This window comes from Coffea arabica, chromosome 3c (genome assembly GCF_036785885.1).
Source record: "Coffea arabica cultivar ET-39 chromosome 3c, Coffea Arabica ET-39 HiFi, whole genome shotgun sequence".
Taxonomy (NCBI): domain Eukaryota; kingdom Viridiplantae; phylum Streptophyta; class Magnoliopsida; order Gentianales; family Rubiaceae; genus Coffea; species Coffea arabica.
The window spans coordinates 30,838,576-30,910,664 of NC_092314.1; the positions used below are offsets into that span (position 1 = coordinate 30,838,576).

At 37.4% G+C, this 72,089-nt stretch overlaps 5 long non-coding RNA genes across 5 annotated transcripts; all 5 read left to right on the forward strand.

The window, feature by feature from the left end:
- The first annotated feature begins 18,108 nt into the window (after positions 1-18,108).
- On the forward strand, positions 18,109-24,492 carry LOC140037682 (uncharacterized). The gene is made up of 3 exons (XR_011841661.1): positions 18,109-20,912; positions 23,480-23,542; positions 24,227-24,492. It is a non-coding gene; the product is annotated as an uncharacterized lncRNA (long non-coding RNA).
- A 3,220-nt stretch (positions 24,493-27,712) lies between these two features.
- On the forward strand, positions 27,713-29,317 carry LOC140038104 (uncharacterized). The gene is made up of 2 exons (XR_011841914.1): positions 27,713-28,342; positions 29,027-29,317. It is a non-coding gene; the product is annotated as an uncharacterized lncRNA (long non-coding RNA).
- A 3,195-nt stretch (positions 29,318-32,512) lies between these two features.
- On the forward strand, positions 32,513-34,117 carry LOC140038105 (uncharacterized). Its single transcript, XR_011841915.1, has 2 exons — positions 32,513-33,142; positions 33,827-34,117. It is a non-coding gene; the product is annotated as an uncharacterized lncRNA (long non-coding RNA).
- A 3,195-nt stretch (positions 34,118-37,312) lies between these two features.
- On the forward strand, positions 37,313-38,917 carry LOC140038106 (uncharacterized). Its single transcript, XR_011841916.1, has 2 exons — positions 37,313-37,942; positions 38,627-38,917. It is a non-coding gene; the product is annotated as an uncharacterized lncRNA (long non-coding RNA).
- Positions 38,918-42,435: 3,518 nt separating this feature from the next.
- On the forward strand, positions 42,436-43,716 carry LOC140038107 (uncharacterized). Its single transcript, XR_011841917.1, has 2 exons — positions 42,436-42,741; positions 43,426-43,716. It is a non-coding gene; the product is annotated as an uncharacterized lncRNA (long non-coding RNA).
- The last annotated feature ends 28,373 nt before the right edge of the window (positions 43,717-72,089 follow it).

Genomic DNA, 72,089 nt, shown 5'->3' on the forward strand with positions numbered 1-72,089 from the left:
TTTAAATATTTTATTTTTTGAGCATGTTCTTCTGTCCATGGTTTTGGGTTTTTCTTTAATCTATTAAAAAGTATAGAGCATTCTTGTCTTAATTTAGGAAAGAAATCTGCTATATAATTTAAGCATCCCAAAAATCTTTGTAATTGATTTTTATCTTTTATTTCGTCTGGAAATTTACTAGTAAATTCTAAAGCTCTATTTATTGGTTTTATTGTTCCTTGAAATATATCATGTCCTAAAAATCTTACTTTTGTTTGAAATAATTTCATTGTAAGTCCAAATCTTTATGCTTATTACAAGTATATATTGCTACCCAGGCAATATATACTTGTAATAAGCATAAAAATTTGGACTTAAAATGAAATTGAGTAGACAACGGAAGCTTTGAGCAAAGTTAAATCCTTGGTTCTTTTATTGAATAAGCTTGACAATAGCTAGAATACAGGAGTTGTTTGAAGTAGGTGAGAGTAGGTTTGAAGTAAGTGAGAGTAGGTAAGAGGTTTGTACTTCAAGATGTAAACTGAAATTTTTCTCTGATCTATTCGCCGATGCCTTCATTCTTCAATTTTCCTTCAATTTATAGAGGCTCGGGACTTTGCCGAAATCCTACCTCCAAATGTTCTGATGGGATTTCAAACCTATCTCAAAAAAGCAAGGGGGGAGGAATATACAATACCAATATTATTTCATATGGAGTTCAAAATACCATGGATATTTTGCTGAAACTTCAAAATTCATCAAGATCTAGAAAAACCACTTCCAATGTCACTAGTCAGAGAATTCAAGATTAAATGGTGGACAGGATTCAATCAAGAATATGGAGACCAAGCAAATGTGATAAGATTCCTAACAACTGGGGACAAGTTCAAGTGGACAAAACAGCCAACAACTATGTCACCTACTCCAACAAACATGCCACCAACTCCAACCACTATTCTACCTGCTCCAACCACTCCAAAAAGAAGAGATAAAGAAAAAGTTACCAGTATAGCATCCGAGGCCACTACAAACGACTTTTTGATGAAAAAGATGATGCAAAATTCCGAGATGCTCAGAGAATATTTAGATTATTTACAAAAGCAAGATAAGGATGAAGAAACCGACAAAATTGAAGAGTCAGCAGGATCATCCGAATCAAATTTTGATCCGTTTGGTGGACCATGCGGACAAGACCCAAATGACTTTTGAAAAAGATATCAACCACTTACTCAAAGATGTCGGCCACATTGCAAAGAAAGCAAATGAAATTCAAATGCAGATGAAATGTACAGACTGGAAGAGTCTATAAATAGATTCAATCTCAGATAGCAAAGGCATTGGGGAAATAGCAGAACAAAAAACTTTGCTCTATAGAAAATTCCTTAGCAAAATCCCAAACTTCCTCTACCTACTCTTGTACTCAAGCTTCTTGTAACCTTTTCAAAACATCAATAAAGAAGTAGCAAGGATTCAACAATTTCTACAAGCTTCCGTTGACAAAGACTTTCCTAATTATTTGTAAGTCCAATTTTATACTGAATTTTTATGAACTATTCAATAAATTCAGTAGCCTGGGTAGAAGTGGTATCAGAGCCACACAGACTTACATGCAAATGCATATTTAAGATTTTGAACTACTATTTCTTTATTTGAATTACGTTTCTATTTTGACTTGGCTAATTCATACATTTATGTTTACATATTTTATTAAACTTTTACTGAAATCATTGGTAAGACTTTGATGCCTTGTTAGACCGTTGGTAAGTCCAGGGTAGGATGTTCCCGGCATAGTGCTCAGTTGTTCCTGATTAGGTAAAACTTTAATTAAATATACAAACATGGCTGCATTTCTTAGACAATTAAAAATAGGATCTAATTCAAAGCAAGACAATATAGTACAAAGTCATGAATATCATATACCTGTAAATTCAGATTGGACTATTCCAGAAGAAAAAATAGAGCATATATACAGAATAGGCCCTTTAGATTTCAAAACAGCATTATCAGTTAAAAATCATGAAGAAACAATATCCATTCAAGAAGAATATCAATCAATTCCATTATTAAATCATAGTACAATTCAAAAATATTTAAGTAAAGGATATCGATATATTCATATAGGTTAAATACAAATTGTAGTAAAACCTTTATTCCATCTAGAAAAATTATAGAAAAATCATCTTATTATGAACTGATAGTTTATATAATCAGAATATAAAAAGATATTCCATCTTTTTGGAGTATAAGTTGTAGGTTTATCTGCATCTACTTGTAATAAAGTTGTTTCTTCTTTAAGAGTTGGAGTCATTATAAATTTAGGATTTAAATGTGAAGATAAAGGTCTGTAATATATTCTATATATTATTGCAAAATTCTTTGTATGCTTTTCAAATTCATTTCCTTGTAGATGAATATCTAATATGACTGAATTCAGGATATGTGGATCTGTTAAGTCTATCGAAAAATTTGGAGCACAGTTAAAATATATTGGTCCATTACAAACATTTGTTTGAATCATAGATAGTAAAGAAGTTTTATATCTTTTGAGTCTAGTATCTCTTAATGCCAGATATATTGGAGCATCGACTCCTAAATGGAATAAAGGTTTTACTGCAATTTGTATCAAACCTATATGAATATATCGATATTCTTTACTTAAATATTTTTGAATTGTACTATGATTTAATAGTTGAATAGATTGATATTCTTCTTGAATAGATATTGTTTCTTCATGTGTTTTTACTGATAAAGCAGTTTTAAAATCTAATGGTCCAATTCTATAAATATGTTCTATTTTTTCTTCTGGAATAATCCAATCTGAATTATTTATAGGCATATGATATTCATGACTTTGTACTACATTATCTTTCTTTGAATTAGATCCTATTTTTAATTGTCTAAGAAATGCAACCATGTCTAATATTTAATTAAAATTTTACTTAACCGGGAACAACCGAGCACTAAGCCTGGAACATCCTATCCTGGACTTACCAACGGTCTTACAAGGCATCAAGTCTTACCAACGCTTTCAGTAAAAATTTAATGAAATATGTAAACATAAATGCATGAACTAGCCAATTTAAATAGAAACTTAATTCAATAAAGAAAATGTAAAAACAAAGTTTAAATATGCGTATGCAAATAAAAGGGTGTGGCTCTGATACCACTTCTACCCAGGCAATATAAACTTGTAATAAGCATAAAGATTTGGACTTACAATAAAACTTTGAGTTGCGTACGGAAGCTTTGTTGAATGCAGAAATCTTTGAACTTTCTTATTAAAATTCTGCTTGGAGAATGCTATACAATAGCTTGAATACAAGAGTGGTTGAGAGTAGTTGGGAGTAGGTAAGAGTAGGTGAGAGTAGTTGAGAGGTTTCAATACAAAGAGTTTTTTGCTCTGATAGTTTTCGCCGATGCCTTCATTCTGAAATCTTGATTCAATTTATAGAGGCTCGGGACTTGTCATTTGCATTTCATTTCTTCTTCATTTGAGTTTCATTTGCCTTTTCTCTTTATAGCCGACATCTTTTTCAAAAGTCATTTGGATCTTGTCCGCATGGTCCTCCGAATGGATCAAAAGTAGATTCGGATGATTCTGCTGACTCGTCAATTCTGTTGGCTTCATCTTTCTTATCCTGCTTTTGTAAATAGTCCAAATATTCTTTGAGTAGCCTTGGATCTTGCATCATCTTTTTCATCAAAAAGTCATTTGAAATTGCCTCGGATACCATCTCGGTATCTTTTTCTTTCTTTATTGGAGTAGTGGTTGGAGTTGGTGAAGACTTTGTTGTAGTGCGTACAAAAGTTGTTGGAGTAGATGTTGGTTTGGTCCATTTGAGTTTATCTCCGGTAGTTAGGAATCCGATAACATTTACTTGATCTCCGAATTCTTGGTTGAATCCTGTCCATCATTTAACTTTGAATTCTCTAACTAATGACATTGGAAGTGATTTTTCAAGCTCTTGATGAATTTTGAAACTCCAGCAAAATATCCATGGGACTTTGAACTCCATATGGAATAAAATTGGTCTTGTATATTCTTCCCCCTTTGCTCTTTTTAGATACGTTTGAAATCCCATAAGCACATTTGGAGGTAGTATCTCTAGTTGTGGTCGAAACCATTTCCACCAGTGATTGAACCAAATTGGAAATTCTCTGTTGCAGTTTTCTGTGAAGAATCATGAATGATTGAATGGTCTAAAAAGGAAGGCACGATACCATACCATTTTGTAATCTTGATAAGTGAATCCATCTGGAATGAACCTTACTGAAAAGGATTTTTTAGAATAAAGAGAAGTCCATTCATTTGGAGAACAAACTTTCTTTATTATGCATTTTGAGTGGCTAATTATATTTGGATTTTTTCTGTCTGGTATTGGGAATATTTCTACAGATTGAGTATCTGTAAGAATTAATTCATAATAATCTAAATTTTTTGAGGGATCATCTGGTTGCCAAAAACACTTTGGAGGAAAGATTCTTTGGGTAATTTGGTTGAGTGTAGAATATAAAGGTACTTCTTGAAATTTGGTTAGAGTAATGTGTTGGGTAAATGGTTTTGTAAAATAGGTATTTTCTGTGGATTTTTCTGGGGATTTTGGTAATTGTTGAAGTGGTCTAATTTGAGAGGAAGTTGGAGTACAAGCAGCTTGACTATAAGTCAGTGCTGGAAAGTCTGATAAAAGTTGGAATCTATTTTGAGTAACAGGAGTAAGACTCATCTCATAATCCTGAGGAGTCTTTGGCCTGGAATTCCCTGCTTTTGAATCCATATTCCTGCAATATTAATAAACAATATCTTTAAGTTGGTTAGATAATTGCTTATTTTATTCTCTGTGATATTGAATAAATTCCTCACTTCTCTCAATTCTTTTCATAACTTTGATTCGAATAGTATTTCTCTGAATTTCTCTTTGAATAAGAAAGGCTCTTTCTTGAGGAGTGATAGTAGTGTAAGGGCTTTTCCGAATGTATATGGTGTCATATTTAGGAATCTGATGGGCTGGAATACTTTGTCTGCCATAACTGGTTTGGGCAAAATATTGATATCCTCTGGATTGGATATCTTTTTCTTTGTTTTGAAGTTTGAGAGAATCTCTTTGAGCTCTCAAATAATTAGTATATTCTCGTTCTTCTCGTTGAGCCATCAATTCACGATCCATGTCCTTGTAGAAATTCTCTAGTAAGAAAATCTGGTAAAGAATTATTTTCTCCTTTAATAAATTCAATTTCGAAATCGAATACAGATAGAATAGCTTGCCATCTTGCAAATATTTGTTTTGAAACTATATTTTGAACATCTTTTTGTAAAATTTCTTTTGCAGATTTACAATCTATTCTAATCAAAAATTTTTTGTTATATAAACCATCTTGAAATTTTGATATGCATAAAACTATAGATAAAATTTCTTTTTTAATTGTTGAATAATTCTTTTGAGGGTCAGACCATGTTCCTGAATGAAATCTAACTAATTCTTCTTTTGAATTGTCTATTCTTTGTTTTAATATACCTCAATATCCTAATTCTGATGCATCTGTTTCGACTATCATGAATGCTTTAGGATGAGGTAAACATAAACATGGTAATGATTTAATTTTTTCTTTTAAATATTTTATTTTTTGAGTATGTTCCTCTGTCCAAGGTTTTGGATTTTTCTTTAATCTACTGAATAATATGGAACATTCTTGTCTTAATTTAGGAAAGAAATCTGCTATGTAATTTAAACATTCTAAAAATCTTTGTAATTGATTTTTATCTTTTATTTCATCTGAAAATTTAGTAGCAAATTCTAAAGCTCTATTAATTGGTTTTATTGTTCCTTGAAATATATCATGTCCTAAAAATCTTACTTTTGTTTGAAATAATTTCATTTTTGGTGCAGAAACAACTAATCCATTTCTCTTGACTATTTTTAAAAATATATTTAAATGTTTAAAATGTTGTTCTAATGATTCAGAAAATATTAATACATCATCTATATACACTATACTGAATGAACTATAAGGATTGAAAATATCATTCATTATATTTTGAAATTCTGATGGTGCATTTTTTAATCCAAAAGGCATAACTTTCCATTCGTAATGTCCAAAAGGTGTTGTGAATGTTGTTTTGTATCTATCTTTTGGGTCTATTATTATTTGCCAATATCCTGATTTTAAATCAAATTTTGAAAATATTTTTGCGTTGAACAATCTGTTAAGCAAATCTTTTTTATTAGGAATAGGATATCTAATCCATTGTAAAAATTTATTTAAAGGTTTATAATTTATTACTAATCTTGGAATTCCTCTTTCTTTTTCAGCTTGATTCATAACATAAAATGCAGCACAGCTCCAAGGTGATTTTGAAGGAGTTATTAAACCTTTATCTATTAATATTTTTATTTCCTTCTTACAAAATTCTAGTAACTCAGAATTCATTTGTATTGGCCTTCCTTTTGTTGGAATATTCTTTTCATCAAAGTCTTTTTCATAGGGTAATTCTATCATATGTTGTTTTCTATCCCAAAAAGCATTAGGAATATCTGCACAAATTTCCTTATGTAATAATTCTTCTATTTCTGCTATTCTTTTTTGTATTTTAATATCATTTAATTGTTCTTCAATTTTTAAATAAGATTTTTCTTCTTTAATATAGCTTATTTGTTGTTGTACTTTAGTAATAGTATTTATTGTTTTATATATTGAAGATGTTTGTAGTGTTTGTAATTCCCTTTGTCTTATTGGAGTTAAGAACTTAAAGATAACAATTTTTCCCATGATATTTACTGAAATTCCTTCATTACTTACTGAAAATGGATATATTTGAATTAAAAAGGGTGTTCCTAATATTACGTCATGATTTATATTATTTACAATTATAAAATTATGTCTAATACAATATTCATTATTACATATTGATCCTTTTGTAAATTTATATTTTACTTTTAAATCTTCTCCATTTGCTGCCATTAGTTTTTCATTTGTTCTTTCACAATATTTAGTGGGGATTATTCCTTCTTTAATACAACTTGTATCAGCTCCACTATCTATTAGAGTTACAAATGTTTCTTTGAAATCTTCTACTGTGATGGTTACTAAAGCAAACCATTTTTGAAATGTCATTCTTTCGATAGTATTTAAATATTGAGCTTCTTCTACTGGTTTTTCAGATATTGATATTTCTTCTGTTTTAGAATTAGAGGTTGAGGGTTGATTATTTATTAATGCTATTTTTGCTTCTATTTCTAAATCTTTTGTTTTTAATTCTATAATTTCTTGTTGTAATTGTTTTACTTGTATCTTTAGATTATTAATTTCTGATTGAAGATCTTTAGTAGTTTCTTTCTTCATTATATTTATATTTGGATATTTATCTATTAATTTCGAAATACTAAAAGGTTCTATTATTTTTGGCATTTTATCTTCTTGAATGATTAGACTTTTTAATCTTTCTAAATATTCCTTTTTAGCTATTGGATCTTCTATTTTTTCTATTATGTCTAATAAAAATTCTTTATCTTCTTTTTTAGTTATAACATTTATATATTTGGGAGTACTTGAACAATTACAATCTTCTTCACTGTTTGACCTTGATATATCATCATAATAATTGTCTTCAGAACTTTGATCTTTTTCATTTATTAATAGATTTATTAATTTATTTTTAATTTCTTCTTCGTTTGCACAGATTTCTGTAATTTTTTCCCTTAATTTACATCTGTTTGCTTTATGACCTATTTTTCCACATTTATAACAAACAATTTTCTTTTTAATAAATTTTTTCTTCTTAGTTGGTTCATTTTCCTTAGGTTTTTTATATCTTATTTTCTTAGAATATTTTTTAACTTTCTTTTTGTATGCTGATGGTGATTTAATTCTTTTAATTCCAAATGCATCACAGAATGATCCTACTTCTTTTCTTTTTGATCCATATTTTATTTGTAATCTTAATTCTGAACATAACATTAATCCTTCCTTTTTTACAAAAGCAAATAATTGTCCAAAGGTAATATTTTCAAATGAAATTACATCTGTTCCCATCTCTTTTTGTAAATTATCCATTATTCTTTGTGAAAATAAACTTGGTAATTCAGTTATGAATCTTTCTTTCCAGAGTGAAGCATTACAATCTGGTTTTCTTAATACATTGGTTAAAAACATATCTTTATACCATCTAAAGTCTGATAATGTTGGACATCTTAAATTTGTTAAAAAAGTTTTATTAGAATTTAATTCTTCTTTTGGATTTCCTATAAAATACATAACTATTGTTACTATTAAAAATTCTGCAGCATCCGACTGTATTTGGATATTTCCTTGATCATCTTCAATTTCTTGTGTATGATCTAATATTGATAGTTTATCTTGTAATGTTAAAGCATTATCCCACCAATTTTTTAATTGTCCAGTAAATCCTGAAACTAATAATGTTGCAATATTTCTCTCTTGAATATTTTTAATTTTATAGGCTAATCTAGCCATTCCCATTTCTTGCAAATTATTTAATACTTCATATTCAGCTTTGCCATCTATATTCCATTCATATATTGAATCTCCATCATATTTAGTAGTTCTAAATTTCAATCTTTCTTCATATTGAATATCTGGAGGACTTGGTCTAGGATAATAATTTTTTGAGCTTATCATTTTCCAATTATTTCTGTTGCTATTATAGTTTTTTCTTTTTATTCTATTTATCTGATTTCCTTCTGTTTCTTCAAATTGGTTTTCTATGGGTAAAATCATATCTTCTTCTTCTGTTCCTGATTCAGCTGATTTTTCAGATTCTTCTATTTCGTCAGTTGAGTTTTCTTCTATTATTTTATCTAATGTATTTATTTTTGGAGTTGAAGGTTTAGATTATGTGGTTAAGTTTTGTAGAGCTTGGGATATTTTATTTAATAAATTATCTGTATTATTTATTTTTTGATTATTAATATTTTGTACTAATTCTTGTTCTTTTTCTCTTGTTAGGCTTCTTGGCTTAAAATGAGGTGCTGAGATATCATTTGGAAATTTTAATTCTGGTTTCTTTATTGTATCTATCTTAGTATTTAATACTTCCATATGTTGAGATATTGTATGAAGGATTTGATTTGTATAATTATTTTGTTGATAAACTTTTTTAAGATCTTCTAAATTTATTGAATTATTCATACTTGATTCTGCTTCTCTTCCCCTTTTAAAAGGTGAGGCTATAATTTCTCCCTGTCCTATGTTAATTTTTACTTCTTGTAATGGGGGGTGTATTGATGTTAATATTTGATCGTCTTTTAATTTCCATTTTTTATATAAATTAGTTTGAACATTTTTTTGTAGTGTATTATAAACATCATTTATTCCTATTTTTGAAATATAAAATGATAACCAGGTAAAGAAAGGAAAATCAAATTTTCTCTTTTCTAATTCTTCTTTCCATTCTAATATTAATTTTTCTTTATATTCTGATTCTAATTGAAAAAACCAAATTCTCTTTTCTGTGTTTTCTTCATCTTCAAAATCTTCTTTTAAATATTTATGATTTATTTTATATGGTTTACTTATAACATTTATTTCTCCTTTCATTTGTGAATGAGTTGGGGAATATTCTGATTGATTTTGATTTATAACTTCTGGTATAGGTGTTTTATATTTAAAATTTGAGGTGCTTTCCATAGGAAAATTAACTTCAGTTGACTCATAATTTGAACGTCTAGCTGGTAACCATGAATATGATGATTCTGGTCTTTCTCTTAATGATGAAAATCTTATTAAAGTACTTCCATCTGATTTTTCTATAATATCTTCTGCCGTAGTTTGTTCTATATTTCTTGCTATTTGTGGATTTTTAATTTCAAATTCACTTGGTATAGTTATTTCATTCCACTTTAGTCTTTTTGGAGTATAAGTTGTAGGTTTATCTGCATCTACTTGTAATAAAGTTGTTTCTTCTTTAAGAGTTGGAGTCATTATAAATTTAGGATTTAAATGTGAAGATAAAGGTCTGTAATATATTCTATATATTATTGCAAAATTCTTTGTATGCTTTTCAAATTCATTTCCTTGTAGATGAATATCTAATATGACTGAATTTAGGATATGTGGATCTGTTAAGTCTATCGAAAAATTTGGAGCACAGTTAAAATATATTGGTCCATTACAAACATTTGTTTGAATCATAGATAGTAAAGAAGTTTTATATCTTTTGAGTCTAGTATCTCTTAATGCCAGATATATTGGAGCATCGACTCCTAAATGGAATAAAGGTTTTACTGCAATTTGTATCAAACCTATATGAATATATCGATATTCTTTACTTAAATATTTTTGAATTGTACTATGATTTAATAGTTGAATAGATTGATATTCTTCTTGAATAGATATTGTTTCTTCATATGTTTTTACTGATAAAGCAGTTTTAAAATCTAATGGTCCAATTCTATAAATATGTTCTATTTTTTCTTCTGGAATAATCCAATCTGAATTATTTATAGGCATATGATATTCATGACTTTGTACTACATTATCTTTCTTTGAATTAGATCCTATTTTTAATTGTCTAAGAAATGCAGCCATGTCTAATATTTAATTAAAATTTTACTCAACCGGGAACAACCGAGCACTAAGCCTGGAACATCCTATCCTGGACTTACCAACGGTCTTACAAGGCATCAAGTCTTACCAACGCTTTCAGTAAAAATTTAATGAAATATGTAAACATAAATGCATAAACTAGCCAATTTAAATAGAAACTTAATTCAATAAAGAAAATGTAAAAACAAAGTTTAAATATGCGTATGCAAATAAAAGGGTGTGGCTCTGATACCACTTCTACCCAGGCAATATAAACTTGTAATAAGCATAAAGATTTGGACTTACAATAAAACTTTGAGTTGCGTACGGAAGCTTTGTTGAATGCATAAATCTTTGAACTTTCTTATTAAAATTCTGCTTGGAGAATGCTATACAATAGCTTGAATACAAGAGTGGTTGAGAGTAGTTGGGAGTAGGTAAAAGTAGGTGAGAGTAGTTGAGAGGTTTTAATACAAAGAGTTTTTTGCTCTGACAGTTTTCGCCGATGCCTTCATTCTGAAATCTTGATTCAATTTATAGAGGCTCGGGACTTGTCATTTGCATTTCATTTCTTCTTCATTTGAGTTTCATTTGCCTTTTCTCTTTGTGGCCGACATCTTTTTCAAAAGTCATTTGGATCTTGTCCGCATGGTCCTCCGAATGGATCAAAAGTAGATTCGGATGATTCTGCTGACTCGTCAATTTTTTTGGCTTCATCTTTCTTATCCTGCTTTTGTAAATAGTCCAAATATTCTTTGAGTAGCCTTGGATCTTGCATCATCTTTTTCATCAAAAAGTCATTTGAAGTTGTCTCGGATACCATCTCGGTATCTTTTTCTTTCTTTATTGGAGTAGTGGTTGGAGTTGGTGAAGACTTTGTTGTAGTGGGTACAAAAGTTGTTGGAGTAGATGTTGGTTTGGTCCATTTGAGTTTATCTCCGGTAGTTAGGAATCTGATAACATTTACTTGATCTCCGAATTCTTGGTTGAATCCTGTCGACCATTTAACTTTGAATTCTCTAACTAATGACATTGGAAGTGGTTTTTCAAGCTCTTGATGAATTTTGAAACTCCAGCAAAATATCCATGGGACTTTGAACTCCATATGGAATAAAATTGGTCTTGTATATTCTTCCCCCTTTGCTCTTTTTAGATACGTTTGAAATCCCATAAGCACATTTGGAGGTAGTATCTCTGGTTGTGGTCCAAACCATTTCCACCAGTGACTGAACCAAAAATGAAATTATTTCAAACAAAAGTAAGATTTTTAGGACATGATATATTTCAAGGAACAATAAAACCAATTAATAGAGCTTTAGAATTTGCTACTAAATTTCCAGATGAAATAAAAGATAAAAATCAATTACAAAGATTTTTAGGATGTTTAAATTACATAGCAGATTTCTTTCCTAAATTAAGACAAGAATGTTCCATATTATTCAGTAGATTAAAGAAAAATCCAAAACCTTGGACAGAGGAACATACTCAAAAAATAAAATATTTAAAAGAAAAAATTAAATCATTACCATGTTTATGTTTACCTCATTCTAAAGCATTCATGATAGTCGAAACAGATGCATCAGAATTAGGATATGGAGGTATATTAAAACAAAGAATAGACAATTCAAAAGAAGAATTAGTTAGATTTCATTCAGGAACATGGTCTGACCCTCAAAAGAATTATTCAACAATTAAAAAAGAAATTTTATCTATAGTTTTATGCATATCAAAATTTCAAGATGATTTATATAACAAAAAATTTTTGATTAGAATAGATTGTAAATCTGCAAAAGAAATTTTACAAAAAGATGTTCAAAATATAGTTTCAAAACAAATATTTGCAAGATGGCAAGCTATTCTATCTGTATTCGATTTCGAAATTGAATTTATTAAAGGAGAAAATAATTCTTTATCAGATTTTCTTACTAGAGAATTTCTACAAGGACATGGATCGTGAATTGATGGCTCAACGAGAAGAACGAGAATATACCAATTATTTGAGAGCTCAAAGAGATTCTCTCAAACTTCAAAACAAAGAAAAATATATCCAATCCAGAGGATATCAATATTTTGCCCAAACCAGTTATGGCAGACAAAGTATTCCAACCCATCAGATTCCTAAATATGACACCATATACATTCGGAAAAGCCCTTACACTACTATCACTCCTCAAAAAAGAGCCTTTCTTATTCAAAGAGAGATTCAGAGAAATACTATTCGAATCAAAGTTATGAAAAGAATTGAGAGAAGTGAGGAATTTATTCAATATCACAGAGAACAAAATAAGCAATTATCTAACCAACTTAAAGATATTGTTTATTAATATTGCAGGAATATGGATTCAAAAGCAGGGAATTCCAGGCCAAAAACTCCTCAGGATTATGAGATGAGTCTTACTCCTGTTACTCAAAATAGATTCCAACTTTTATCGGACTTTCCAGCACTGACTTATAGTCAAGCTGCTTGTACTCCAACTTCCTCTCAAATTAGACCACTTCAACAATTACCAAAATCCCCAGAAAAATCCACAGAAAATACCTATTTTACAAAACCATTTACCCAACACATTACTCTAACCAGATTTCAAGAAGTACCTTTATATTCTACACTCAACCAAATTACCCAAAAAATCTTTCCTCCAAAGTGTTTTTGGCAACCAGATGATCCCTCAAAAAATTTAGATTATTATGAATTAATTCTTATAGATACTCAATCTGTAGAAATATTCCCAATACCAGACAGAAAAAATCCAAATATAATTAGCCACTCAAAATGCATAATAAAGAAAGTTTGTTCTCCAAATGAATGGACTTCTCTTTATTCTAAAAAATCCTTTTCAGTAAGGTTCATTCCAGATGGATTCACTTATCAAGATTACAAAATGGTATGGTATCGTGCCTTCCTTTTTAGACCATTCAATCATTCATGGTTCTTCACAGAAAACTGCAACAGAGAATTTCCAATTTGGTTCAATCACTGGTGGAAATGGTTTGGACCACAACTAGAGATACTACCTCCAAATATGCTTATGGGATTTCAAACGTATCTAAAAAGAGCAAAGGGGGAAGAATATACAAGACCAATTTTATTCCATATGGAGTTCAAAGTCCCATGGATATTTTGCTGGAGTTTCAAAATTCATCAAGAGCTTGAAAAACCACTTCCAATGTCATTAGTTAGAGAATTCAAAGTTAAATGGTCGACAGGATTCAACCAAGAATTCGGAGATCAAGTAAATGTTATCAGATTCCTAACTACCGGAGATAAACTCAAATGGACCAAACCAACATCTACTCCAACAACTTTTGTACCCACTACAACAAAGTCTTCACCAACTCCAACCACTACTCCAATAAAGAAAGAAAAAGATACCGAGATGGTATCCGAGGCAACTTCAAATGACTTTTTGATGAAAAATATGATGCAAGATCCAAGGCTACTCAAAGAATATTTGGACTATTTACAAAAGCAGGATAAGAAAGATGAAGCCAACAAAATTGACGAGTCAGCAGAATCATCCAAATCTACTTTTGATCCATTCGGAGGACCATGCGGACAAGATCCAAATGACTTTTGAAAAAGATGTCGGCCATAAAGAGAAAAGGCAAATGAAACTCAAATGAAGAAGAAATGAAATGCAAATGACAAGTCCCGAGCCTCTATAAATTGAATCAAGATTTCAGAATGAAGGCATCGGCGAAAACTATCAGAGCAAAAAACTCTTTGTATTAAAACCTCTCAAATACTCTCACCTACTCTTACCTACTCCCAACTACTCTCAACCACTCTTGTATTCAAGCTATTGTATAGCATTCTCCAAGCAGAATTTTAATAAGAAAGTTCAAAGATTTCTGCATTCAACAAAGCTTCCGTACGCAACTCAAAGTTTTATTGTAAGTCCAAATCTTTATGCTTATTACAAGTTTATATTGCCTGGGTAGAAGTGGTATCAGAGCCACACCCTTTTATTTGCATACGCATATTTAAACTTTGTTTTTACATTTTCTTTATTGAATTAAGTTTCTATTTAAATTGGCTAGTTCATGCATTTATGTTTATATATTTCATTAAACTTTTACTGAAAGCGTTGGTAAGACTTGATGCCTTGTAAGACCGTTGGTAAGTCCAGGATAGGATGTTCCAGGCTTAGTGCTCGGTTGTTCCCGGTTAAGTAAAATTTTAATTAAATATTAGACATGGCTGCATTTCTTAGACAATTAAAAATAGGATCTAATTCAAAGAAAGATAATGTAGTACAAAGTCATGAATATCATATGCCTATAAATAATTCAGATTGGACTATTCCAGAAGAAAAAATAGAACATATTTATAGAATTGGACCATTAGATTTTAAAACTGCTTTATCAGTAAAAACACTTGAAGAAACAATATCTATTCAAAAAGAATATCAATCTATTCAACTATTAAATCATAGTACAATTCAAAAATATTTAAGTAAAGAATATCGATATATTCATATAGGTTTGATACAAATTGCAGTAAAACCTTTATTCCATTTAGGAGTCGATGCTCCAATATATTTGGCATTAAGAGATACTAGACTCAAAAGATATAAAACTTCTTTACTATCTATGATTCAAACAAATGTTTGTAATGGACCAATATATTTTAACTGTGCTCCAAATTTTTCGATAGACTTAACAGATCCACATATCCTGAATTCAGTCATATTAGATATTTATCTACAAGGAAATGAATTTGAAAAGCATACAAAGAATTTTGCAATAATATATAGAATATATTACAGACCTTTATCTTCACATTTAAATCCTAAATTTATAATGACTCCAACTCTTAAAGAAGACACAACTTTATTACAAGTAGATGCAGATAAACCTACAACTTATACTCCAGAAAGACTAAAGTGGAATGAAATAACTATACCAAGTGAATTTGAAATTAAAAATCCACAAATAGCAAGAAATATAGAACAAACTACGGCAGAAGATATTATAGAAAAATCAGATGGAAGTACTTTAATAAGATTTTCATCATTAAGAGAAAGACCAGAATCATCATATTCATGGTTACCAGCTAGACGTTCAAATTATGAGTCAACTGAAGTTAATTTTCCTATGGAAAGCACCTCAAATTTTAAATATAAAACACCTATACCAGAAGTTATAAATCAAAATCAATCAGAATATTCCCCAACTCATTCACAAATGAAAGGAGAAATAAATGTTATAAGTAAATCATATAAAATAAATCATAAATATTTAAAAGAAGATTTTGAAGATGAAGAAAACACAGAAAAGAGAATTTGGTTTTTTCAATTAGAATCAGAATATAAAGAAAAATTAATATTAGAATGGAAAGAAGAATTAGAAAAGAGAAAATTTGATTTTCCTTTCTTTACCTGGTTATCATTTTATATTTCAAAAATAGGAATAAATGATGTTTATAATACACCACAAATAAATGTTCAAACTAATTTATATAAAAAATGGAAATTAAAAGACGATCAAATATTAACATCAATACACCCCCCATTACAAGAAGTAAAAATTAACATAGGACAGGGAGAAATTATAGCCTCACCTTTTAAAAAGGGAAGAGAAGCAGAATCAAGTATGAATAATTCAATAAATTTAGAAGATCTTAAAAAAGTTTATCAACAAAATAATTATACAAATCAAATCCTTCATACAATATCTCAACATATGGAAGTATTAAATACTAAGATAGATACAATAAAGAAACCAGAATTAAAATTCCCAAATGATATTTCAACACCTCATTTTAAGCCAAGAAGCCTAACAAGAGAAAAAGAACAAGAATTAGTACAAAATATTAATAATCAAAAAATAAATAATACAGATAATTTATTAAATAAAATATCCCAAGCTCTACAAAACTTAACCACAGAATCTAAACCTTCAACTCCAAAAATAAATACATTAGATAAAATAATAGAAGAAAACTCAACTGACGAAATAGAAGAATCTGAAAAATCAGCTGAATCAGGAACAGAAGAAGAAGATATGATTTTACCCATAGAAAACCAATTTGAAGAAACAGAAGGAAATCAGATAAATAGAATAAAAAGAAAAAACTATAATAGAAACAGAAATAATTGGAAAATGATAAGGTCAAAAAATTATTATCCTAGACCAAGTCCTCCAGATATTCAATATGAAGAAAGATCGAAATTTAGAACTACTAAATATGATGGAGATTCAATATATGAATGGAATATAGATGGCAAAGCTGAATATGAAGTATTAAATAATTTGCAAGAAATGGGAATGGCTAGATTAGCCTATAAAATTAAAAATATTCAAGAGAGAAATATTGCAACATTATTAGTTTCAGGATTTACTGGACAATTAAAAAATTGGTGGGATAATGCTTTAACATTACAAGATAAACTATCAATATTAGATCATACACAAGAAATTGAAGATGATCAAGGAAATATCCAAATACAGTCGGATGCTGCAGAATTTTTAATAGTAACAATAGTTATGTATTTTATAGGAAATCCAAAAGAAGAATTAAATTCTAATAAAACTTTTTTAACAAATTTAAGATGTCCAACATTATCAGACTTTAGATGGTATAAAGATATGTTTTTAACCAATGTATTAAGAAGACCAGATTGTAATGCTTCATTCTGGAAAGAAAGATTCATAACTGGATTATCAAATTTATTTTCACAAAGAATAATGGATAATTTACAAAAAGAAATGGGAACAGATGTAATTTCATTTGAAAATATTATTTTTGGACAATTATTTGCTTTTGTAAAAAAGGAAGGATTAATGTTATGTTCAGAATTAAGATTACAAATAAAATATGGATCAAAAAGAAAAGAAGTAGGATTATTCTGTGATGCATTTGGAATTAAAAGAATTAAATCACCATCAGCATACAAAAAGAAAGTTAAAAAATATTCTAAGAAAATAAGATATAAAAAACCTAAGGAAAATGAACCAACTAAGAAGAAAAAATTTATTAAAAAGAAAATTGTTTGTTATAAATGTGGAAAAATAGGTCATAAAGCAAACATATGTAAATTAAGGGAAAAATTACAGAAATCTGTGCAAACGAAGAAGAAATTAAAAATAAATTAATAAATCTATTAATAAATGAAAAAGATCAAAGTTCTGAAGACAATTATTATGATGATATATCAAGCTCAGACAGTGAAGAAGATTGTAATTGTTCAAGTACTCCCAAATATATAAATGTTATTGTAGACACCAAATTTTTGATTTTCAACTCTGTTTATTTAATTGATTTAAGTTTAGATTTATGTGTTCAATTGTTAGGCTTTTTAGTTTATTTATTTATTTTTATTTTTATTTTTTTTTCTTTTACTTTATTTTATTCTAGTTTATTTTATTTTATTTTTATTGTTTATTTTGGTCCTTATACTAAAAAAAGAAAAAAAAGAAAAAAAGAAAAAAAAAGAAAAAGGAAAAAAGTCAATCAAAGGACAAAGAATAAGACACATAAGCCTATTTTGGGGTTTGAGATCTTGGCCCTTGATATTAGGTTTAGTCTTTGGAAGGGCCTTTAAGAGGCCAAAGTGCCGCAAGCATCAGGAGAGGTCTTCTGAAGAGCAAAAGAAAGAAACCGGAGAGGGGGGGTCCATTGACCGAGAAGGGGGGCAGAAAAGAAAAAAACAGAAAAGAAAAGGGCAACCAAGGCTTACGGTGGGGAAAACAGAGAGAAAAGGAAAACCAAAGGGATGACGGCTGAGGAGGCTATGAAGGAAAAAGAGAGCGGCGGACAGAAAAAAGAGGGGGAAAATGGAGTGGCGGCTAGGTTTTTGGGGGAGCTTCGTTTGGTGAGAGTGGTGCAACAAGGAGGGAGAAAAGAGGGAAATCAGAGGAAAGGATTGGGCATAGAGCGAAAAAAATAGAAAAAAAGAAGAGCGAAGGAGGGGGCTGAGAATAGGAGTTTCGGACAAGAAAAAAACAAGAGGAACCGAGAGAGAGCTTGCGGTGGAGGAGCTGGAAAAAGAAAAAGGAAAAGGGACAGGCGGACGGACTGGAAAGGGAAAAGAAAACTGGGCAAAGGAAGGAATAGGGGGCTGGGTCTGCAAGAACCGAAAAAGAAAAGAGAGCTTCGGTGGTGAAAAACAGAGAAGGGCCGAGAGAGTTGAGGGCCGCGAGGTTTGAGAGGACTATGGAACGGCTGATGAAGCAAGATTGAGGGGCGGCTGGGGTTTTGGTGAAGGCACGAAGGGAAATGGGGGCTTCGGCTTCATCCAAAAGGAATTTTTTCCAATCATCACTGCCAGATTTCCCATCACCTCAACTGTCTGCCGCTGCCAGGGAAATGTCACCACCAGCGCCGCCACCATTCAGATTCGATTCAACCTCAGAAATTGAAAGCACTGTAAGTTTCCTCCTTAAGTTTCAGTCCTTTTCAAGCTTGTGAAGCATGTCTGCCGTGACTTTACTCGTGGCTATGTTTCTGAATTTGAAGTATCCGTTCCTTATGATTTGATTGGGTTAAATTTTCTTGGGCTGCTGATAAATTTCTGGGTTAGTTATGCTTCAATTTAAGCAAAAATCTGGTAGGATTTTGATGCCTACAACCTGTTCGATGAAATGCCTGATTGGAAATTCTAATTGAAAGATAACTGGTCTGCATCTTCGTGTGAAGAAAACGGCTAAATCATCCAATTCCTTTCTTTACGTTTGAAAATTTTTGGTGCTTTGCTTAGTCACAAGAAGTCTTGGTTGGCATGAATTTCTGGTTTATTGATTTAGATTTGCAGTTCGAAGCTTTATTTACTACTAGTCTTCTATTCGTTTGTCTCTGTTTGGCCGCAAGGCGTGATTCATGCAAGTTTGTGTTTTTAGACAATAACTCTGGGTTCATTTTTGCTAATTGAAATGTTCGGTGGTGTTTGGATGATAGATTAGTTGGTCTTGTTTGAAGCTCCGCATGAGATTTTTTTACATCAGAATTGCGAAGAGTATTTGTTGTTCAAAAGAAAGTTCCCTCGTGGCTTCGTATGGGTTTTTCCAAAAGAATTCTACACTTTGCTCGTGGTTTTTGCATATGAATGATTTGATTCGTATCAGATTCCCTTTAGTAGAACATGTTTGCAGCTTTGCCATTGTTGTTCATTTCTGCCCTTTTGAATAAAATCTGTCCATTTGCCCCATCCGAGAACCTGGGAGATGTTTTCTGTGAATGTTGAGTTTTTTTTTTTTGTTTGTTTCTTGATTGCAAGATTATGGTTGGAATCTTAGGCCCTTATCTTGTGGATTTGTTTTGAAGTTTCGGCAGAGCTTTAAGGCATTTTAGTTGAGTTTGGATAAAAATTTGCAGCAGAAAAATTATTGTAGAAAGCCTCCCTAGCTGTTGAACCCTTCTTAGCATAAAGCTTGGTTTGAATTCTGGGTTTGCATGAAATCCTCATCATTTCTGGTTCTGCCATCCTCCCGCATGTATGATAGAATCTTGAAATGATGAGTTTGGTAATGGTTTGGGCTTGGGTTTTGGTTTGGGAAGTTTGTGAATCTGCCCTGCTAATTTGTTGAAGTTCAAAAGCATGAGAAAAGTTGCAGAAAGAGTGTTTAGCTGTAAAAATCGCATGAGTGAAGTTCTCCGTAGCTTTGTATGAAATAACTCTCTGAAAGTTACACTTTGATCCCTCAAGTCTCCCTCTAGTTCACCGAGGCCCAAAATCTGGGAAAATTGAATTAATTTTACCCTTTTGAGTTTAATCCTCTGATTGCACATGTTATGTGATTTTTTGGATAGATTAATTCTTGATTTGTGGGTCATATTTGTGGCTTAATAATTTTGTTGATTTGTTTATCTTGTTGGGTTTAATGAAATAAGTGTTTGGGCTAAGAGGTTATTTTGTGTTTGGGTTTAAGAAAGTTGTTTTAGTTTATTTTGTTTGTTTTTTCTGGTTTGGGCCAAGGGGTAGAAGCCCACCGGTTTTGTTGGTTAATCTTTGGGCCAAAATAGCAGACTGCCCTACTTCTCTTACCTTGGGTTTTCGGTTGGGCTTGGAAGGTTTTGGCCCAAGCAAATAAGAAAAATGGCCCAATGGTTTGATCCATTAAGAAACCAGAAAACTATTTTGCAGATCAGTCCCTGTATTTTCCTTTAACTCTACTGTGGCCCTCAAAACTTTCAGTTTCTTTCGATTAGGTCCTTAATTTAATTGCCATTGGGTCCCTAAACTTTATTTCTCTTTAATTGTGACCCCAAAACTTTGTTAATGTTTGCAATCAAGTCTTGTATTCTTTTGACTTTTTGAATGTGGGTTGTCTATATGATTTAATTGATTCAATTTCATGATTATCTTTTGATTAAAATGATGCCTTGACCTTTTTTATTATTTTGGAGGGCAAATAAATAATTTCTCCTCATTAGGAGTGCCAATTCAAGGGAGGTACACCCTAATCCCTTATTTCTTACTTTATTTGACTCTATGTGCCTTATGTGCCTTTACATGCTTGATTGTATGCCTTTTGGATGTTTTTATTCATTTCATTTATTTATTTATTTACTTTATGGGTTTTGTACATTTATTTTAATTCAATTTGATTATTTGAAAGGCACTTGAATGCCAAATTTGTAATAGTTAGGTATTTATTTTAATTATTTAATTCATTTTCCCTTAGATTGTAATAGGGCCTCCCCAAGTGTAATAGTTAGGGGTTCCTTTACTTCATTTGCCTTGCGTGATTTGCATGCCTATGTGTTATGTGTTACTTGCTTTAATTAGGTTCTTGCATCTAGTCGAGCATGCTAAGTGTTATGTGCTATGTGTTTATAGGTGATTGACATGTCTACTTGCTTTCCATAGCCATGAATGAATGTGATGGATGAATGTACGTTTCCACTAGTCCAACGCTAGTAAGAATTCATAGAAAGGGCTAGTCCAACGCTAGACCCTTAGGGATTTCCTTTTCATTAGTGCATAATTGCATGTTCACTACATTTCATGCATTTTTCTTAGTTTTTATCATTTGGCATGCTCCTCAAATCCCTTTTCCCCTCATTTTAGGTTTTTTTCATCTCATGCTAGTTATAGGGTACATTTGCCTGAGTGTCCCCTTTCGATAAGGGAAACGATTCTACTTTATATTCTATCCTTTTTTCCACATTCTCACTTCACACTACTTTTGGACGTTTTCACTTAACTACTCACACTTTATACCATATCACTCGCACACATGCACTTTATGTTATTTTCACATCATCATTCTTTACTCACCTTACCTTGTAAATACATTTGCACACCTCCACTTACATCCTATTATTTTTATTACTTTTCTCACTTCACACAAACTCACATTTTCACATGGCATGCATTCCACTCATTTTTACGTCATTTACAATTATGTGTGATGTGAGAACCCGTAAAACCCTAATCATTTTCCTAGGATTTTAGTTCCCTTAATTGCATAATTTTTGCGTTTCTGGCTTAGAAATATTATCTGGGTGGATTTTATGAGCAATTATAGTTTTAAGATGATTTTTCTAGCATTGGTGAAATTTTAGAAAATTAAGAGTAAATAGTGGATGTGGGACCCACTAGTGCGAAAAGTTCGGAAAAATTCGGCCAATAAGGTTAAGTTTCGGATACTGTGTAAAATTTATCGGGTGTTAAGAGATAAGTAGAATGTGTGAAGTGATTGATGTGAGAGGGAAAAAGAAAGATAAGAATGCATTAATGAGTGTGACAAGTGTCACAATATGATTGGGTGGACTTTAAGAAATACTATTCACATTTTTGACTTTTTTGACCAAAGGATTAAATATAAAAAAAATGCACAAAAATCACCATTTTCTTACCTCTTATGGCCGGCCCTCTCCTTGCAAAGAAGAAAGGAATTTCTCCAACTTTCAAGCTTCCATAAGCTTCAATCTTCCATAAACAAAAGCTTAGACTAGATTTCACTCCATAAAATCCTTCCTTCTAGTGCTAGTAAGTTGTTTGGTGAAGTTTGTTTGAAGAGCTAAGGTGTTCAACATCTTCATCTCTCTTGTTTCTTGGTAAGTGAGGCTTGAAACACCCTACTACACCTAATGATGCTTATGTTATGCTTATTAGTGATTAGAGTGCTGAAATTTCTGGTTTTTATCTTGGTTTGAAGTGATTTGGTGAAGTTTTTATTTTATTGATGATTTTTCTGGTTTAATTGGATTATGATGGTGTGGTTGATTATGATGATTGGCAATGGCCTATAATGACTCTAGTGGGTGTGAAATGTGGATAAATACAACTAATTTTGGATTTGGAGTGCATTGTGAAAAGTTAGGGTTTGAAAATCCCCAATTCTGTCCGATTTTAGATCATAGGGTTAGAGGCCGAATTAGACTTTGCTCAAAACATGAAAGTTGTAGGTATTGATGTGTTTGAGGTGTCTGTAAAATTTCAGGTCATTTGGATTAGTGTAGAGTGATATATGACGAAATTACTGTAGCTGTTCTGCTTTGATCAGAATGCGAAAACTGCGATAGTAATTGGCCATTTTGAGTGGAATTGGTTTGGATTTTGGAGTTGGTGTCTTCTGATGAAATGTAGCTGGATGTCTTAGCTAACTTATGCCTTTGGAATTTCGGCATTTGGACTTGTATGAACTGAGATATACCGATTACAGTTTTCTGTGTTTTGCAAACCTGTTTTGGTGATTCTGGTATAGTATTTTGCATATTTGACCTAGTTGTGTTAGGAACTGGATTGAGTGACCTTCTACATTGTTGTAGCTCTGTTTCTTGGCTTCGAAATGGTGGGTCTTACACCCCCATCCGATAATTGTAGTGAGAGTTGTGCCATTACCGCATTATGAGGTCAAATCCGGTTTTCTTATCAAGGCTTAAGTTAAAGCCCTCTCTTAATTTCTGGTTTGCTATCATGCTTGTATATGTTTATAAAACCCTATTGGGGTTGTGAATTGGTGTTGTTTATGGCTCGGTGTGGAGTCTTATTATATGTGTTACATGTTCTAGGGCGTGACGGTAGCTCACGACGTCTTGGTGATCGTGGTGCATGAAACACCATTTACTTGCTTGGTGAGTATACTACTCACTTATTTGTTACAATGTGACTTCGTGCTATGTGAATTGTTGCCTTGAAGGCTTATTTGGTTATTGGAAATGATTGAGGTGGGGGTGTACTTGACCGCCCTCACCCCTTGTAATTTCCTTTATAGCTATTTACCGTTTTACTGAAATACTGCATTTGTTATATGAGATACTGAATTCCATGTATGGAAACTGAATTGGTGTCGTTTGGGACGATTGTCCAACGGCTTTACTGTATCACTGAGCTCAACCCCGTTTGGTAGTCAATTGGATCGAGCCGGCAAGGGCTTGGTCGTGAAAATTGTCATGCCACGGGGACTGTACTGGGGAACCTTCTGGTAATGAGACCCTTGGTTCCGGTATACTCGAGTATTACCAAAAGCTACTGAAATGGAGTGCGGGCCCGGTTGGGGTATGTTGGGTGGAAGGAAGTGGAAGTAAAGGGTGGTCTACGGTTTGGTACTTGTAATATTGACGGAGAGTCAATGAGGTTGGATCAAGATTGCAAGTGTGGAAATGGGCTCTTGAGAGTCGACTGTATCCTTTTACCATTTTACTCCATTGCTTATGGTGTACTTTAAGTGATTGGTTATGCTTATGTGACTTTGGTTGCTAATGTAGTAGTATACCACTGGGCTTTAGCTCATTCCGTGTTATTTGTTTTCCTTACAGGGATATAACTACTTTTGTGAATGGATTGGATAGTCATTTGCCAAATTGAGCTTGTAAATGTCTTTTGTATAGCTCTTGAAATGAAACCCTAATGTGTAACGGGTTCATTTCCTTTTGATAGGCAAACCGAATATGTACTTCTTTAATGGATGGCTTGTATTGGCCTAATTGCACTTGTATGAACTAGATGGATATTTTGGTAGGCCGTTTGGCTTGTAAATGTTGATTTCCAATGTACATATATGCTTGGCCGTGGTTTGGATAAATTTCGGCTTCGATTTTCGTTTTTTATTATTTTTGTGATTTTGAATTGTTTGCGCGCAATGGTAAGTTCCGAAACGTAATAGATCGACGTAAACTTAACCGTTAGTCCTGGCGAGAGCTGGGCAGGCAGTCCGCTAACCCCTTTGGTTCGCCTTAGGGGAAGGTGGGGCTGTCACAGGTGGTATCAGAGCCACGTCGCGTGGTCTCTGCGCGAAGTGAGACTGGGCCAAGTGGTGTTGTGGTCCTAATTTCATGAATATGTTTAAGTGCTCGTTTGAGCATAAGTTATGAACCGGGCATGTGATAAATGTACGAATCATTATCATGGGACTCGAGGAAGCTAGGTATGTATGTCGGGTAGGAATCTTTAATAAGGATGGTTTACTCTTGGGACCGGCCGGCTCGAGATGTGAATTATCTTAGACGAGATTCTTGCGCCCGGATACGAAAGATATGAGGGCCTAGGTTAGAAAGGATTTGGTGAACTAGAAAGGCGATTCTATGGAACTTCGTGTGGTTTGTTCGGGTGTGGTTAAGCGTGATCGACCTTGATTAAGATATAAATATTTGGACGAAGCCCTAGAAGGGGGAAAGCTTTTCGTGAGTTCTTTTGTACTTGGGACCTAGGTGTCTATAGTACTTTTGGAAGACCCTTTTGTTTCGTGGAATGACTTCGTATGTACTTGACTGACTGTTCCGTATAATTGCTTAACCTGGTTATGTGATCTATGTATACGTGTTATGTGTTTAAATGCTCTTCGCGGTAATTGTTTGAGTTACTTATTCCTGTTTCATTGTTCCTGTCTGGTGTTACGGAAGGAAGGGTTAGGTGCCCTTTAACAGTATATTTTTTATGACCTAGATTGACTTAGATTGATGGAAGGCACCCGAAGTGGTCGAGGCCGTGGACGCAGGGGTAGGCAACCCACACCGGTTAGGGGTACGGGGGAAACCTCTACTGGACCCAATCTGGAACCGCAAGTAAACCCTAGTGTGCAAATAGCTGCTGCTATGCAGCAAATGACAAACTTACTAGCACAAGTAGTGCAACAGCAGGGCCAAAACCCAAACCCTAACCCTGGAAACCCTGGTAACCATAACGAGAGCGAAGACAGAGCTCTCGAACGATTCCAAAAGTTCGCTCCGCCAAAGTTTGTTGGGGGACCCGACCCAGACGTTGCCGAAAGATGGCTTGAAAAGATGGTGGATATATTTGCAGCCCTACACTACCCTGACGAACGGCAAGTGACTTTTGCCGTGTTTCAGCTTGAGGGGGCAGCCCGTTCCTGGTGGAACGTAATTAGGCAGAAATGGGAACGGGAGCAGACGCCGAGGACTTGGGTGAACTTCATCCGAGAATTTAATGCAAAGTTTTTCCCTCCTCTAGTCCAGGAGAGGAAGGAGGACGAGTTCATTAGGCTCCGCCAAGGGGCTCAAACTGTGGCGGAATATGAAAGTCAATTTACCCGCTTATCCAAGTTTGCGCCTGAGTTGGTCTTGACCGAGCAACGAAGAATACGGCGATTTGTCCAGGGCCTGAACGTAGAAATCCAGAAAGACCTCGCGGCAGCCCAAATTAATGCCTTCAGTGAAGCAGTGGAAAAGGCACAACGGGTAGAGAATGCTAGGCTCCAGGTGAAAAACTTTCAGGCGAAAAAGAGAGGATTTCCTGGAGACAATTCGGGACAGGAGGATGAAAGTATCCCTCCCAAATTTGGGCGGGGAACGGGAGGAGTGAGGATGCCGGGAATGTCACCAGAGAGGCCGTCAAGAGGAGGCTCAGCTTCTGCAGCACGCGGACCCTGCGGGTATTGCGGAAAATTAAACCACTCGGAGGACAATTGCTGGAGGAAAGGAGGAAAATGCTTGCTCTGTGGGAGTGCCGAACATCAAATTGCTAACTGTCCAGCTCGCCTGCGCGAGCGGCAAGGGACTCTGCCACCAACCACGACCCACCCTGACCGGTCGAAGGGGGACAAGGATGGATCAAAAGTGTCCTCTCGGGTGTACTCCTTAGAACAACATCAAGGCTTTGACCCATTGGAGGACGTGGAAGGTAAGAATTTACTGAACCTGGCCAGTGAAGGGGCACAGATTTGTTAGCAAAGTATAAAGCTCAATTTAATCTCAGAGTAGTCAATGATAAGGAATTTCGAGGACGAAATTCTTTTAAGGGGGAGAGAGTGTGAGAACCCGTAAAACCCTAATCATTTTCCTAGGATTTTAGTTCCCTTAATTGCATAATTTTTGCGTTTCTGGCTTAGAAATATTATCTGGGTGGATTTTATGAGCAATTATAGTTTTAAGATGATTTTTCTAGCATTGGTGAAATTTTAGAAAATTAAGAGTAAATAGTGGATGTGGGACCCACTAGTGCGAAAAGTTCGGAAAAATTCGGCCAATAAGGTTAAGTTTCGGATACTGTGTAAAATTTATCGGGTGTTAAGAGATAAGTAGAATGTGTGAAGTGATTGATGTGAGAGGGAAAAAGAAAGATAAGAATGCATTAATGAGTGTGACAAGTGTCACAATATGATTGGGTGGACTTTAAGAAATACTATTCACATTTTTGACTTTTTTGACCAAAGGATTAAATATAAAAAAAATGCACAAAAATCACCATTTTCTTACCTCTTATGGCCGGCCCTCTCCTTGCAAAGAAGAAAGGAATTTCTCCAACTTTCAAGCTTCCATAAGCTTCAATCTTCCATAAACAAAAGCTTAGACTAGATTTCACTCCATAAAATCCTTCCTTCTAGTGCTAGTAAGTTGTTTGGTGAAGTTTGTTTGAAGAGCTAAGGTGTTCAACATCTTCATCTCTCTTGTTTCTTGGTAAGTGAGGCTTGAAACACCCTACTACACCTAATGATGCTTATGTTATGCTTATTAGTGATTAGAGTGCTGAAATTTCTGGTTTTTATCTTGGTTTGAAGTGATTTGGTGAAGTTTTTATTTTATTGATGATTTTTCTGGTTTAATTGGATTATGATGGTGTGGTTGATTATGATGATTGGCAATGGCCTATAATGACTCTAGTGGGTGTGAAATGTGGATAAATACAACTAATTTTGGATTTGGAGTGCATTGTGAAAAGTTAGGGTTTGAAAATCCCCAATTCTGTCCGGTTTTAGATCATAGGGTTAGAGGCCGAATTAGACTTTGCTCAAAACATGAAAGTTGTAGGTATTGATGTGTTTGAGGTGCCTGTAAAATTTCAGGTCATTTGGATTAGTGTAGAGTGATATATGACGAAATTACTGTAGCTGTTCTGCTTTGATCAGAATGCGAAAACTGCGATAGTAATTGGCCATTTTGAGTGGAATTGGTTTGGATTTTGGAGTTGGTGTCTTCTGATGAAATGTAGCTGGATGTCTTAGCTAACTTATGCCTTTGGAATTTCGGCATTTGGACTTGTATGAACTGAGATATACCGATTACAGTTTTCTGTGTTTTGCAAACCTGTTTTGGTGATTCTGGTATAGTATTTTGCATATTTGACCTAGTTGTGTTAGGAACTGGATTGAGTGACCTTCTACATTGTTGTAGCTCTGTTTCTTGGCTTCGAAATGGTGGGTCTTACACCCCCATCCGATAATTGTAGTGAGAGTTGTGCCATTACCGCATTATGAGGTCAAATCCGGTTTTCTTATCAAGGCTTAAGTTAAAGCCCTCTCTTAATTTCTGGTTTGCTATCATGCTTGTATATGTTTATAAAACCCTATTGGGGTTGTGAATTGGTGTTGTTTATGGCTCGGTGTGGAGTCTTATTATATGTGTTACATGTTCTAGGGCGTGACGGTAGCTCACGACGTCTTGGTGATCGTGGTGCATGAAACACCATTTACTTGCTTGGTGAGTATACTACTCACTTATTTGTTACAATGTGACTTCGTGCTATGTGAATTGTTGCCTTGAAGGCTTATTTGGTTATTGGAAATGATTGAGGTGGGGGTGTACTTGACCGCCCTCACCCCTTGTAATTTCCTTTATAGCTATTTACCGTTTTACTGAAATACTGCATTTGTTATATGAGATACTGAATTCCATGTATGGAAACTGAATTGGTGTCGTTTGGGACGATTGTCCAACGGCTTTACTGTATCACTGAGCTCAACCCCGTTTGGTAGTCAATTGGATCGAGCCGGCGAGGGCTTGGTCGTGAAAATTGTCATGCCACGGGGACTGTACTGGGGAACCTTGTGGTAATGAGACCCTTGGTTCCGGTATACTCGAGTATTACCAAAAGCTACTGAAATGGAGTGCGGGCCCGGTTGGGGTATGTTGGGTGGAAGGAAGTGGAAGTAAAGGGTGGTCTACGGTTTGGTACTTGTAACATTGACGGAGAGTCAATGAGGTTGGATCAAGATTGCAAGTGTGGAAATGGGCTCTTGAGAGCCGACTGTATCCTTTTACCATTTTACTCCATTGCTTATGGTGTACTTTAAGTGATTGGTTATGCTTATGTGACTTTGGTTGCTAATGTAGTAGTATACCACTGGGCTTTAGCTCATTCCGTGTTATTTGTTTTCCTTACAGGGATATAACTACTTTTGTGAATGGATTGGATAGTCATTTGCCAAATTGAGCTTGTAAATGTATTTTGTATAGCTCTTGAAATGAAACCCTAATGTGTAACGGGTTCATTTCCTTTTGATAGGCAAACCGAATATGTACTTCTTTAATGGATGGCTTGTATTGGCCTAATTGCACTTGTATGAACTAGATGGATATTTTGGTAGGCCGTTTGGCTTGTAAATGTTGATTTCCAATGTACATATATGCTTGGCCGTGGTTTGGATAAATTTCGGCTTCGATTTTCGTTTTTTATTATTTTTGTGATTTTGAATTGTTTGCGCGCAATGGTAAGTTCCGAAACGTAATAGATCGACGTAAACTTAACCGTTAGTCCTGGCGAGAGCTGGGCAGGCAGTCCGCTAACCCCTTTGGTTCGCCTTAGGGGAAGGTAGGGCTGTCACAGGTGGTATCAGAGCCACGTCGCGTGGTCTCTGCGCGAAGTGAGACTGGGCCAAGTGGTGTTGTGGTCCTAATTTCATGAATATGTTTAAGTGCTCGTTTGAGCATAAGTTATGAACCGGGCATGTGATAAATGTACGAATCATTATCATGGGACTCGAGGAAGCTAGGTATGTATGTCGAGTAGGAATCTTTAATAAGGATGGTTTACTCTTGGGGCCGGCCGGCTCGAGATGTGAATTATCTTAGACGAGATTCTTGCGCCCGGATACGAAAGATATGAGGGCCTAGGTTAGAAAGGATTTGGTGAACTAGAAAGGCGATTCTATGGAACTTCGTGTGGTTTGTTCGGGTGTGGTTAAGCGTGATCGACCTTGATTAAGATATAAATATTTGGACGAAGCCCTAGAAGGGGGAAAGCTTTTCGTGAGTTCTGTTGTGCTTGGGACCTAGGTGTCTATAGTACTTTTGGAAGACCCTTTTGTTTCGTGGAATGACTTCGCATGTACTTGACTGACTGTTCCGTATAATTGCTTAACCTGGTTATGTGATCTATGTATACGTGTTATGTGTTTAAATGCTCTTCGCGGTAATTGTTTGAGTTACTTATTCCTGTTTCATTGTTCCTGTCTGGTGTTACGGAAGGAAGGGTTAGGTGCCCTTTAACAGTATATTTTTGATGACCTAGATTGACTTAAATTGATGGAAGGCACCCGAAGTGGTCGAGGCCGTGGACGCAGGGGTAGGCAACCCACACCGGTTAGGGGTACGGGGGAAACCTCTACTGGACCCAATCTGGAACCGCAAGTAAACCCTAGTGTGCAAATAGCTGCTGCTATGCAGCAAATGACAAACTTACTAGCACAAGTAGTGCAACAGCAGGGCCAAAACCCAAACCCTAACCCTGGAAACCCTGGTAACCATAACGAGAGCGAAGACAGAGCTCTCGAACGATTCCAAAAGTTCGCTCCGCCAAAGTTTGTTGGGGGACCCGACCCAGACGTTGCCGAAAGATGGCTTGAAAAGATGGTGGATATATTTGCAGCCCTACACTACCCTGACGAACGGCAAGTGACTTTTGCCGTGTTTCAGCTTGAGGGGGCAGCCCGTTCCTGGTGGAACGTAATTAGGCAGAAATGGGAACGGGAGCAGACGCCGAGGACTTGGGTGAACTTCATCCGAGAATTTAATGTAAATTTTTTCCCTCCTCTAGTCCAGGAGAGGAAGGAGGACGAGTTCATTAGGCTCCGCCAAGGGGCTCAAACTGTGGCGGAATATGAAAGTCAATTTACCCGCTTATCCAAGTTTGCGCCTGAGTTGGTCTTGACCGAGCAACGAAGAATACGGCGATTTGTCCAGGGCCTGAACGTAGAAATCCAGAAAGACCTCGCGGCAGCCCAAATTAATGCCTTCAGTGAAGCAGTGGAAAAGGCACAACGGGTAGAGAATGCTAGGCTCCAGGTGAAAAACTTTCAGGCGAAAAAGAGAGGATTTCCTGGAGACAATTCGGGACAGGAGGATGAAAGTATCCCTCCCAAATTTGGGCGGGGAACGGGAGGAGTGAGGATGCCGGGAATGTCACCAGAGAGGCCGTCAAGAGGAGGCTCAGCTTCTGCAGCACGCGGACCCTGCGGGTATTGCGGAAAATTAAACCACTCGGAAGACAATTGCTGGAGGAAAGGAGGAAAATGCTTGCTCTGTGGGAGTGCCGAACATCAAATTGCTAACTGTCCAGCTCGCCTGCGCGAGCGGCAAGGGACTCTGCCACCAACCACGACCCACCCTGACCGGTCGAAGGGGGACAAGGATGGATCAAAAGTGTCCTCTCGGGTGTACTCCTTAGAACAACATCAAGGCTTTGACCCATTGGAGGACGTGGAAGGTAAGAATTTACTGAACCTGGCCAGTGAAGGGGCACAGATTTGTTAGCAAAGTATAAAGCTCAATTTAATCTCAGAGTAGTCAATGATAAGGAATTTCGAGGACGAAATTCTTTTAAGGGGGAGAGAGTGTGAGAACCCGTAAAACCCTAATCATTTTCCTAGGATTTTAGTTCCCTTAATTGCATAATTTTTGCGTTTCTGGCTTAGAAATATTATCTGGGTGGATTTTATGAGCAATTATAGTTTTAAGATGATTTTTCTAGCATTGGTGAAATTTTAGAAAATTAAGAGTAAATAGTGGATGTGGGACCCACTAGTGCGAAAAGTTCGGAAAAATTCGGCCAATAAGGTTAAGTTTCGGATACTGTGTAAAATTTATCGGGTGTTAAGAGATAAGTAGAATGTGTGAAGTGATTGATGTGAGAGGGAAAAAGAAAGATAAGAATGCATTAATGAGTGTGACAAGTGTCACAATATGATTGGGTGGACTTTAAGAAATACTATTCACATTTTTGACTTTTTTGACCAAAGGATTAAATATAAAAAAAATGCACAAAAATCACCATTTTCTTACCTCTTATGGCCGGCCCTCTCCTTGCAAAGAAGAAAGGAATTTCTCCAACTTTCAAGCTTCCATAAGCTTCAATCTTCCATAAACAAAAGCTTAGACTAGATTTCACTCCATAAAATCCTTCCTTCTAGTGCTAGTAAGTTGTTTGGTGAAGTTTGTTTGAAGAGCTAAGGTGTTCAACATCTTCATCTCTCTTGTTTCTTGGTAAGTGAGGCTTGAAACACCCTACTACACCTAATGATGCTTATGTTATGCTTATTAGTGATTAGAGTGCTGAAATTTCTGGTTTTTATCTTGGTTTGAAGTGATTTGGTGAAGTTTTTATTTTATTGATGATTTTTCTGGTTTAATTGGATTATGATGGTGTGGTTGATTATGATGATTGGCAATGGCCTATAATGACTCTAGTGGGTGTGAAATGTGGATAAATACAACTAATTTTGGATTTGGAGTGCATTGTGAAAAGTTAGGGTTTGAAAATCCCCAATTCTGTCCGGTTTTAGATCATAGGGTTAGAGGCCGAATTAGACTTTGCTCAAAACATGAAAGTTGTAGGTATTGATGTGTTTGAGGTGCCTGTAAAATTTCAGGTCATTTGGATTAGTGTAGAGTGATATATGACGAAATTACTGTAGCTGTTCTGCTTTGATCAGAATGCGAAAACTGCGATAGTAATTGGCCATTTTGAGTGGAATTGGTTTGGATTTTGGAGTTGGTGTCTTCTGATGAAATGTAGCTGGATGTCTTAGCTAACTTATGCCTTTGGAATTTCGGCATTTGGACTTGTATGAACTGAGATATACCGATTACAGTTTTCTGTGTTTTGCAAACCTGTTTTGGTGATTCTGGTATAGTATTTTGCATATTTGACCTAGTTGTGTTAGGAACTGGATTGAGTGACCTTCTACATTGTTGTAGCTCTGTTTCTTGGCTTCGAAATGGTGGGTCTTACACCCCCATCCGATAATTGTAGTGAGAGTTGTGCCATTACCGCATTATGAGGTCAAATCCGGTTTTCTTATCAAGGCTTAAGTTAAAGCCCTCTCTTAATTTCTGGTTTGCTATCATGCTTGTATATGTTTATAAAACCCTATTGGGGTTGTGAATTGGTGTTGTTTATGGCTCGGTGTGGAGTCTTATTATATGTGTTACATGTTCTAGGGCGTGACGGTAGCTCACGACGTCTTGGTGATCGTGGTGCATGAAACACCATTTACTTGCTTGGTGAGTATACTACTCACTTATTTGTTACAATGTGACTTCGTGCTATGTGAATTGTTGCCTTGAAGGCTTATTTGGTTATTGGAAATGATTGAGGTGGGGGTGTACTTGACCGCCCTCACCCCTTGTAATTTCCTTTATAGCTATTTACCGTTTTACTGAAATACTGCATTTGTTATATGAGATACTGAATTCCATGTATGGAAACTGAATTGGTGTCATTTGGGACGATTGTCCAACGGCTTTACTGTATCACTGAGCTCAACCCCGTTTGGTAGTCAATTGGATCGAGCCGGCGAGGGCTTGGTCGTGAAAATTGTCATGCCACGGGGACTGTACTGGGGAACCTTGTGGTAATGAGACCCTTGGTTCCGGTATACTCGAGTATTACCAAAAGCTACTGAAATGGAGTGCGGGCCCGGTTGGGGTATGTTGGGTGGAAGGAAGTGGAAGTAAAGGGTGGTCTACGGTTTGGTACTTGTAACATTGACGGAGAGTCAATGAGGTTGGATCAAGATTGCAAGTGTGGAAATGGGCTCTTGAGAGCCGACTGTATCCTTTTACCATTTTACTCCATTGCTTATGGTGTACTTTAAGTGATTGGTTATGCTTATGTGACTTTGGTTGCTAATGTAGTAGTATACCACTGGGCTTTAGCTCATTCCGTGTTATTTGTTTTCCTTACAGGGATATAACTACTTTTGTGAATGGATTGGATAGTCATTTGCCAAATTGAGCTTGTAAATGTATTTTGTATAGCTCTTGAAATGAAACCCTAATGTGTAACGGGTTCATTTCCTTTTGATAGGCAAACCGAATATGTACTTCTTTAATGGATGGCTTGTATTGGCCTAATTGCACTTGTATGAACTAGATGGATATTTTGGTAGGCCGTTTGGCTTGTAAATGTTGATTTCCAATGTACATATATGCTTGGCCGTGGTTTGGATAAATTTCGGCTTCGATTTTCGTTTTTTATTATTTTTGTGATTTTGAATTGTTTGCGCGCAATGGTAAGTTCCGAAACGTAATAGATCGACGTAAACTTAACCGTTAGTCCTGGCGAGAGCTGGGCAGGCAGTCCGCTAACCCCTTTGGTTCGCCTTAGGGGAAGGTAGGGCTGTCACAGGTGGTATCAGAGCCACGTCGCGTGGTCTCTGCGCGAAGTGAGACTGGGCCAAGTGGTGTTGTGGTCCTAATTTCATGAATATGTTTAAGTGCTCGTTTGAGCATAAGTTATGAACCGGGCATGTGATAAATGTACGAATCATTATCATGGGACTCGAGGAAGCTAGGTATGTATGTCGAGTAGGAATCTTTAATAAGGATGGTTTACTCTTGGGGCCGGCCGGCTCGAGATGTGAATTATCTTAGACGAGATTCTTGCGCCCGGATACGAAAGATATGAGGGCCTAGGTTAGAAAGGATTTGGTGAACTAGAAAGGCGATTCTATGGAACTTCGTGTGGTTTGTTCGGGTGTGGTTAAGCGTGATCGACCTTGATTAAGATATAAATATTTGGACGAAGCCCTAGAAGGGGGAAAGCTTTTCGTGAGTTCTGTTGTGCTTGGGACCTAGGTGTCTATAGTACTTTTGGAAGACCCTTTTGTTTCGTGGAATGACTTCGCATGTACTTGACTGACTGTTCCGTATAATTGCTTAACCTGGTTATGTGATCTATGTATACGTGTTATGTGTTTAAATGCTCTTCGCGGTAATTGTTTGAGTTACTTATTCCTGTTTCATTGTTCCTGTCTGGTGTTACGGAAGGAAGGGTTAGGTGCCCTTTAACAGTATATTTTTGATGACCTAGATTGACTTAAATTGATGGAAGGCACCCGAAGTGGTCGAGGCCGTGGACGCAGGGGTAGGCAACCCACACCGGTTAGGGGTACGGGGGAAACCTCTACTGGACCCAATCTGGAACCGCAAGTAAACCCTAGTGTGCAAATAGCTGCTGCTATGCAGCAAATGACAAACTTACTAGCACAAGTAGTGCAACAGCAGGGCCAAAACCCAAACCCTAACCCTGGAAACCCTGGTAACCATAACGAGAGCGAAGACAGAGCTCTCGAACGATTCCAAAAGTTCGCTCCGCCAAAGTTTGTTGGGGGACCCGACCCAGACGTTGCCGAAAGATGGCTTGAAAAGATGGTGGATATATTTGCAGCCCTACACTACCCTGACGAACGGCAAGTGACTTTTGCCGTGTTTCAGCTTGAGGGGGCAGCCCGTTCCTGGTGGAACGTAATTAGGCAGAAATGGGAACGGGAGCAGACGCCGAGGACTTGGGTGAACTTCATCCGAGAATTTAATGTAAATTTTTTCCCTCCTCTAGTCCAGGAGAGGAAGGAGGACGAGTTCATTAGGCTCCGCCAAGGGGCTCAAACTGTGGCGGAATATGAAAGTCAATTTACCCGCTTATCCAAGTTTGCGCCTGAGTTGGTCTTGACCGAGCAACGAAGAATACGGCGATTTGTCCAGGGCCTGAACGTAGAAATCCAGAAAGACCTCGCGGCAGCCCAAATTAATGCCTTCAGTGAAGCAGTGGAAAAGGCACAACGGGTAGAGAATGCTAGGCTCCAGGTGAAAAACTTTCAGGCGAAAAAGAGAGGATTTCCTGGAGACAATTCGGGACAGGAGGATGAAAGTATCCCTCCCAAATTTGGGCGGGGAACGGGAGGAGTGAGGATGCCGGGAATGTCACCAGAGAGGCCGTCAAGAGGAGGCTCAGCTTCTGCAGCACGCGGACCCTGCGGGTATTGCGGAAAATTAAACCACTCGGAAGACAATTGCTGGAGGAAAGGAGGAAAATGCTTGCTCTGTGGGAGTGCCGAACATCAAATTGCTAACTGTCCAGCTCGCCTGCGCGAGCGGCAAGGGACTCTGCCACCAACCACGACCCACCCTGACCGGTCGAAGGGGGACAAGGATGGATCAAAAGTGTCCTCTCGGGTGTACTCCTTAGAACAACATCAAGGCTTTGACCCATTGGAGGACGTGGAAGGTAAGAATTTACTGAACCTGGCCAGTGAAGGGGCACAGATTTGTTAGCAAAGTATAAAGCTCAATTTAATCTCAGAGTAGTCAATGATAAGGAATTTCGAGGACGAAATTCTTTTAAGGGGGAGAGAGTGTGAGAACCCGTAAAACCCTAATCATTTTCCTAGGATTTTAGTTCCCTTAATTGCATAATTTTTGCGTTTCTGGCTTAGAAATATTATCTGGGTGGATTTTATGAGCAATTATAGTTTTAAGATGATTTTTCTAGCATTGGTGAAATTTTAGAAAATTAAGAGTAAATAGTGGATGTGGGACCCACTAGTGCGAAAAGTTCGGAAAAATTCGGCCAATAAGGTTAAGTTTCGGATACTGTGTAAAATTTATCGGGTGTTAAGAGATAAGTAGAATGTGTGAAGTGATTGATGTGAGAGGGAAAAAGAAAGATAAGAATGCATTAATGAGTGTGACAAGTGTCACAATATGATTGGGTGGACTTTAAGAAATACTATTCACATTTTTGACTTTTTTGACCAAAGGATTAAATATAAAAAAAATGCACAAAAATCACCATTTTCTTACCTCTTATGGCCGGCCCTCTCCTTGCAAAGAAGAAAGGAATTTCTCCAACTTTCAAGCTTCCATAAGCTTCAATCTTCCATAAACAAAAGCTTAGACTAGATTTCACTCCATAAAATCCTTCCTTCTAGTGCTAGTAAGTTGTTTGGTGAAGTTTGTTTGAAGAGCTAAGGTGTTCAACATCTTCATCTCTCTTGTTTCTTGGTAAGTGAGGCTTGAAACACCCTACTACACCTAATGATGCTTATGTTATGCTTATTAGTGATTAGAGTGCTGAAATTTCTGGTTTTTATCTTGGTTTGAAGTGATTTGGTGAAGTTTTTATTTTATTGATGATTTTTCTGGTTTAATTGGATTATGATGGTGTGGTTGATTATGATGATTGGCAATGGCCTATAATGACTCTAGTGGGTGTGAAATGTGGATAAATACAACTAATTTTGGATTTGGAGTGCATTGTGAAAAGTTAGGGTTTGAAAATCCCCAATTCTGTCCGGTTTTAGATCATAGGGTTAGAGGCCGAATTAGACTTTGCTCAAAACATGAAAGTTGTAGGTATTGATGTGTTTGAGGTGCCTGTAAAATTTCAGGTCATTTGGATTAGTGTAGAGTGATATATGACGAAATTACTGTAGCTGTTCTGCTTTGATCAGAATGCGAAAACTGCGATAGTAATTGGCCATTTTGAGTGGAATTGGTTTGGATTTTGGAGTTGGTGTCTTCTGATGAAATGTAGCTGGATGTCTTAGCTAACTTATGCCTTTGGAATTTCGGCATTTGGACTTGTATGAACTGAGATATACCGATTACAGTTTTCTGTGTTTTGCAAACCTGTTTTGGTGATTCTGGTATAGTATTTTGCATATTTGACCTAGTTGTGTTAGGAACTGGATTGAGTGACCTTCTACATTGTTGTAGCTCTGTTTCTTGGCTTCGAAATGGTGGGTCTTACACCCCCATCCGATAATTGTAGTGAGAGTTGTGCCATTACCGCATTATGAGGTCAAATCCGGTTTTCTTATCAAGGCTTAAGTTAAAGCCCTCTCTTAATTTCTGGTTTGCTATCATGCTTGTATATGTTTATAAAACCCTATTGGGGTTGTGAATTGGTGTTGTTTATGGCTCGGTGTGGAGTCTTATTATATGTGTTACATGTTCTAGGGCGTGACGGTAGCTCACGACGTCTTGGTGATCGTGGTGCATGAAACACCATTTACTTGCTTGGTGAGTATACTACTCACTTATTTGTTACAATGTGACTTCGTGCTATGTGAATTGTTGCCTTGAAGGCTTATTTGGTTATTGGAAATGATTGAGGTGGGGGTGTACTTGACCGCCCTCACCCCTTGTAATTTCCTTTATAGCTATTTACCGTTTTACTGAAATACTGCATTTGTTATATGAGATACTGAATTCCATGTATGGAAACTGAATTGGTGTCATTTGGGACGATTGTCCAACGGCTTTACTGTATCACTGAGCTCAACCCCGTTTGGTAGTCAATTGGATCGAGCCGGCGAGGGCTTGGTCGTGAAAATTGTCATGCCACGGGGACTGTACTGGGGAACCTTGTGGTAATGAGACCCTTGGTTCCGGTATACTCGAGTATTACCAAAAGCTACTGAAATGGAGTGCGGGCCCGGTTGGGGTATGTTGGGTGGAAGGAAGTGGAAGTAAAGGGTGGTCTACGGTTTGGTACTTGTAACATTGACGGAGAGTCAATGAGGTTGGATCAAGATTGCAAGTGTGGAAATGGGCTCTTGAGAGCCGACTGTATCCTTTTACCATTTTACTCCATTGCTTATGGTGTACTTTAAGTGATTGGTTATGCTTATGTGACTTTGGTTGCTAATGTAGTAGTATACCACTGGGCTTTAGCTCATTCCGTGTTATTTGTTTTCCTTACAGGGATATAACTACTTTTGTGAATGGATTGGATAGTCATTTGCCAAATTGAGCTTGTAAATGTCTTTTGTATAGCTCTTGAAATGAAACCCTAATGTGTAACGGGTTCATTTCCTTTTGATAGGCAAACCGAATATGTACTTCTTTAATGGATGGCTTGTATTGGCCTAATTGCACTTGTATGAACTAGATGGATATTTTGGTAGGCCGTTTGGCTTGTAAATGTTGATTTCCAATGTACATATATGCTTGGCCGTGGTTTGGATAAATTTCGGCTTCGATTTTCGTTTTTTATTATTTTTGTGATTTTGAATTGTTTGCGCGCAATGGTAAGTTCCGAAACGTAATAGATCGACGTAAACTTAACCGTTAGTCCTGGCGAGAGCTGGGCAGGCAGTCCGCTAACCCCTTTGGTTCGCCTTAGGGGAAGGTGGGGCTGTCACAGGTGGTATCAGAGCCACGTCGCGTGGTCTCTGCGCGAAGTGAGACTGGGCCAAGTGGTGTTGTGGTCCTAATTTCATGAATATGTTTAAGTGCTCGTTTGAGCATAAGTTATGAACCGGGCATGTGATAAATGTACGAATCATTATCATGGGACTCGAGGAAGCTAGGTATGTATGTCGGGTAGGAATCTTTAATAAGGATGGTTTACTCTTGGGACCGGCCGGCTCGAGATGTGAATTATCTTAGACGAGATTCTTGCGCCCGGATACGAAAGATATGAGGGCCTAGGTTAGAAAGGATTTGGTGAACTAGAAAGGCGATTCTATGGAACTTCGTGTGGTTTGTTCGGGTGTGGTTAAGCGTGATCGACCTTGATTAAGATATAAATATTTGGACGAAGCCCTAGAAGGGGGAAAGCTTTTCGTGAGTTCTTTTGTACTTGGGACCTAGGTGTCTATAGTACTTTTGGAAGACCCTTTTGTTTCGTGGAATGACTTCGTATGTACTTGACTGACTGTTCCGTATAATTGCTTAACCTGGTTATGTGATCTATGTATACGTGTTATGTGTTTAAATGCTCTTCGCGGTAATTGTTTGAGTTACTTATTCCTGTTTCATTGTTCCTGTCTGGTGTTACGGAAGGAAGGGTTAGGTGCCCTTTAACAGTATATTTTTGATGACCTAGATTGACTTAGATTGATGGAAGGCACCCGAAGTGGTCGAGGCCGTGGACGCAGGGGTAGGCAACCCACACCGGTTAGGGGTACGGGGGAAACCTCTACTGGACCCAATTTGGAACCGCAAGTAAACCCTAGTGTGCAAATAGCTGCTGCTATGCAGCAAATGACAAACTTACTAGCACAAGTAGTGCAACAGCAGGGCCAAAACCCAAACCCTAACCCTGGAAACCCTGGTAACCATAACGAGAGCGAAGACAGAGCTCTCGAACGATTCCAAAAGTTCGCTTCGCCAAAGTTTGTTGGGGGACCCGACCCAGACGTTGCCGAAAGATGGCTTGAAAAGATGGTGGATATATTTGCAGCCCTACACTACCCTGACGAACGGCAAGTGACTTTTGCCGTGTTTCAGCTTGAGGAGGCAGCCCGTTCCTGGTGGAACGTAATTAGGCAGAAATGGGAACGGGAGCAGACGCCGAGGACTTGGGTGAACTTCATCCGAGAATTTAATGCAAAGTTTTTCCCTCCTCTAGTCCAGGAGAGGAAGGAGGACGAGTTCATTAGGCTCCGCCAAGGGGCTCAAACTGTGGCGGAATATGAAAGTCAATTTACCCGCTTATCCAAGTTTGCGCCTGAGTTGGTCTTGACCGAGCAACGAAGAATACGGCGATTTGTCCAGGGCCTGAACGTAGAAATCCAGAAAGACCTCGCGGCAGCCCAAATTAATGCCTTCAGTGAAGCAGTGGAAAAGGCACAACGGGTAGAGAATGCTAGGCTCCAGGTGAAAAACTTTCAGGCGAAAAAGAGAGGATTTCCTGGAGACAATTCGGGACAGGAGGATGAAAGTATCCCTCCCAAATTTGGGCGGGGAACGGGAGGAGTGAGGATGCCGGGAATGTCACCAGAGAGGCCGTCAAGAGGAGGCTCAGCTTCTGCAGCACGCGGACCCTGCGGGTATTGCGGAAAATTAAACCACTCGGAGGACAATTGCTGGAGGAAAGGAGGAAAATGCTTGCTCTGTGGGAGTGCCGAACATCAAATTGCTAACTGTCCAGCTCGCCTGCGCGAGCGGCAAGGGACTCTGCCACCAACCACGACCCACCCTGACCGGTCGAAGGGGGACAAGGATGGATCAAAAGTGTCCTCTCGGGTGTACTCCTTAGAACAACATCAAGGCTTTGACCCATTGGAGGACGTGGAAGGTAAGAATTTACTGAACCTGGCCAGTGAAGGGGCACAGATTTGTTAGCAAAGTATAAAGCTCAATTTAATCTCAGAGTAGTCAATGATAAGGAATTTCGAGGACGAAATTCTTTTAAGGGGGAGAGAGTGTGAGAACCCGTAAAACCCTAATCATTTTCCTAGGATTTTAGTTCCCTTAATTGCATAATTTTTGCGTTTCTGGCTTAGAAATATTATCTGGGTGGATTTTATGAGCAATTATAGTTTTAAGATGATTTTTCTAGCATTGGTGAAATTTTAGAAAATTAAGAGTAAATAGTGGATGTGGGACCCACTAGTGCGAAAAGTTCGGAAAAATTCGGCCAATAAGGTTAAGTTTCGGATACTGTGTAAAATTTATCGGGTGTTAAGAGATAAGTAGAATGTGTGAAGTGATTGATGTGAGAGGGAAAAAGAAAGATAAGAATGCATTAATGAGTGTGACAAGTGTCACAATATGATTGGGTGGACTTTAAGAAATACTATTCACATTTTTGACTTTTTTGACCAAAGGATTAAATATAAAAAAATGCACAAAAATCACCATTTTCTTACCTCTTATGGCCGGCCCTCTCCTTGCAAAGAAGAAAGGAATTTCTCCAACTTTCAAGCTTCCATAAGCTTCAATCTTCCATAAACAAAAGCTTAGACTAGATTTCACTCCATAAAATCCTTCCTTCTAGTGCTAGTAAGTTGTTTGGTGAAGTTTGTTTGAAGAGCTAAGGTGTTCAACATCTTCATCTCTCTTGTTTCTTGGTAAGTGAGGCTTGAAACACCCTACTACACCTAATGATGCTTATGTTATGCTTATTAGTGATTAGAGTGCTGAAATTTCTGGTTTTTATCTTGGTTTGAAGTGATTTGGTGAAGTTTTTATTTTATTGATGATTTTTCTGGTTTAATTGGATTATGATGGTGTGGTTGATTATGATGATTGGCAATGGCCTATAATGACTCTAGTGGGTGTGAAATGTGGATAAATACAACTAATTTTGGATTTGGAGTGCATTGTGAAAAGTTAGGGTTTGAAAATCCCCAATTCTGTCCGGTTTTAGATCATAGGGTTAGAGGCCGAATTAGACTTTGCTCAAAACATGAAAGTTGTAGGTATTGATGTGTTTGAGGTGCCTGTAAAATTTCAGGTCATTTGGATTAGTGTAGAGTGATATATGACGAAATTACTGTAGCTGTTCTGCTTTGATCAGAATGCGAAAACTACGATAGTAATTGGCCATTTTGAGTGGAATTGGTTTGGATTTTGGAGTTGGTGTCTTCTGATGAAATGTAGCTGGATGTCTTAGCTAACTTATGCCTTTGGAATTTCGGCATTTGGACTTGTATGAACTGAGATATACCGATTACAGTTTTCTGTGTTTTGCAAACCTGTTTTGGTGATTCTGGTATAGTATTTTGCATATTTGACATAGTTGTGTTAGGAACTGGATTGAGTGACCTTCTACATTGTTGTAGCTCTGTTTCTTGGCTTCGAAATGGTGGGTCTTACACCCCCATCCGATAATTGTAGTGAGAGTTGTGCCATTACCGCATTATGAGGTCAAATCCGGTTTTCTTATCAAGGCTTAAGTTAAAGCCCTCTCTTAATTTCTGGTTTGCTATCATGCTTGTATATGTTTATAAAACCCTATTGGGGTTGTGAATTGGTGTTGTTTATGGCTCGGTGTGGAGTCTTATTATATGTGTTACATGTTCTAGGGCGTGACGGTAGCTCACGACGTCTTGGTGATCGTGGTGCATGAAACACCATTTACTTGCTTGGTGAGTATACTACTCACTTATTTGTTACAATGTGACTTCGTGCTATGTGAATTGTTGCCTTGAAGGCTTATTTGGTTATTGGAAATGATTGAGGTGGGGGTGTACTTGACCGCCCTCACCCCTTGTAATTTCCTTTATAGCTATTTACCGTTTTACTGAAATACTGCATTTGTTATATGAGATACTGAATTCCATGTATGGAAACTGAATTGGTGTCGTTTGGGACGATTGTCCAACGGCTTTACTGTATCACTGAGCTCAACCCCGTTTGGTAGTCAATTGGATCGAGCCGGCGAGGGCTTGGTCGTGAAAATTGTCATGCCACGGGGACTGTACTGGGGAACCTTGTGGTAATGAGACCCTTGGTTCCGGTATACTCGAGTATTACCAAAAGCTACTGAAATGGAGTGCGGGCCCGGTTGGGGTATGTTGGGTGGAAGGAAGTGGAAGTAAAGGGTGGTCTACGGTTTGGTACTTGTAACATTGACGGAGAGTCAATGAGGTTGGATCAAGATTGCAAGTGTGGAAATGGGCTCTTGAGAGCCGACTGTATCCTTTTATCATTTTACTCCATTGCTTATGGTGTACTTTAAGTGATTGGTTATGCTTATGTGACTTTGGTTGCTAATGTAGTAGTATACCACTGGGTTTTAGCTCATTCCGTGTTATTTGTTTTCCTTACAGGGATATAACTACTTTTGTGAATGGATTGGATAGTCATTTGCCAAATTGAGCTTGTAAATGTCTTTTGTATAGCTCTTGAAATGAAACCCTAATGTGTAACGGGTTCATTTCCTTTTGATAGGCAAACCGAATATGTACTTCTTTAATGGATGGCTTGTATTGGCCTAATTGCACTTGTATGAACTAGATGGATATTTTGGTAGGCCGTTTGGCTTGTAAATGTTGATTTCCAATGTACATATATGCTTGGCCGTGGTTTGGATAAATTTCGGCTTCGATTTTCGTTTTTTATTATTTTTGTGATTTTGAATTGTTTCCGCGCAATGGTAAGTTCCGAAACGTAATAGATCGACGTAAACTTAACCGTTAGTCCTGGCGAGAGCTGGGCAGGCAGTCCGCTAACCCCTTTGGTTCGCCTTAGGGGAAGGTGGGGCTGTCACATGTGACCTCTCCAAAGGATCATTATTGGGATTCACAATTAATGTGATTGGCACCACTCAACCTTTGAAGAGAAATTTCCCCCATGTCCCCCTAGGTCTAGGTTTTTGCATTCATATAGTCATATCCAACACGCGATACATACTTTGGGTAGAAAAATTAGGAATCATGAGGCTAAGTCACGCAACTAGCTTTGGCTAGGGTAAGGGAGTGCCTTAGGCTTTGCCTTTGCCTTCTCCCTTATCAAATGTGACCCCCGATCCCTTTCTTTGGTTACGTAGACCTAAAAGTTTTAAAAGGGTTTGTTTACTTTTTCGTTCAAAAACAAAAACCATTTTTGGGTGACTTGGTACACCCTAACTCTATACCAAGTGGCCACTCCATTTTTCATACAAAAAATCCTTTTGAACTTTATTTGGCCAAACCGTCACATTTCACAATCCCACGGCCTTTATTTTCACTTTCACACGTTCACATACATATCTCACACACACTACCACACACTTCACCACATATCAAAAAATGGGGCGCGACAACTTGGCGACTCCACTGGGGACATCCTAAGTGGGTCCAAGCATTTGATTTAGCCATTCTTTTCCTTTTTCTACCCCTTTTATGCATTACATTTTGGATATTAGGGTTGTATTTTCCTTTTTAGGACCCTTTGCCTCCCTCGGTCACGAATGTATGATTGGTTGATTGGATGTATGTTTACTTGTTTATCTCGCGCTTGCATTGCATTTGGGTGGGGGGCATCACCTTAGAGCCTCGTGTTGGTTCTCGATCCCTCCCCTCCAAACGAGCACTAGCATACGTGCATCCGTTTTATTTATTTATCCCTCTTTTATTTTTCTTTTAGTGGCTTGTCACGCCACTCCACCCTATTAGGATTTTAGGCGATCCATTTGGACATGTGATCACGACACGATGTGTGTGTAGCATGATCCAATGGGTCACTCAATCTTCCGCTCTAAGCTTTGGGTTGATAGCCTTTAGCTTTTAGTCGAAGGTTGAGGATTTTTTATAGATTCACTCAAACACGTAGCCGTGACACGATGTGTGCGTAGCGGTGTTTCGGGAATCGCTCGAGCCACCGACAAAGAACTTTGGGATTGATGACCCTTGGTTTCTAAGTCTGAAGGCTCGGGGACCTGAGCTTATCGAGTTTAGATGCATTAGCGAACCCCAACCTCATACATCCATATTAGAATTGCCTAGGGTAGAGTCGACCTTAACCTAAATTAGGAAACACTATTCACGAGGGGAGGGGTCCCACCCCTCTTTCCTTATCTGTCTTCGTTGCTTTTTATATTATCTAATTGTCCAAATGTGTTATGTGATTATGTGTTGAACTCACGTTTCCTTGTCTTTTGTCTTTTGCATTCACAAACATTAAGAGATAAAAGGTCTGGCATGACCTCCTTTTAGGATCTACCCTTGTAGATTAGGCTATTGCACGTTTGAAAATTGTGGTATATTTTGTTAATAATGCCATACCATTTTAGGCTTATCCTGGCAGATAAAGGGTTCCTTAGGTCATGTTTCATTTCGAATTGCATATTTTTCTGCTTTAATAAAATGGCATCATGCATAAACCCTAGAAAGGGAATGCCATTTAGGCGATCCCGTGCTAGGAATAAACCACCCTATGTCTCGGATATATAATCCAACGAGACTTGCACGTTTACATTTTGTACCATCCAAAGGGGTAGTGCACAAGGTAAGGTAGGATCCGATCGTCTTCATAAGAGCGATTTTTGGAATATGAGCGTCTAATAATCACTTTTTGGCCATTTTATCAAAGTTGGTAAAAATCCCTTGCGCAAAGGACATTAATTTGAAGAAATTCACAAATAATTCCTCCTATTGAGACGATAAATGAATTAAGGCCAAAATTTGATTTTAGAAGGCTCATAGGCTAATGCTTCGTAATAAATTTTTGAAACTACCAGTGGATAGCTTGATTTTTAAATAAGCTCCCAATTCCATTCAATCCATTGAACCATTTCATTCATCAATTTCATCCAGTCCATTTTATCAATTTATTCATTTTTAGGGCAATCTAGTCGATTTTCGAATAAATCACCAATGTCATTCAATTCATTTGATTAGTTAGGGCAATTTTGTCGATTTTCGATAAATCATCAATTTCGTCCGATTCATTTGACCAGTTTACCCTTTTAGGGCGATCTGGTCAATTTTGAATTTCATTTTTTAGGATGATCCGGTCCATTTTGAATAAAATTTTCAATTTCATTCGATCAAGTTCCTTTTTTAGGATGATTCGGTCATTTTGAGTAAATTTTTAAATTTCGCTCAAATTCATTTGACCCGTTCCTTTTTTAGGGTAATCCGGTCGATTTTAAATAAATGGTCACTTTCATTCAACCCATTTGACTAATTAGGGTTTCAATGTCAAATTTCAAATGGGGAAATCTAGTCGATTTTTGAGAAAAACATCCATTGCATCTAGACATTTGATCAGTTGGGGTTTTGACCCGCGCTTTACTGAGGAAATTTTATCAAACGAATTCCAATCTCTTCGATAGGAAGTTCGTCAAGGTCAAACCCGTGCGTCTTGCAAATCAAAGGTGATCAATCTATTCGGACATTGTCCTTATTTTGACAAATGTCTTTCGTCTCTCCAATTGACCAAATTCTTCAAAATTATTTTTCACTCAATGAGTTGATCAGATCCATCAGGTATGGTATAGTGCCTACCCTAGAGGATTGCATTTTCATGCTAGGCCTACCCTTGGCATAAAAGGGTTCCCCCATAGGACATGCATACTGATTTTATAATCTTGCTTGCTAATTCAGGGTATTTTTCTTTTGTTTTCCCCCTTCCCTGCATTCATAAAAATACTTCAATAAAGGGAAAATATTTTTCTATATCTGATGGCACTTCCGATCTAATAAAGTGTCAAAACTGCAAGTGTTATTTGGGCAGATCCTACAATGGAAACATAAATGATCTATCTGGAAGCTCTACGCTAAAGCCTCTGAGAGATTTTGTAATTATTTTTCAAAGGGAAATTCTGTTTATTTGATTTGTTAATACATTTTGTTCCAAAAGAAAAGGAGATGAAAAGTGTATATGTGGAGCCCTTTACAAGTTTCTCTTTTCTCATTTATATCATAATTGAATGAGGAATTTTGTTTCAAACTTTTTCAGCAATAAAGTTTTTGGACAATTTTTGCTTTGTGTATATTTATGTACATTTCATTCTTTATTCTTACTCATTGGAGATTTCATGATGAATTTTGAGAAATAAAACTAAATTGAGATTTTTTCAACCTCCAGCCTAAAAATTCACAAGTGTATGCTCGATTGGTGATCTGAGCTACACAATAAGAGTGCTCAAAATTAAAAGAGGTCACTCAGAAGACCCGTGAGATGCCTTTCTCCTTCACTTAACCCCAAAATAAAATCAGTCACATTGATTGATAAATTGCAAATTGGGGCCATCTTTGCTTGGAAATATCCATTGTGTTTAACCGATTTAATTCACATCTAAATGAAAGCAAAAATGTGCATTATTCTTGTTTGTTTTGAAAATTTGGAATGATACTTTGAGCATTCGTTTCTCTACTTATACACATTTTATCATTTGTTCTCCCATTTGGGCCTTTGAAAGAATAATTTCGTTTCAGATAAGAGCCCTAATGATCACTACCCTATATTGAAAAATTTTCAAATATCAAAAAAGGGAAATGAATTTTCAATGACCATTTCGTTACTTTGGTTGTCATGAGGTGTAAGAATGATACTTTGGCCATCGTTTCTACAACCTAAACACTATTTATCCCTTGCATCCTCATTTGAGCTAAAATTGGTGGTTCTTTTCAAAGCACTTACGATCGTACCCCGCATTGGGGAGGGAGATTGTAGAATTTTCCAAAAAGGGGAAAAGCAAAAATGCTAGAATAAGGAGGGAACCACAAATTGGGAAAATTTGATTCCACTTGGGTTCCAATTTTGAAAAAAAAAGGAAGAGATTTGTCCGCACGGGACCGCCTATGTTTCAAGGCTCTTCCTCAGTCAGTTAATTCAGATACATGCAAAAAATTTTGCATTAACGAAAGTTTCCTTTCAGAGTTATTGTAAGGAATGGAATAAAAGTCAGGCCCTCTTCTTTTCCAATCAAACATTCTATCCCTAGTTATCTCTTTTGAGCCTTCAGAATAAATTATTTCGTTTGGCAACCCCTGAGAATCGCAAACCCCACACTGGGGGCAAGTTTGAGTTTAAAAGGAAAATTTCAAGAAGTGAAAAAGTGAAAAGTCACAAAATCAAAAGACAAAAGAAGAAAAGAGAACCTCAGTTCAAAAATAAACTGGGGCAAATTTTGAGAAAGTTCAAAAATGGCAGAAGGCCGAAAAATCAAAAGAAGAAAGAAAATGAAAGAGAAAAAGCCTCAATTGAGCACAAGCTCTGGCAAAGTCTTGATTTAAACCTAAAATAGGGTTGGCGTAACAATGCGATCTCAGATTCTTCAAACCACTCTTGAAATCTGCCTTCAAGCCTTAACTTTTCTGAGCACCCCACCTGACCCCATTACAAAAGTCGAAAGTCCTGACTTCTGTTCTTTGCAATGGCCCTGTCAAGAAAATTTCTGATGCCAGAAAATTTTAGCTGTATTTCTGAATTGCTTGGATATGGGGTTGACGCTACTCATCATGAGAAAACCCACCAGGTCGAGGAAAAGGAAGAAAAGAAGCAAAAGCAAAGCAAGAAAAGTAAATGCAAGAAAATGCAGAAAAATTCAATGCTGAAGTCCCTGGCGAATGATGAGAAAAATGCAAACAAAGTCTGGGATCTTTGAATTCAAAATAAGGGCAATTTTGAGAAAAATGCGATCTTCGGTGCATTGTCCTTGAAAATTATTTCTTTAACTATCATTTTCAAGCCACATTACAAGCTAATAAAGTCCATCGTTGACTTATTCCTTCATGACAATCCAAAGTGAGGATTATGCTAGTAAGAAATCCATCAATCATTTGTGATCATGGGGGTATAACCAGTTTTCACAGGTTTAGCTATCGTTCCTACCCATTTGTTGCAAGCTTAAAGCTTATGTGTTGACTAAGTTTTCTTAAGAAATAAGGGTGACAAACTCTTTGCTTTCACTAAGATGTGACATTGAATAGGATTACATACAATTGGGGCACAAAAATGAGACAGATTCTTACCTCCCATTTCCTTAGCCATTTCAAAAAAAAATAAAGTCAATTGATTGGTCCTGAAAGATGAGCCAATAAGAAATGGTGACTCATTACCGAAAGCATTGATGCTAAAGTGGGAAAGAAATCTTTCGTAATTTGGCGTTATTTTAAGAAATTCATCGTGAAATGTGCTATATGAGTTTAAGCAAGACATTCAATTTTCTTCACATGATATGTTAGGAAAAGCAATTGCTTACTTTGTTCAAATAAATGGAGGGTCATTCAAACAAATTTTTTGCAATTAAATAGGCCTACACTGGGGCAAATTTTCATGTGAGAGATTTTGCAAACTAGCCCACACTGGGGCAAAATTTTTGTAATACATTTGAGGATGTCAAACTAATCACGCTGTTCTTTCCAAATAAGAAATTTGAATGCATGTCATATTTTGTTAAGCCCCTGTGCAGGTTCATGGTTCAAAATGACGAAAAGCATCCAGTGAGGCGGAAGGACGATACTGTAAAGAGAAGTAAGAAAAAGAAGGAAAAAGGACCCGACACGGGGGCAAATTATTTTTGGCAAGATTCTCTCAGGGAAAATCAGATTGGGTCTTATCCCACTGACCATCACAAGATCACGTTGGGCCTGGATTTCGTGCCGCCAACTTCACAACATCCCGTTGGGCCTGGATTTCGTGCCGCCAACATTTCATTGGGCAGGCATGGGTTTAATCCCACTGACCAATTCATCACACTGGGGCAAATTATTTCGACAAGTCTCTCTTAGTCAGGAAAAATCAAAAAATCAAAAAATCAAAAAATCGAAAAGTCAAAAATCAAATCAAGTTCATTATGGCAAGTTCGGGTTTGATCCCACTGTCCGATTGTCAAGACATTTCATTTTCACAGCCACTGGAGCGTGAGGTTAGTCCCGCCAGTGAGTATTTTATTTTCAATGCTACTGGAGCTGGGTTTGTCCCGCCAGTAAGCATTTCATTTTCATTGCTATTGGAGTTGGGTTTGTCCCGCCAGTAAGCATTTCATTTGCATCGCTACTGGAGCGTAGGGTTAGTCCCGCCAGTAAGCATTTCATTTTCACAGCCACTGGAACGTAGGGTTAGTCCCGCCAGTGAGCATTTCATTTTGCATTCGCCACTAGCCGTTGGGTTTGTCCCACTAGTGAGCCTTTCATTTGCATTCGCCACTAGCCGTTGGGTTTGTCCCACTAGTGAGCATTTTCATTTTCATTGCCACTAGCCGTTGGGTTTGTCCCACTAGTGAGCCTTTCATTTGCATTCGCCACTAGCCGTTGGGTTTGTCCCACTAGTGAGCATTTTCATTTTCATCGCCACTAGCCGTTGGGTTTGTCCCACTAGTGAGCCTTTCATTTTGCATTCGCCACTAGCCGTTGGGTTTGTCCTACTAGTGAGCCTTTTCATTTGCATTGCCACTAGCCGTTGGGTTTGTCCCACTAGTAAGCCTTTCATTTTGCATTCGCCACTAGCCGTTGGATTTGTCCCACTAGTGAGCCTTTCATTTGCATTCGCCACTAGCCGTTGGGTTTGTCCCACTAGTGAGCATTTTCATTTTCATTGCTACTAGCCGTTGGATTTGTCCCACTAGTGAGCCTTTCATTTTGCATTCGCCACTAGCCGTTGGGTTTGTCCCACTAGTGAGCCTTTCATTTTGCATTCGCCACTAGCCGTTGGGTTTGTCCCACTAGTGAGCATTTTCATTTTCATTGCCACTAGCCGTTGGGTTTGTCCCAGCCGTTGGGTTTGTCCCACTAGTAAGCCTTTCATTTTGCATTCGCCACTAGCCGTTGGGTTTGTCCCACTAGTGAGCCTTTTATTTGCATTCGCCACTAGCCGTTGGGTTTGTCCCACTAGTGAGCCTTTCATTTTGCATTCGCCACTAGCCGTTGGGTTTGTCCCACTAGTGAGCATTTTCATTTTCATTGCCACTAGCCGTTGGGTTTGTCCCAGCCGTTGGGTTTGTCCCACTAGTAAGCCTTTCATTTTGCATTCGCCACTAGCCGTTGGGTTTGTCCCACTAGTGAGCCTTTCATTTACATTTCTGTCAGGGTCTATCCCGTGGGTCTATCCCATTTACATTTCTGTTCGGGTCTATCCCATTTACATTTTTGTTTGGGTCTATCCCATTTAAATTTCTGTTCGGGTTTATCCCATTTACATTTCTGTCTCGGGTCAGTCCCGATTTCAAATTTTTGTCTCGAGTCAGTCCCGATTTACATTCCCGATTTTACATTTCTGTCTCGAGTCAGTCCCGTTTAAATTTTCTGTCTCGGGTCAGTCCCGATTTTAATTTTTGTTGGGGTCAGTCCCGATTTTAAATTTTCTGTTGGGGTCAGTCCCGTTTAAATTTCCTGTCTCGGGTCAGTCCCGATTTTAAAATTTGCTTGTCTCGGGTCAGTCCCGATTTTAAAATTTCTCGTTTGGGTCAGTCCCATTTCATTTTAAAAAAAAATTTTAAAAAAAAATTCTGTCAAAGTGGTCAGTCCTCGTTTTAGAAGCACCCGTCGTTTGGGTCGTTCGCAGCCAAATAATACAGGTGAGTATTTGGTGTCTACTTCTTTGTCTCAAATTTTTCCAAAACTCAGACAAAGAGGGGCAAACTGTAGACACCAAATTTTTTATTTTCAACTCTGTTTATTTAATTGATTTAAGTTTAGATTTATGTGTTCAATTGTTAGGCTTTTTAGTTTATTTATTTATTTTTATTTTTATTTTTAGGTCTTTTATTTTATTTTATTCTAGTTTATTTTATTTTATTTTTATTGTTTATTTTGGTCCTTATACTAAAAAAGAAAAAAAAAAGAAAAAAAAAGAAAAAGGAAAAAAGTCAATCAAAGGACAAAGAATAAGACACATAAGCCTATTTTGGAGTTTAAGATCTTGGCCCTTGATATTAGATTTAGTCTTTGGAAGGGCCTTTAAGAGGCCAAAGTGCCGCAAGCATCAGGAGAGGTCTTCTGAAGAGCAAAAGAAAGAAACCGAGAGGGGGGGTCCATTGACCGAGAAGGGGGGCAGAAAAGAAAAAAACAGAAAAGAAAAGGGCGACCAAGGCTTACGGTGGGGAAAACAGAGAGAAAAGGAAAACCAAAGGGATGACGGCTGAGGAGGCTATGAAGGAAAAAAAGAGCGGCGAATAGAAAAAAGAGGGGGAAAATGGAGTGGCGGCTAGGTTTTTGGGGGAGCTTCGTCTGGTGAGAGCGGTGCAACAAGGAGGGAGAAAAGAGGGGAAATCAGAGGAAAGGATTGGGCATAGAACGAAAAAAATAGAAAAAAAAGAAGAGCGAAGGAGGGGGCTGAGAATAGGAGTTTCGGACAAGAAAAAAACAAGAGGAACCGAGAGAGAGCTTGCGGTGGAGGAGCTAGAAAAAGAAAAAGGAAAAGGGACAGGCGGACGGACTGGAAAGGGAAAAGAAAACTGGGCAAAGGAAGGAATAGGGGGCTGGGTCTGCAAGAACCGAAAAGGAAAAGAGAGCTTCGGTGGTGAAAAACAGAGAAGGGCCGAGAGAGTTGAGGGCCGCGAGGTTTGAGAGCCGAGAGAGGACTATGGAACGGCTGATGAAGCAAGATTGAGGGGCGGCTGGGGTTTTGGTGAAGGCACGAAGGGAAATGGGGGCTTCGGCTTCATCCAAAAGGAATTTTTTCCAATCATCACTGCCAAATTTCCCATCACCTCAACTGTCTGCCGCTGCCAGGGAAATGTCACCACCAGCGCCGCCACCATTCAGATTAGATTCAACCCTCAGAAATTGAAAGCACTGTAAGTTTCCTCCTTAAGTTTCAGTCCTTTTCAAGCTTGTGAAGCATGTCTGCCGTGACTTTACTCGTGGCTATGTTTCTGAATTTGAAGTATCCGTTCCTTATGATTTGATTGGGTTAAATTTTCTTGGGCTGCTGATAAATTTCTGGGTTAGTAATGCTTCAATTTAAGCAAAAATCTGGTAGGATTTTGATGCCTACAACCTGTTCTATGAAATGCCTGATTGGAAATTCTAATTGAAAGATAACTGGTCTGCATCTTCGTGTGAAGAAAACGGCTAAATCATCCAATTCCTTTCTTTACGTTTGAAAATTTTTGGTGCTTTGCTTAGTCACAAGAAGTCTTGGTTGGCATGAATTTCTGGTTTATTGATTTAGATTTACAGTTCGAAGCTTTATTTACTACTAGTCTTCTATTCGTTTGTCTCTGTTTGGCCGCAAGGCGTGATTCATGCAAGTTTGTGTTTTTAGACAATAACTCTGGGTTCATTTTTGCTAATTGAAATGTTCGGTGGTGTTTGGATGATAGATTAGTTGGTCTTGTTTGAAGCTCCGCATGAGATTTTTTTACATCAGAATTGCGAAGAGTATTTGTTGTTCAAAAGAAAGTTCCCTCGTGGCTTCGTATGGGTTTTTCCAAAAGAATTCTACACTTTGCTCGTGGTTTTTGCATATGAATGATTTGATTAGTATCAGATTCCCTTTAGTAGAACATGTTTGCAGCTTTGCCATTGTTGTTCATTTCTGCCCTTTTGAATAAAATCTGTCCATTTGCCCCATCCGAGAACCTGGGAGATGTTTTCTGTGAATGTTGAGTTTTTTTTTTTGTTTGTTTCTTGATTGCAAGATTATGGTTGGAATCTTAGGCCCTTATCTTGTGGATTTGTTTTGAAGTTTCGGCAGAGCTTTAAGGCATTTTAGTTGAGTTTGGATAAAAATTTGCAGCAGAAAAATTATTGTAGAAAGCCTCCCTAGCTGCTGAACCCTTCTTAGCAGAAAGCTTGGTTTGAATTCTGGGTTTGCATGAAATCCTCATCATTTCTGGTTCTGCCATCCTCCCGCATGTATGATAGAATCTTGAAATGATGAGTTTGGTAATGGTTTGGGCTTGGGTTTTGGTTTGGGAAGTTTGTGAATCTGCCCTGCTAATTTGTTGAAGTTCAAAAGCATGAGAAAAGTTGCAGAAAGAGTGTTTAGCTGTAAAAATCGCATGAGTGAAGTTCTCCGTAGCTTTGTATGAAATAACTCTCTGAAAGTTACACTTTGATCCCTCAAGTCTCCCTCTTGTTCACCGAGGCCCAAAATCTGGGAAAATTGAATTAATTTTACCCTTTTGAGTTTAATCCTCTTGTCGCGCCCCCTTTTTTGATAAATAAATAAATGGTTTAAAAAAATGTATTTTTTGATTCAATTTGTGATTGAAAAATGAATTGTGATTTAAAAGAAAAATGGGTCTAAATGGGGGTTTGAGAATGCGACGATTTGACCCAAAATGTAGTTTAAAAAGGGTTTTTGAAATCAAAATCGGAGTCGCCACTTGGTAATGAGTTAAGGTGTACCAAGTCACCTAAAAATGAATTTTTAAAGAAAAATAGGAAAAGTAGTAAGAAACCCCTTTTAAACGACTCCTAGTCCACGTAAACCAACGAAAAAGGTTCGGGAGTCACATTTGACGAAGGGGAAGGCAAGGATAGAAATCCAAGGCACCCCTTCGACCTAGCCAAGGCTAGTTGCGTGATTTAATCAAAGATTTTCTTGTTTTAACCAAAGAATTTATTTCATTTGGATGCACTACATGAATGCAAACCCTAGACCTAGGGGTATTGGGGGAAATTTCTCTTCAAAGATTGAGTAGTGCCAATCACATTAATTGTGAAGCCCAATAACGATCCTTTGAAGAAGTCACGAATAATGCGAGTGGGATGCAAATGAATGGAATGCATGTATGCAATGTGAGGACATGAGTTTGAAAAGGTAATAAAAGATAATAAATATGTAAATGAAAATGTGCACGTGAATGGGCAAGGTACGGTATGTGAAATGATAATATAAAGTGCATGTGTGCAAGTGATGATAAAAAGTGTTAGTGTGCAAGTGAAGGGATAAAGAGATGCACGTGTGCAAATGGGAGGGAAAGTGAAAGTGTAATGATAGAGTGGATTTAGAATGTATGAGCCTAGGGAATTCATGCATATTGGGTACAGGGAGACCTAAATCGTGACTCAATTTGCCCTTTTATAGAGGGAATACAAGCGTGCTAAGGCTTAGAAAAAAAGCCACACTCGTCTATATCCCATATTTAAGGGGACTCTCAAGCAAATGAACCCTATAACTAGCATGAAATGCAAAAATCCTAAAATGGAGGGAAAAGGGGTTCGAAGGGCATGCAAAATGATAAAACTAAAAAGAATGCATGACATGTAATGCACATGCAAATCATGTACTAACGAAGGGAAATTCCTAAGGGTCTAGCGTTGGACTAGCCCATTCTATGAATTCCGACTAGCGTTGGACTAGTGGAAACGTACATTCATCCATCACATTCATTCAAGGATATGAAAAGCGAGTAGACATGCCAAACACTCATGAACACATAGCACATAACATTTAGCATGCTCGACTAAATGCAAGGCCCTAACAAAGCGAGTAACACGTCGCACGTAAGCATGCACAACACATAGGGTAATTAAGGCCCTAACTATTACATTATTGGGGGAGAAGGCCTACTACAATCTAAAAGGGGGAAAAGGAATAAAATAATTAAATCCCTAACTATTACAAGCCAAGAGGTGTACACATACCCCATTAAAGAATAACTTTACTAAAAGCAAGAGTAAATAAAGTAAAGAAACTAAAAGATAGACAAGGAAAGCAAATTAAACATGTAAATCTCACTTAGCACATTGGATCACATAGGAGAGACACAAAAAGGGATAAAAGAAGTTATACCTCCCTTGAGTTGGAGCTCTAACGTAGTGAAGTTACTAATGTACCCTCCAAAATAATAAACGAGTCAAGGCATCACTTTATTTAACAAATAATCATAAAAAATAAAATGGTAAACTTGAAATTGAATCAATTGAATCATGTCAACAACCCACATTTAAGAAGTCAAAAGAAGAAGGGACTTAATTGCAAAAACGAACAAAGTTTTGGGGTCAAAATTAAAGAAGAATAAAGTTCAGGGACCTAATTGCAATTAAGTTAGGGACCCAATTGAAAGAATTATAGCAGTTTGGGGGCAAAATTATGAAGTTCGACAACCCTCAGGCAAATTGCAAAACAAAGCGAAAACAGAGGGACTGAAATGGACAATTTAGACCCATGGTCTTCTCTCCCAGTAACACAGACATCAATCCGCCATTTTTGTCGTTCTTAGAACCAGAACAATACCAAAATTCGGGCCATTTTCAATCAAAAACAAGAATTACCCAAAACACTTCTCATGCAATATCAATTCGAGTTCGTTCAAATCCCAAAACATGAGAAACGGAGAAATGGAAGACAACAATTCGGCAAAATTTCTTAATCTTAAGGAAGCGAATTGGCTAACCCAACTGACTCCTTCGCACGGAAAATGTAAACAAAACATCTTTTAATTTAGCTCAGGCATTTCGTCGAACATATTAGGAACATTAAAATTTTACCGGCTCTTTGCTCAAATTGAAGTTGTAATTAGCCCAAAAGATTATCAGAAACTAAGACGTTCAGCTCAATCAACGTATAAAACATTTACAATCAAAAATTATGGACAATCGACAGAAAAAATCGCAACAACCAAAATCATGACAGACCCATTTCAGCAACTTGAAGAGAACTGAAATTGAAAGAAAGAAAACAGCCTACCATAACCTCTCAGTGAAGGTTCGTCGGTGATGGTGGAAGATTCGGGTAGCGGCAGCGACAACGGCGTCCGCTTGCTAATTCCCTTGTTCCTCACCCTCTTGCCGCGGCTGGCTTTCCCCGCTGAAGCCTTCCCTTTTCCTCTGTTTTTCATTCGCTCCCCTCAACCGTTAGCTTTCTCTGTTTCTTCTTCCCTTTCTTTCCTTTGTCCGATCTTTGTAGCCTTCCTCCCAATCTCTGTTCTTGATTGAAATCCTCCTCTCACTTTGCTGCCTTAGATTTTCCATTCTCCCCTCTTTTGCCGTTGCTCCCTTTTCTGTTGTGTTTTCTTTCCAATCCGCAAGACACCCCTGCTTTGTTTAGCTCCATTCTCTGTTTTTCCCTCCTCCTCTAGTCCTCCGAAACATCCCCTTGCGTTTTTCTTTTCTCTGTCTTTCCAAGCCGTAAGCCTTAGACGCCCTTTCCTTCTCTGTTTTTCTTTTCTATTTTTTTTTCCGTAGCCTTTCCCGAAATTCCTCCTCCAAATTTCAGATTGCAGCCGGTCCCCCTCTGTTTCTTTCTTTCCAAAAATAATCCGCCGGCGATGGTGGATTCGGGAGAGGTGATGGCGCTGATGGTGAACGGCTTTGTGGAGATGGCAGTAGAAGCCCCTGATGTTTTCGATGGCTACGGTGGCGGCGACGGCTGTGGGCGTTGAGAGGTGGCGGTGGCGGACGGCAACAGATGCGGATGAAGACTGGTGGTGGCCTGGGCTGACGTCGTGAGGAGAGGAGGAGATCTGGGGTCGACGGTGGTGTCCGAAAGGAACAAGGGCAATCTCTTCTCCCTGTTGTTTTCCTCTCCAGCCGAAAACGAAGCCCTCTCCCTCTCTCTTTTTTTTTTCTCTGTTTTTTGTTCTCTGATTTTTTCCGTCACCTCTGTTCCTTAGCCGAAGACTTTTTCTCTGTTTCTTCTTTTGCTTCTTCCTAGCCCTCCTCCTATTTTTGCTCTCTCTGTTTTTTTTTTTCTTTTCCTTAGCCGAGTCTTTTCTATTTTCTTGCTCTCAGTTCTGACCCTCAGCCGCCAAGCTTCCCCTCAGATGAAACCCTTTTCTGTTTTTTTATCTTTTAGCCCTCACAAAATTCTACTTTGACCCCCAAAAATTCCTTAACTTCCCAAATGTCCCTAACACCTCACCCCTTAGGTGCTTAGTTGTCTAAAACATAGAAAAGACACTTGTCCAAGTGCATGCAGTCCCACTTGTCATTTTCACCTTTTTTCTTTTTCCTTTTCTCTTTTTCTTTTGTTTTTCCTGAAATTTAATGTGAAGCCAAAAATACGCTAGAACAAAAATAAAATAAATAACAATAATAAAAATAAAAATAAAATAATAAAATAATAATAAATAATAAATGAAAACCCTAAAATTGAAACAAATAAAGCTACGATTAAATTAATTAAACAAATAAAGTTAAAAAATCAAAAATTTGGTGTCTACAGTTTGCCCCTCTTTGTCTGAGTTTTGAAAAAACTTGAGACAAAGAAGTAGACACCAAATACTTACCTATGTTATTTGGCTGCGAATTACTCAAACGATGGGGACTGGCCCCTGACAGGAAATTTTAAAACGGGACTGGCCCGAACAGGAAATTAAACGGGACTGACCCGAACAGAATTTAAACGGGACTGACCCGAACAAAAATTTAAACGGGACTGACCCGAACAGAATTTAAACGGGACTGACCCGAACAGAATTTAAACGGGACTGACCCGAACAAAATTTAAACGGGATGAATTGAAGTGAGATGGAGTATTGGTGGGGTTGACCCATGTTTATTGGTGATGCAAATGAAAGAAGCGAAATGAAGTGTTAATGGGACTAAGCCACGTTCCAGTGGCTGTGAAAATGAAATGTTCACTGGCGGGACTGACCCACGTTCCAGTGGCTATGAAAATGAAAAGCTCACTAGCGGGACAAATCTCAGCTCCAGTGGCTATGAAAATGAAATGCTCACTGACAGGACAAACCTCAGCTCCAGTGGCTATGAAAATGAAAAGCTCACTGGCGGGACAAACCTCAACTCCAGTGGCTATGAAAATGAAAAGCTCACTGGCGGGACAAACCACACGCTCCAGTGGCTATGAACATGAAATGCTCACTAGTGGGACTGACCCATGGCTAGTGGCGGATGCAAATGAAAGGCACACTAGTAGGACTGACCCACGGCTAGTGGCTGAACAAAATGAAATGCGCACTAGTGGGACTGACCCACTGCTAGTGGCTAATGAAAACGAAATGCTTTTGACAATCGGACAGTGGGATCAAACCCGAGCCTGCCGAGGTCGGAGGGATAAAACCCATGCCCAACGAAAATAAAAGCGGTCAGTGGGATAAAACCCGAGCCTGCCGAGGTCGGAGGGATAAAATCCATGCCCAACAAAAGTAAGAGCGGTCAGTGGGATAAAACCCGAGCCTGCCGTGGTCGGAGGGATAAAACCCATGCCCAACGAAAATAAAAGCGGTCAGTGGGATAAAACCCGAGCCTGCCGTGATGAACTTGATTTGATTTTTGACTTTGATTGATTTTTTTTATTTTTGATTTTTTGATTTTTTGATTTTTTGACTGAGAGAGACTTGTCGAAATAATTTGCCCCAGTGTGATGAATTGGTCAGTGGGATTAAACCCAAACCTGCCCAATGGGATGTTGGCGGCACGAAGTCCAGGCCCAACGTGATCTTGTGAAGTTGGCGGCACGAAATCCAGGCCCAACGTGATTTTTGAAATGTTGGCGGCACCAAGTCCAGGCCCAACGTGATTTTTTGAATGTTGGCGGCACGAAATCCAGGCCCAACTTGATCTTTTGAATGTTGGCGGCACTAAATCCAGGCCCAACGTGATTTTTGAATGTTGGCGGCACGAAGTCCATGCCCAACTTGATTTTTGGAATGCTGGCGGCACAAAGTCCAGGCCCAACGTGATTTTTGGAATGTTGGCGGCACGAATCTCAGGCCCAACGGGATATTTGATTTTTCAAGAAACAAGAAATTGAATTTGATTTTTCAAGAAACAAGAAATTGAATTTGATTTTTCCAGATTTTTCTGATTGATTGATTTTGATTTGATTTTTTTTTTTTGATTTTTGATTTTTTGATTTAGCAAATCTCTTCAAAGATAATTTGCTCCAGTGTCAAGTCCATTTCCTCCTTCTTCTTGCTTCTCTTTGCAGTATCGGCCTTCCGCCTTACTGGATGCTTTTCGTCATTTTGAACCATGAATACCTGTACAAGGGGTTCATCAAAGTATGACATGCATTCAAATTTCTTATTTGGAAAGAACAGCGTGATTGGTTTGACATCCTCAAATGGACTATAAAAAATTTTGCCCCAGTGTGGGCTATTTTGCAAAATCTCTCACATGAAAATTTGCCCCAGTGTAGGCCTATTTAATTGCAAAAAAAAATTTGTTTGAATGACCCTCCATTTATTTGAACAAAGTAAACAATTGCTTTTCCTAACATATCATGTGAAGAAAATTGAATGTCTTGCTTAAACTCATATAGCACATTTCATGATGAATTTCTCAAAATAATGCCAAATTACGAAAGATTTCTTCCCCACTTTAGCATCAATGCTTTGGGTGATGGGTCACTCTTTCTGGTTGGTTCATCTTTCAGGACCAATCAAGTGACTTTATTTTTGATTTGGAAGTGGCTAAAGGAAATGGGAGGTCAGACGCTGTCTCATTCTTGCGCTCAAATCGTATCTAACCCATTTAATATCACATCTTAGTGAAAGCAAAGAGTTTGTCACTCTTATTTCTTAAGAAAACTTAGTCAACGTATAAGCTTTATAGGCTTGCAACAACATGGGTAGAAGCGATAGCTAAACCTGTGAAAACTGGTTATACCCCCATAATCACAAATGATTGATGGATTTCTTACGAGCATAATCCTCACTTTGGATTGTCATGAAGGAATATGTCAACGATGGACTTTGTTAGCTTGTAATGTAGCTTGAAAACGATAGTTAAAGAATAAAACTTTCAAGGACATTGCACCGAAGATCGTATTTTTCAAAATTGCCCCTATTTTGAACTCAAAAATCTCAGACTTTGTTTGCATTTTTCCTAATCATTCATCAGGGACTTCAGCGTCGAATTTTTCTGCATTTTCCTTGCATTTACTCTTCTTGCTTTGTTTTTTGCCTCTTTTTCCTTTTCCTCAACTTGGTGGATTTTCACCTGGTGAGTAGCGTCAACCCCATACCCAGGCAATTCAGAAATACAGCTAAAATTTTCCGGCATCAGAAATTTTCTTGACAGGGCCATTGCAAAGAACAGAAGTCAGGATTTTCGGCTTTTGTAATGGGGTTTGGTGGGGTGTTTAGAAAAGTTAAGGCTTGAAGGCAAATTTCAAGAGTGGTTTAAAGAATCTGAGATCGCATTGTTACGCCAACCCTATTTTAGGGTTAAATCAGAATTTGCCCCAGTTTATGCTCAATTGAGGCTTTTTCTCTTTCATTTTCTTTCTTCTTTTGATTTTTCGGCCTTCTGCCATTTTTGAACTTTTACAAAATTTGCCCCAGTTTATTTTTTTAAACTGAGGTTCTCTTTTCTCTTTTTTTTGCTTTTGATTTTGTGACTTTTCACTTTTTCACTTCTTGAAAATTTCCTTTTCAACTCCAACTTGCCCCAAGTGTGGGGTTTGCGATTCTCAGGAGTTGCCAAATGAAGTATTTTATTCTGAAGGCTCAAAAGGGATAACTAGGGATAGAATGTCCGATTGGAAAAGAAGAGGGCCTGACTTTTATTCCGTTCTTTACAATAACTCTGAAAGGAAACTTTCATTAATATGAAATTTCTGGCATGTATCTGAATTAATTGACTGAGGAAGACCCTATTCATCCATATTTGTGAAACATAGGCGGTCCGTGCGGACAAATCTCTTCCTTTTCTTTCTTTTCCGAAAATTGGAACCCAAGTGGAATCAAATTTCCCCAATTTTGCGGTTCCCTCCTTATTCTAGCATCTTTGCTTTTCCCTTTTTCTTTTTTCCTTTTTCAAAATTCCCCAATCTCCTTCCCCAATGTGGGGTGCGATCATATGTGCACTCGAAAAGAACCATCAATTTTTAGCTCAAATGAGGATGCAAGGGATGATCAGTGTTTAGGTTGTAGAAATGACGGCCAAAGTATCATTCTTACACCTCATGACAACCAAAGTAACGAAATGGTCATTGAAAATCCATTCCCCTTTTTGATATTTGAAAATTTTCCAATATAGGGTAGTGATCATTAGGGCTTTTATTTGAAACGAAATTATTCTTTCAAAGGCTCAAATGGGAGAGCAAATGATAAAATGTGTATAGGTAGAGAAACGAATGCTCGAAATATCATTCCAAATTTTCAAAACAAACAAGAATAAGGCACATTTTTGCTTTCACTTAGATGTGAATTGAATACAATTAGACACAGTGAACATTTTCAAGCAGAGGTTGCCCCAATTTGCAATTTATCAATCAATGGGACTAATTTTATTTTGGGGTAATAGAAATGGGCAAAAATATGAATTGCACAGTGAAGAAGAAAAAGGTATCTCATTGGGCCTTTTGAGTGACCTCTTTTAATTTTGAGCACTCTTATTGGATAACTCGGATCACCAATCTAATGTACATGAGGATTTTAGAAAGCATACACTTGCGAATTTTCAGGCTGGAGGTTGAAAAATCTTAATTTGGTCTTATTTCTCAAAATTCATCATGGAATCTCCAATGAGTAAGAATAAAGAATGAAATGTACATGAATATACACAAAACAATAATTGTCCAAAAATTTTATTGCTGAAAAACAATTTGAAACAAAATTTCTCGTTCAATTATGATACAAATGAGAAGAGAGAAACTTGTCAAAAGTTCTGCATATACACTTTTTGTCTCCTTTTCTTTTGGAACAAAATTTATTAACAAATCAAATAAACAGAATTTCCCTTTGGAAAACAATTACAACATCTCTCAGAGGCTTTAGCGTAGAGCTTCCAGATAGATCATTATGTTTTCATTGTAGGATCTGCCCAAGAATCAAATAACACTTGTAATCTTCAAACTTTATTGGATTAAAATTATCATCAGATATAGAAGAATATTTTCGTCTTATTGAAACATTTTTATGAATGCAGGGGAGGGGGAAAACAAAAGAAAAATACCCCGAGTTAGTAGGCAAAACTGCAAAATCGGTATGCATGTCCTATGGGGGGAACCCTTTTTGTGCCAAGGGTAGGCCTAGCATGAAAATGCAATCCGCTAGAATAGGCACTATACAATACCTGATGGATCCGATCAACTCATGGAGTGAAAAATAATTTGAAACATTTGGCCCATTGGAATGAGAAGAGACGTTGGTCAAAATGAGGATCTCGTCCGAAGGGATTGATCACTTTTGATCGATACAAGAACTTGCAAAAAACGTACGGGTTGGACCTTGACGAACTTCCTATCGAAGAGATTGGAATTCGATGACAAATTTTCTCAGTGAAGCACGGATCAAAACTCCAACTGATGATTTTCTCAAAATCGACTAGGTTTCCCTATTTGAAATTCGACATTGAGACCCAAATTGGTCAAATGGGTTGAATGAAGTTGACCATTTATTTAAATCGACCGAATTACCCTAAAAAGGAAAACGGGTCAAATGAATTGAGTGAAATTTATAACTTACTCAAAATTAACCGAATCATCCTAAAAAGGAACTTGATCGAATGCAATTGAGAATTTCATTCAGAATTGACCAGATCGCCCTAAAAGGGTAAATTGGTCAAATGAATTGACGATTTATTCAAAATTGACCGGATGACCCTAAAAAGGGTAAATTGGTCAAATGAATTGATGATTTATTCAAAAATCGACCGAATGACCCTAAAAAGGGTAAATTGGTTAAATGAATTGATGATTTATTCAAAAATCGACCGAATGACCCTAAAAAGGGTAAATTGGTCAAATGACCCTAAAAAGGGTAAATTGGTCAAAAGATGGTTTATTCAAAATTGATTATGAATCGATTGAATCGGCCGGCCATTGGTGGTTTCAAAATTAGTCTATGAGCCTTCTAAAATCACGATTTGGCCTCAATTTATTCATCGTCTCAACAAGAGGAATCATTTGTGAATTTCTTCAAATTAATGTCCTTTGCGCAAGGGATTTTTACCAACTTTGATAAAATGGCCAAAAAGTGATTATTAGACGCTCATATTCCAAAAATCGCTCTTATGAAGACGATCGGATCCTACCTTACCTTGTGCACTACCCCTTTGGATGGTACAAAATCTAAACGTGCAAGTCTCTTTGGATTAAGTATCCGAGACACAAGGCGGCCTATTCCTAACACGGGATCCCCTAAATGGCATTCCCTTTCTAGGGTTTAGTGCATGATGCCAGTTATTAAAGCAGGAAAAATGCAATTTGAAATGAAACGTGACCTAAGGAACCCTTTATCTGCCAGGGTAGGCCTAGAATGATATGCGATCATTAATCTATGAATGCAATATACCAAAATCTTTGAACGTGCAATAGCCTATTTACAAGGGTAGGTTCTAAAAGAAAGTCATGCCAGACCTCTTATTTCCTAATGTTTGTGAATGCAAAATACAAGAGACAAGGAAACGTGAGTTCAACACGTAATCACATAACATATTGGACAATTAAGCAACAAAGACAGATAAGGAAAGAGAGGTGGGACCCCTCCCCTCGTGAATAGTGTTTCCTAATTTAGGGTAAGGTCGACTCTACCCTAGGCAATTCTAATATGGATGCATGAGGTTGGCTCACTAATGCATCTAGACTCGATAAACTCAGGTCCCCGAGCCTTCAGACTTGGAAACCAAAGGTCATCACTCCCAAGGTTCCTTGTCGGTGGCTCGAGCGATTCCCCAGACATTGCTACGCACACGTCGTGTCACGGCCACATATCTGAGTGAATCTATCAAAAATCCTCAATCTTCGACTAAAAGCTAAAGGTTATCAACCCAAAGCTTAAAGCGGAAGATTAAGTGACCCATCGGATCGTGCTACGCACACGTCGTGTCACGATCACACGTCCAAGTGGGTCGCCTAAATCCTAATAGGGTGGAGTGGCGTGACAAGCCACTAAAAGAAAAATAAAAGAGGGAGGAAAGATTAAAGCGTATGCACGTATGCTAGTGCTCGTTTGGAGGGGAGGGATCAAGAACCAATGCGAGGCTCTAGGGTGATGTCCCCCACCCCAATGCAATGCAAGCGCGAAATACAACAAGTACAAACATACATCTAATCATACATACGTAAGTGAGGGGGTTGGTATGCGTGAGATGCAAAAATCCTAATAAAAGGAAAAAATGCAATCCTAAACACCCAAATGTGATATATGAAAAGATTAAAAGAAGAAAAAGGTTGATTAAATCAAATTTGTTTGGACTCTCGAATGTCCCCAGTGGAGTCGCCAACTGTCGCGCCCCATTTTTTGATAAATAAATAAATGGTTTAAAAAAATGTATTTTTTGATTCAATTTGTGATTGAAAAATGAATTGTGATTTAAAAGAAAAATGGGTCTAAATGGGGGTTTGAGAATGCGACGATTTGACCCAAAATGTAGTTTAAAAAGGGTTTTTGAAATCAAAATCGGAGTCGCCACTTGGTAATGAGTTAAGGTGTACCAAGTCACCTAAAAAATGAATTTTTAAAGAAAAATAGGAAAAGTAGTAAGAAACCCCTTTTAAACGACTCCTAGTCCACGTAAACCAACGAAAAAGGTTCGGGAGTCACATTTGACGAAGGGGAAGGCAAGGATAGAAATCCAAGGCACCCCTTCGACCTAGCCAAGGCTAGTTGCGTGATTTAATCAAAGATTTTCTTGTTTTAACCAAAGAATTTATTACATTTGGATGCACTACATGAATGCAAACCCTAGACCTAGGGGTATTGGGGGAAATTTCTCTTCAAAGATTGAGTGGTGCCAATCACATTAATTGTGAAGCCCAATAACGATCCTTTGAAGAAGTCACGAATAATGTGAGTGGAATGCAAATGAATGGAATGCATGTATGCAATGTGAGGACATGAGTTTGAAAAGGTAATAAAAGACAATAAATATGTAAATGAAAATGTGCACGTGAATGGGCAAGGTACGGTATGTGAAATGATAATATAAAGTGCATGTGTGCAAGTGATGATAAAAAGTGTTAGTGTGCAAGTGAAGGGATAAAGAGATGCACGTGTGCAAATGGGAGGGAAAGTGAAAGTGTAATGATAGAGTGGATTTAGAATGTATGAGCCTAGGGAATTCATGCATATTGGGTACAGGGAGACCTAAATCGTGACTCAATTTGCCCTTTTATAGAGGGAATACAAGCGTGCTAAGGCTTAGAAAAAAAGCCACACTCGTCTATATCCCATATTTAAGGGGACTCTCAAGCAAATGAACCCTATAACTAGCATGAAATGCAAAAATCCTAAAATGGAGGGAAAAGGGGTTCGAAGGGCATGCAAAATGATAAAACTAAAAAGAATGCATGACATGTAATGCACATGCAAATCATGTACTAACGAAGGGAAATTCCTAAGGGTCTAGCGTTGGACTAGCCCATTCTATGAATTCCGACTAGCGTTGGACTAGTGGAAACGTACATTCATCCATCACATTCATTCAAGGATATGAAAAGCGAGTAGACATGCCAAACACTCATGAACACATAGCACATAACATTTAGCATGCTCGACTAAATGCAAGGCCCTAACAAAGCGAGTAACACGTCGCACGTAAGCATGCACAACACATAGGGTAATTAAGGCCCTAACTATTACATTATTGGGGGAGAAGGCCTACTACAATCTAAAAGGGGGAAAAGGAATAAAATAATTAAATCCCTAACTATTACAAGCCAAGAGGTGTACACATACCCCATTAAAGAATAACTTTACTAAAAGCAAGAGTAAATAAAGTAAAGAAACTAAAAGATAGACAAGGAAAGCAAATTAAACATGTAAATCTCACTTAGCACATTGGATCACATAGGAGAGACACAAAAAGGGATAAAAGAAGTTATACCTCCCTTGAGTTGGAGCTCTAACGTAGTGAAGTTACTAATGTACCCTCCAAAATAATAAACGAGTCAAGGCATCACTTTATTTAACAAATAATCATAAAAAATAAAATGGTAAACTTGAAATTGAATCAATTGAATCATGTCAACAACCCACATTTAAGAAGTCAAAAGAAGAAGGGACTTAATTGCAAAAACGAACAAAGTTTTGGGGTCAAAATTAAAGAAGAATAAAGTTCAGGGACCTAATTGCAATTAAGTTAGGGACCCAATTGAAAGAATTATAGCAGTTTGGGGGCAAAATTATGAAGTTCGACAACCCTCAGGCAAATTGCAAAACAAAGCGAAAACAGAGGGACTGAAATGGACAATTTAGACCCATGGTCTTCTCTCCCAGTAACACAGACATCAATCCGCCATTTTTGTCGTTCTTAGAACCAGAACAATACCAAAATTCGGGCCATTTTCAATCAAAAACAAGAATTACCCAAAACACTTCTCATGCAATATCAATTCGAGTTCGTTCAAATCCCAAAACATGAGAAACGGAGAAATGGAAGACAACAATTCGGCAAAATTTCTTAAGCTTAAGGAAGCGAATTGGCTAACCCAACTGACTCCTTCGCACGGAAAATGTAAACAAAACATCTTTTAATTTAGCTCAGGCATTTCGTCGAACATATTAGGAACATTAAAATTTTACCGGCTCTTTGCTCAAATTGAAGTTGTAATTAGCCCAAAAGATTATCAGAAACTAAGACGCTCAGCTCAATCAACGTATAAAACATTTACAATCAGAAATTATGGACAATCGACAGAAAAAATCGCAACAACCAAAATCATGACAGACCCATTTCAGCAACTTGAAGAGAACTGAAATTGAAAGAAAGAAAACAGCCTACCATAACCTCTCAGTGAAGGTTCGTCGGTGATGGTGGAAGATTCGGGTAGCGGCAGCGACAACGGCGTCCGCTTGCTAATTCCCTTGTTCCTCACCCTCTTGCCGCGACTGGCTTTCCCCGCTGAAGCCTTCCCTTTTCCTCTGTTTTTCATTCGCTCCCCTCAACCGTTAGCTTTCTCTGTTTCTTCTTCCCTTTCTTTCCTTTGTCCGATCTTTGTAGCCTTCCTCCCAATCTCTGTTCTTGATTGAAATCCTCCTCTCACTTTGCTGCCTTAGATTTTCCATTCTCCCCTCTTTTGCCGTTGCTCCCTTTTCTGTTGTGTTTTCTTTCCAATCCGCAAGACACCCCTGCTTTGTTTAGCTCCATTCTCTGTTTTTCCCTCCTCCTCTAGTCCTCCGAAACATCCCCTTGCGTTTTTCTTTTCTCTGTCTTTCCAAGCCGTAAGCCTTAGACGCCCTTTCCTTCTCTGTTTTTCTTTTCTATTTTTTTTCCGTAGCCTTTCCCGAAATTCCTCCTCCAAATTTCAGATTGCAGCCGGTCCCCCTCTGTTTCTTTCTTTCCAAAAATAATCCGCCGGCGATGGTGGATTCGGGAGAGGTGATGGCGCTGATGGTGAACGGCTTTGTGGAGATGGCAGTAGAAGCCCCTGATGTTTTCGATGGCTACGGTGGCGGCGACGGCTGTGGGCGTTGAGAGGTGGCGGTGGCGGACGGCAACAGATGCGGATGAAGACTGATGGTGGCCTGGGCTGACGTCGTGAGGAGAGGAGGAGATCTGGGGTCGACGGTGGTGTTCGAAAGGAACAAGGGCAATCTCTTCTCCCTGTTGTTTTCCTCTCCAGCCGAAAACGAAGCCCTCTCCCTCTCTCTTTTTTTTTCTCTGTTTTTTCTGTTTTTTGTTCTCTGATTTTTTCCGTCACCTCTGTTCCTTAGCCGAAGACTTTTTCTCTGTTTCTTCTTTTGCTTCTTCCTAGCCCTCCTCCTATTTTTGCTCTCTCTGTTTTTTTTTTCTTTTCCTTAGCCGAGTCTTTTCTATTTTCTTGCTCTCAGTTCTGACCCTCAGCCGCCAAGCTTCCCCTCAGACGAAACCCTTTTCTGTTTTTTTATCTTTTAGCCCTCACAAAATTCTACTTTGACCCCCAAAAATTCCTTAACTTCCCAAATGTCCCTAACACCTCACCCCTTAGGTGCTTAGTTGTCTAAAACATAGAAAAGACACTTGTCCAAGTGCATGCAGTCCCACTTGTCATTTTCACCTTTTTTCTTTTTCCTTTTCTCTTTTTCTTTTGTTTTTCCTGAAATTTAATGTGAAGCCAAAAATACGCTAGAACAAAAATAAAATAAATAACAATAATAAAAATAAAAATAATAAAATAAAATAATAATAAATAATAAATGAAAACCCTAAAATTGAAACAAATAAAGCTACGATTAAATTAATTAAACAAATAAAGTTAAAAAATCAAAAATTTGGTGTCTACACCTCTGATTGCACATGTTATGTGATTTTTTGGATAGATTAATTCTTGATTTGTGGGTCATATTTGTGGCTTAATAATTTTGTTGATTTGTTTATCTTGTTGGGTTTAATGAAATAAGTGTTTGGGCTAAGAGGTTATTTTGTGTTTGGGTTTAAGAAAGTTGTTTTAGTTTATTTTGTTTGTTTTTTCTGGTTTGGGCCAAGGGGTAGAAGCCCACCGGTTTTGTTGGTTAATCTTTGGGCCAAAATAGCATACTGCCCTACTTCTCTTACCTTGGGTTTTCAGTTGGGCTTGGAAGGTTTTGGCCCAAGCAAATAAGAAAAATGGCCCAATAGTTTGATCCATTAAGAAACCAGAAAACTATTTTGCAGATCAGTCCCTGTATTTTCCTTTAACTCTACTGTGGGCCTCAAAACTTTCAGTTTCTTTCGATTAGGTCCTTAATTTAATTGCCATTGGGTCCCTAAACTTTATTTCTCTTTAATTGTGACCCCAAAACTTTGTTAATATTTGCAATCAAGTCTTGTATTCTTTTGACTTTTTGAATGTGGGTTGTCTATATGATTTAATTGATTCAATTTCATGATTATCTTTTGATTAAAATGATGCCTTGACCTTTTTTATTATTTTGGAGGGCAAATAAATAATTTCTTCTCATTAGGAGTGCCAATTCAAGGGAGGTACACCCTAATCCCTTATTTCTTACTTTATTTGACTCTATGTACCTTATGTGCCTTTACATGCTTGATTGTATGCCTCTTGGATGTTTTTATTCATTTCATTTATTTATTTATTTACTTTATGGGCTTTGTACATTTATTTTAATTCAATTTGATTATTTGAAAGGCACTTGAATGCCAAATTTGTAATAGTTAGGTATTTATTTTAATTATTTAATTCATTTTCCCTTAGATTGTAATAGGGCCTCCCCAAGTGTAATAGTTAGGGGTTCCTTTACTTCATTTGCCTTGCGTGATTTGCATGCCTATGTGTTATGTGTTACTTGTTTTAATTAGGTTCTTGCATCTAGTCGAGCATGCTAAGTGTTATGTGTTATGTGTTTATAGGTGATTGACATATCTACTCGCTTTCCATAGCCATGAATGAATGTGATGGATGAATGTACGTTTCCACTAGTCCAACGCTAGTAGGAATTCATAGAAAGGGCTAGTCCAACGCTAGACCCTTAGGGATTTCCTTTTCATTAGTGCATAATTGCATGTTCACTACATTTCATGCATTTTTCTTAGTTTTTATCATTTGGCATGCTCCTCAAATCCCTTTTCCCCTTATTTTAGGTTTTTTTCATCTCATGCTAGTTATAGGGTACATTTGCCTGAGTGTCCCCTTTCGACAAGGGAAACGAGCGAGTGTGGCTAAAAAATAGCCTTAGCACGCTAGTTCTCCCTTCTAATCAAAGGGAAAATTAAAGTCACAAAGTTAGGAGTCCCCGTTCCCGTTTTGATGCATTCCTCTAGGGTTCATGCATTTTATTCATTCACTATCATGTACACTTCTACTTTATATTCTATCCTTTTTTCCACATTCTCACTTCACACTACTTTTGGACGTTTTCACTTAACTACTCACACTTTATACCATATCACTCGCACACATGCACTTTATGTTATTTTCACATCATCATTCTTTACTCACCTTACCTTGTAAATACATTTGCACACCTCCACTTACATCCTATTATTTTTATTACTTTTCTCACTTCACACAAACTCACATTTTCACATGGCATGCATTCCACTCATTTTTACGTCATTTAGAATTATGTGTGACCTCTCCAAAGGATCATTATTGGGCTTCACAATTAATGTGATTGGCACCACTCAACCTTTGAAGAGAAATTTCCCCCATGTCCCCCTAGGTCTAGGTTTTTGCATTCATATAGTCATATCCAACACGCGATACATACTTTGGGTAGAAAAATTAGGAATCGTGAGGCTAAGTCACGCAACTAGCTTTGGCTAGGGTAAGGGAGTGCCTTAGGCTTTGCCTTTGCCTTCTCCCTTATCAAATGTGACCCCCGATCCCTTTCTTTGGTTACGTAGACCTAATAGTTTTAAAAGGGTTTGTTTACTTTTTCGTTCAAAAACAAAAACCATTTTTGGGTGACTTGGTACACCCTAACTCTATACCAAGTGGCGACTCCATTTTTCATACAAAAAACCCTTTTGAACTTTATTTGGCCAAACCGTCACATTTCACAATCCCACGGCCTTTATTTTCACTTTCACACGTTCACATACATATCTCACACACACTACCACACACTTCACCACATATCAAAAAGTGGGGCGCGACAGTTATAACTAAAAAAGAAGATAAAGAATTTTTATTAGACATAATAGAAAAAATAGAAGATCCAATAGCTAAAAAGGAATATTTAGAAAGATTAAAAAGTCTAATCATTCAAGAAGATAAAATGCCAAAAATAATAGAACCTTTTAGTATTTCGAAATTAATAGATAAATATCCAAATATAAATATAATGAAGAAAGAAACTACTAAAGATCTTCAATCAGAAATTAATAATCTAAAGATACAAGTAAAACAATTACAACAAGAAATTATAGAATTAAAAACAAAAGATTTAGAAATAGAAGCAAAAATAGCATTAATAAATAATCAACTACTCTCACCTACTCTTACCTACTCCCAACTACTCTCAACCACTCTTGTATTCAAGCTATTGTATAGCATTCTCCAAGCAGAATTTTAATAAGAAAGTTCAAAGATTTCTGCATTCAACAAAGCTTCCGTACGCAACTCAAAGTTTTATTGTAAGTCCAAATCTTTATGCTTATTACAAGTTTATATTGCCTGGGTAGAAGTGGTAATATAAACTTGTAATAAGCATAAAGATTTGGACTTACAATAAAACTTTGAGTTGCGTACGGAAGCTTTGTTGAATGCAGAAATCTTTGAACTTTCTTATTAAAATTCTGCTTGGAGAATGCTATACAATAGCTTGAATACAAGAGTG